Raw genomic sequence first — 72089 nt, forward strand, 5'->3', positions numbered from 1 at the left:
TTTGGGAATTGAATACACATTCTTTTCTAGAAAAAAATAAAAATCAGTGGAAACACACACACACACACACACACACACACACACAGATATATATATATATATACACACAGTGATTGCCTTCAGCCAAACACAAATCAACTAGAAGAAAGAAAAAAATCAAGACTGATTATATCCATTTAACACTTGACATTTTAATCAGAGTGGATGGCAGTGTAGCATTCTTGAATCCATGCGAACTTGCTGCAAAATCCTACATAACTCTGATTTCTTGAGCAGTTTTCTTTTTTAGAGCACTATATTTGTGTGTGTGTGTGTGTGTGTGTGTGTGTGTGTTACAGATGTCTTTATAAGTTGGTATATTTATTTATAAAATTATGCTGGTATTATTCATAACTTGGTGAGCTGTATGGGTCACCTAAGTTGTGTTTTGTGGCCTCAGTTGTATTTGTAATATTTGGGTTAAAATTATTATAGACGTGTTATTACTCATAAAATTAGTTTCGCGTATTTATGCCTATGACTATAAATGATGCCCTTTGCATAAAAGTAATTTAGATATTAGAAACCTCTTCCAGTTTGATTTCGTATGAAAATACAGTAGTTTTCCTGGTGGAAAGGCCATGTTTCATACTTATTTTATATCTTACATAATACAATAATGATTTTTTTATTGTTGCACTGTAATCATACATCTTGTTGAAGTTGAAGGTGATAGAGGCATACATGCACACAGCATTCCTTGAGTCCTCGTCCAATTTCCTCCTTATTCTCTCTCCCTCTGCTTCCCATGCTCATCACAGTGATTAGATTTGACAGGTTTGTGTATATATATCATGACCTTTGAGGTGTTTCTCACTCTCGCCTTCCCATCTCCCTCGTTAGGTCACCTATTTCACAGAACTAAGGTTTCTCCTCTTTGGTCTTCAGTTCCTCCTGTGTCCCAATTTCTCCCAACTTTTCACCTTTTGTGACTGACTGATTTCACTTTGCATGATGTTCTCCAGTTCTATCCATTTCTCTTTAAGAACATAATTTTGTTATTCTCTATGGCTGAGTAAAATTTCATTATGTATATATTCCATAATTTTATAAACAATTCATCTGTTGATGGACATCTTGGTTGGCTCCACACTTTGGAAATTGTGAATTGTGCAACTATAGGCATATATATGTTTTTTTTTTTTTCATTTTGAGGGTAGATACTCAGAAACGGTATAGTTGGGTCATGCAGTAGGTTTATTTCCATTATTCTGAGGATCTTCCATAGTGATTTCCAGAGTGGTTGCACTAATTTGCAATCCTACCAACAGTGTATCAGAGTTCCTACTTCCCCACATCTTTGCCAACATTTGTTGTCACCTGTATTTTTAATGATTGCCATTCTACTTGGTGTTAGGTGAAATCTCAGGGTAATTTTGATTTGCACCTCTTTGATTTCTAATGATGTTGAATATTTTTTCATACATTTATTGGTTATTTATATATCTTTTCTTGTGATTCACTTACCCATTTTTAATTGTTTTATTTATTTATTTATTTTTGGTGATGAGTTTCTTGAGTTCTCTGTATATCCTAGATATTAGTCCTCTATCAGAGGAGTAGGTACCAAAAATCTCCCCCCATTCTGTTGACTCTCTTTTGAAGTTCTTGATAGTTCTTATGCGGCTTGATGAGTCCTTTCTCTGACTTTATGTAAGGTGGTTCTATATATTTCCTGTACCAATGTGTGGACCTCACTTTCTATGTTTTTGAATTTTTTGATATTATTTCTCTGAATAGATTTTTTATTCATTTTGTTTGGGCTTCTAGCTCCTCTTTTATGCTTATTAGTCTTAGGTTTGCTCTTTTAATATTATCTTCTATCTCTTGGATGTCTAACTCATGCTGTCAAATTATTTTTCTAAATTATATACCATGTGTTCATTTTTGGATTGTCTTTAAGAAGTAAGATTCTGTTTTCCATTTGTTCTAGTTTACCAGTGATGGTTTGTATTGATGTTTTAATTTAATTTATTGCATCCTTAAGGTTTCTTTAGAGCTTCTTTCTAATTCCTGTTTGGGGTATCAAAATATTTGTTGATTTGATCTTAACTTCTTTCAGGATCTCTCTGAACTATTTTTGGGAATCCTGTTATCATTTCTACTATTAAACTTCTGGATTCTCCTTCTTGCATTCTCTGCAACTCAGAGTTGGTGTGATCTATTGCTATGGGATTGTAAACACTCCTTGTTTCCTTCCTATTCTTCTTTACCATAATTTCAGGTTTCTTAACTTTATATCTTTGCTATTATTTATGGCTCATTTTTAGTCTATGGATTTTTTATGTCTAATCTCTCTCCCTTTTTAGTAACTTACTATGGATGCAAATATTTACCCTAAGTTATGCCTTAAAAGAAACCTCTGCTGTATAGGTACTTGTAGCTTTCTTATGAGTATTTATCACACTATAATGCTGACTTTGAGGTATTTTTTCCCTTATCATTCCTCTATATTTTCTGCCTGAAAATATTCACTATTGGGTTGTAATCACTCAAAGAATTTTTCTGCTGAATGCAATGATGGTGTTCATAGGTTCTAGTGTTAAATTTTGAGGACCTGTCTTTTGCCACCTTAATATTGAGTAGTTTCTGAGTTGTGGGCAGAATAATTTGTGTCCTGTGCCTTTTTAAACTTCTATTTGTAAGGTTATGGTTGGCTCCATCTGTCAGCTTTGATTGGTTTGTGCTTAGTGTCAGACAGTCCTTCCTTTTGCTTTATTTATCTGGTCCAACCTCAGCAGAAGGGATTTTGAGGATTCAGCTGGTGTATATAAAAAGGAAAATTGTATTGTAACCAAAGGTGGAGAATGAGTGAAAAAGAAGGGTCTAGAGTGAATAGGCTAAAGTAGAAAAGAGTCAAGTAGATTTTCTGGGAAGAGTTTGTGTATATATAGTAAAGAAAAATGATAGTTACAATAAAGGAAAATTCTAGTTACCAGTTTAGAATATTGAAATGATAGAAATGGATATAATATGAGGAACTGGCAGACAGGTTTAATAGGAGTCAGACAAACAAAATAGAACATAGACAATTTCTTTCATGCACACTTTTCAAGAGGAGAGGGAAAAAGAGACAGGAAAAAAAGTAAAAAAAAAAGGAAAATTAAAAAATTGTTTAACTGAGAATGGATACAATTGTCTTGTTGGAAGAGCGGTGATTCCTCTTGTGGTTTTTTTTATTTCCTTGCGATTTTTTTTTCTTGGTTTGATGCTTTCTTAGAAGACATGTGAAAGCTTATCTAAAGCTCTACTTCAAACCTGCTCACCTGCCTGTTGTTTTCTATTTTGCTAAGAAGGCAGATTGAGGTAAAGGTGCAGGGAAAGGTAGGTCCTGACTGCTGGCTACTAGAAGGAGGTTCTTCTAGGGTTAGAATGTGGACCAGAGTGCTCACCAAGTATTTACTAGCATCCTAGGCTTGAACTTCCGCACCACAAAAAAAAAGAAAGAAGAAAGAAGAGAAGGAAGGAGAGAGAAAAGAGAAAACATGCAAAATGGTAAAAGAAAACATACAAATACACAAGTACTAAGTAGCAAAAGACAAAGAGACAGAACAAAAGGATGACGAGAAAAAAATAACAGTAAGAAACTCTCACATTTGCCCTCTGTAGTCCTCTTGGATCTGTTTAAGGTTTATTTATTACAGTATATTTTTTAGTATATTACAAGCATTTTTGCTTGCTTGTAAACTTGTAACAGAGGAATGAGTCTGCAGACCCAATTCTATGGTCTGCCCAGTGTCTCCCTCTGTATGCATGGACACCAAGCACAGGGCACCAGATGCAGGGTTTGTCTCAAAGCAAGTGTGAGACTTTGTAGTTGGGTTGGTCTGTGGCTTCCAAACCTGGTGTTTTCTCAGAGTTCCCAGTGTAGCATGTAGCCACATTCTGTGTGAATTTCTACTCATATTTTGTGGTCTCATTTTAGTCACCCCATGAGGAGACTGTAAACTTACCTCCTTGTGGATTGTGCACTCACCTCTGCCTCCAGGAGTGCAGTGGGATGGGGGGGAGAAAGGAACAGATTATGAATTTGGTCATTCTTCTCTGTCCTTTCCTTATGGAACAGTGTGATTCTATGGCTGGAGTCCTTATTACCCATGGAGTAAGTCTCAGGTTGCTGAATATATATTTCTAAATTTCCAAATCACATTATTATTTGTAGTTTTAATCTATTGCCACATATTTAGAACAGATTGTTTAAAGATATATTCTACCACTGAATGTCTTTGAAAATTCACTATTTATATTATATTTATATCAAATCAGCTTTTATTTAAAATACAGGACAAGTTAAATAATAAAATGTCAGGACTAAAAGAGATCTAGTTAAGCATCATCTAGTATCCTAATCATATTATCATATTTTCTTGAGGAAATGAGTTTATGGTGAAATAAAAAATGAAAGGTAAACAAATTGGTCAGGTTTCAATGAATCATAAACATTTTCAGAGCAGTTAGGCATGGTGGTGCATGTCTGCGACCCCAGTACTTGGGAGGCTGAGATAGAAAGATTGCAGCTTTGATACCAGACTCAGCAACCTAGGGACACTGTCACAACCTAGTGAGAACTTGTTGAAAAATAAATAAATAAATAAATAAATAAATAAATAAGGCTGAAGAAGAAGCTACTGCATAAATACTTTCGAAAACATCCTTCCTCCACATCCAGACTTTGTCATATATTAGCATCCTTCACTATAGTGGTATTATTTATTATAATTGGTGAACTGACATTGACACATTATTATAACCCAAAGTCCTTCATTCACACTACAGTTCTCTCTTAGAGTTATACATTCTATGCATTTGGACAAGTTTATAATGATATGAATCCATCATCATAATATCATATATAGTAGCTTCACTGCCCTAAAAATCATCTATGCTCCACGTATTCAATCCCTATTCAAACCCTTGGCAATCACTCTTGTTTCTATTATCTCAAAAATTTTTCTTCATAGAGCTTTTCATATACTTCGAATCATATAGTTTATAACCTTTACAGATCAATATCTTTTGCTTAATAATATGCATTTACTGTGTCTTTGCATGGATTGATGCAAATTAATTTCTTTTTAGCCAAAAGTAATATTTGATCTTCTGAATATACCATGTTATCCATTCATCTATTGAAGGGCATTTTAGTTGCTTCCAAGATTGGGCAATTCTAGGTAAATCTATAAATATTAGTTTGCAGGTTTTTGTACAGAAACATATTTTCAATTCTTTGAGGATATACCAAGGAGCACAAAAGCTAGATCAAAGGGTAAGAGTATGTTAAGGTTTGTAAGAAATTAACCATCTTCCCAATGACTGCATTATTTGGCATTCCCACCAGCAATGAATGAGAATTCCTATCACTTCATATCCAGGCCAGTATTTGGTATTGTTAGTGTTCTTGATTTTGGCTGCTCTAAGAGGTGCATAATGGATACCATTATATAATATCCAGGATATCTGAAATTTAAATGTTTTACCAATCTCAAATATTCATGAGGTTGCACACAACTGAAATTATCATTCTTTTGGGAGTAAAATACTGTATGAGGGTTTTTATGGTATATTCTATCAAATAATAGTTTATATTTTGATTATGTTATTTATTATACATTTCTACACCTTAGTCAAAACTGATTAAACTGTAGACTCTGGACAATACATTTAACTTCATAAACAATTATCATATGGACAAAATTAAAACATGTCTATAGTATAAAGATATAAACTTTAATTCTGATTTTTAACATATAAAACAAAGTAATTTGTTATTGGTTCATTAAAATATAAACTATTCCCTATAAAATTATATTATGTAATATGTGAAAGCTCTTTTATTATAGCCTTCTACCATCTTCCACTTCACATTGTGATATATTTTTCCAGTTTTGCTTATATTTGTTAATATGTACTAGTTTATGAGTATGTTTCTATATCTGTGTGTGAGTTCAATCTAAAAATAAAATTACACTCAAAACTATTCTCCCATCTCATTTTATAGCTACACACACACACATACACACTCATACACATACAGACACACTCACTCACACAAGAACCCTCATGTGTACATATACTCATACAGAATGTAGATATCTTCATTTTCTGACCACTGACTTCCACTTCATTTTTTTCTAAGAATTGTGCAGCATTGCTATTCTTTTTTTTCTATATTTTATTTCGTAATTTCCAAATTAGAAGATTTTAGAATGTTTCTATTGCTTTATTCTGGGTATTGAACCCAGAAGCATTCTACCTCTGAAATATACACTTAGCCCTTTTTTCAAGTTTTTGTTTTGAAACAGGATCTCTGCAGGTTGCTGAGTTTTGCTACATTGCTGAAGCTGGCCTTGATCAGTCAATATTGCTTTCTCAGCCTCACAACTACTGGGATTAAAGGCATGTGCCATCATGCTGGATTCCTTATGGAAAAAGAAAGCAGCAGTAAGTTATATACATTTCTTGTTATATACCAGTAGAAATAAGTTAAATTCATAGAGTGACTTTTTTTAGTAGAAGATAATATGTCTTAAAATATTTTTCATTGTCAAATTGCCCTTTAAAAGATTGTTTCATTTTACATTTCAACCAAAATATTAGTAGTTTCCATTCTTCAAGCCTTAGATAGTATATTTTTAATTTTATCACTGTGATAGGTGAAAATTTTTATCTTTATAAATTCACATTTCTATTATCAGTAGTGATACTGAGGACATATTTCTGTGTTTATTAAACATTTCGGCTCTTTTATGAATTGCCTGCTCCTTTTTTTCTTTTTCTTTCTCTTTCTCTCATTTGTCTTTTTCTGAATTGATTTGTACTTAACAATTATCAGCTTGTTGTCTTCTATTTATAAATAATTTCTTTTGCTAGGTATAATTTTGTAATTTTGTATAGCCAAATATGATATTTTCTTTTATAAAAGTTGAGTTACATTTCTTGAAAAGCTTTCTCATTTCAGCATTAAAACTATTTCACATATGTGTGTTATGAATTTTTTTAAAAACTACATATTTAAGACATTTGGAAATATATATATATATATATAATTTATTGTTCCAAATGGTATTTTATTTATTTATTTATTTATTTACGTACTTTGGTAATGGGATGGAAGCCAGGGGCCTTCTACCTCAGGGGTACAGTCTTACTTAGACTTATACTATTTTTTATTTGGAAACAGGGTCTCACTAACTTGCTTAGTACCTCACTAACTTGCTGAGTTAGGTCCAGACCTTTACCATCTTCCTGTCTCAGCATCCCAAGTACTGAGATTATAGACATGTGCCACCACTCCTATTTCCAAATGGATGTTAAGTTGTGTCAAAACTATATTAGTTAAAGCTTCCAATTTTAAATGCCTATACAAACATCAACCTATTTTTGAACTCTGTATTTACTGATTTATTGTACTGGGGATTGAGGCTATGGGTGCTCTAACACAGAGATGTATCTCCAGCCACATATTTTTTTTTTTAATTTTGAAACTGGGTATCCCTATGTTCTTGTGCACTGACCTTGAATCACTGTCCTCCTATCTCAGCCTTCTAAGTAATTTTACATTTCAAGATTACGCTGGGCATGGTGGCACACGCTTGTAATCCCCACGCTTGGGAGGCAGAGACAGGAGGATTGCGCAGGTTCGAAGCCAGCCACGCGCTGGCTTAGGAGACCCTGTTTCCAAAAAGATTACATTTATGTGGCAACATGCATAGCTTCTATTCTGTTTTTTACACTGATAATTGTCTCTGTGTTTAACCAATATATATGTAGGAGTTTATATCTTTTAGAGTACAGCCGTTTTATTATTGCCCTTCATCAAAAATATGTTTGCTTACCAGAATAAACCATAAGGGTTTTTAATAAGAAAATATCTTTTGGAATCTTGTAATTAATCCTTTATATTCAGTCTTGATTTAGAAAAGTTCATCTGGGGCATAAGGAGAGTCAAAACTGTTTTTTTACATACTCTAGCAACTTAAATCATTACTACATTGCCATTATAGTTAACAATGAAAAAAAATGTATCAGAGATATATAGTGGAGAATGAATTGTGTTTTCTAGGTCTTTCTGAGAAATAATTGGAAACTCTACCACAGAGCCCATCAGATCTCACCCCTACACACTGATACTAGACAAATATTATTTATGGAACATATCTATGCTACACATTAATTCTTCAGAGTGGGTTTTGTGAAGGTAACATAAACTTAGATTAATAAGAGAAATAAATTTAGTGGCCACTACAGTTACCAGCCTATCAAAGGTAGGATGAAATTAGAGTAAGTTGTAGACATTTGACGTATCAAGTATTTCACATTTCTCTCATCAAGCATCCTTCTTTACACTGGAGTTGAGATTAGGTCACTTAGATTGTTGCAATAAAGTCAAATGATTATAGTATTTTAAAAATTATCTCTCCCAGATGTTCAAAGATTCAAATGAGCAGAAGTAAGCACATAAAGGAAATTACAAGCAGAAGCAGCAATTATTCAAAATGAACTCCTCCGGGTGGAGATGTAAAGAACAGAGAATACAAAGAGTCTATCAAAGAAAGTTCCATAAAAGCACCCAAAGGAGACATTTTTGATGGCCCAACTAAGGAAACAAGTTGTCTGAATATTGGATCTAATTAGTCCATCACCTTGTAACCTTCTTCTTTGGCCACAGTCTTTTGCCCATTTAGATTTTAAGCTAAACTGAGTAATTCTTGCATTTGTTTCTCAAATATTTTTAGTATGCCTAATAATTAAGTCTCACAGATTTACTATTGTTTTGAATGTAGCCTTGGCATTTAACCTTTTTGAAAAAAAAAGTGCTATAAGAAGGTTAAGTGGAGAGAGATAAACTATCAGAGCTCAAGCAAAATAAAGTAGAAAATAATTCTGTCTGTATATTCTATTTAATTAGAGCTCTCCAGAATTACTCGAAATCTATGACTTTGCACCAAAACTCATAGTGAAAAACAAGACACATGATAAAAAACACATGATTAAATAAAGGAGATATACTATGTCCATACTTTATTAGTAATGAGCTAATTGTTCCTTGATACATTAAAGTTCTAAAAAAACATTAACTTATCTTCCAAAAAAGGAAAATATTGCATCTAATGCTATTATTACCCTCCTCAAAATATTCACTAGCACCCTAAATGCTTTAAGTAATCCTTTGCTAAAGAACTAGATAAATACACACAGTATTCCTCCTTTTCTAAGAAAGACATAATATTAGCCCACAGAACAAAGTCTTGGCGATCTTGTAGTAGAGTCTTGTATTATCTATATGCAAAGAAGCATTATTTTTATTTATGTATCTATCAAAGAGAAATAATTAAATCACTGATCTGAAAAAATTAAGCTCCTTAAGAATGGGCTAATTATTAGTATATACTAGAAAACTACTCTGCGGTTAATTAGAAAAGTCACTGGAGTCTCTTATTCATTGTAAGGCTAAGTGGGAGTCATAATGAAAAAGTGAAAGGTATCTATTTTAAAAGGAAGTATCAATCCAAGTGTGTAGAAAAACACATGCGATATGGGCCCTTACTATCTCCTCTCCTATAGCTAAAATGGCCATTTCTCATCATTCTGAAGGTGGCACATTTGTTTCATTGTCCATCATTCTGCCACTCACTTTATTCACAGTACAAAAAAAGCATCATTTTAAACAAATATTATTCTTTCTAAGACATGCTTTAAATCCTAGCATGTTTTATATTAAAACCTTAGGTACTGCAAAATAATAAGATACTTTATTATTGAAAACTTTTAAACACAGCATTTTCAACAATCGCGATGTTAGTCAGGACTTTGAAAATCCTTCAGGCAGCTATAAAAAAATCAATATTTTATAATTGTTTAAAAAATTGGTAATTACAAAACTATGTAATGTAAAATGTCCACTAAGTTCCAAATAAAACTCTTTTCAAGATATAAGATGCATTTCGAGAAAGAAATCAAGGTTCTGGATGAAAAATATCAATACTTGTGTCAGTGCTTTATGTTTAGAAAGGGAGAGGGTGGGGCTGCTGAAGAAGATGCCATTTTTTGCTGATATCCAATCAAACATGCAAAGTATGGGCTTAGATGTGATAGGTATTATTTAACTTCTTTTTTTTGCACACAGAGCAAAATAGTGGTTTTAGTTTTATAATTAATCTACCATGTTCGAAAACTCCTACAGTGGTAGCATCACAATGAGCTCCACAGGTGAATCATTCTTCTGCAACATTGTTCTTGCCCTTAAGAATTCTTGTCTAATACAACCTTATTTGCACAATATACATTTAAGTGGTAATCCTGATGAGAACTGCTATTTTAGTTCTTGAACAAAATAAAAGCCCATATCTCATGCGTTTTTCTACTAATTTGGATTGATATATCCTTTTAATATAGATGCCCTTTCACTTTTTCATTATAACTCTCACTTAGAGTTAGAATAAATAAGATACTTCAGTCTTTTGCAACATTTGCACACAACCAGCAAATTTTGATTTACAAGCACTAGACTGTAAGAACAAGTTAAGGTAAAAGTTTAAAAATTCAGTAGTTCTGAAAAATAAGAATTTTAGAAAGTGAAAGAAAAATCAGATTTGGTAAAATCATCACTTTTTAACATAGATTACTAATAAATTTTGATATTCAAAGTATGCAAGTGAATGAAGGGGAAATTAATTACAGCTGAGATTCACTATACCAATTTATACTGATGTATAACATTTGCACATTGTAACTGATACCTTCACTACTTAAACTATGGTCAATTGACCATGGAGATGGGCAAGGATCACATCATGCATACACTTAAGCAATACAAGGAAGTTTGCTGTATATTCATTACAGGGAAAGGCTCTCTCCTAATGAAGAAGAAATTGAGGACCTGGAATATGTACAGGAGAATGTGCCATGCCCAGGGTACTGACTGAACAATCTTAAAGAAGGTTGGTAAGTCTTGTATTAGCTTCTTTCCTTCAAATTCTCACCATATTAAGCATGAAATAAATGACAAGATGTGAGGAATGTTTTATATCATAGGACATTTGACAGGAAATTAGAAATGGTATGTGGTTCAGTAGACAAGAATTTAAAGACAATAGAAAAGGAAAAATGATGTGAATTTAATCATAGTTTGGCCTGCTCCTTAAAAGTATTTTGAGCATAAAGGTAAATAGCTACAGAATGACAGGGCTAAAGAAGTTGATATCTAATTAGATATTTGTTACAATTTAAAACCACAATAAAAGATGACAAAATGCTGTATTGGTGCCATAACAAATTGCCTACTAATTTAGTGGCAAAAAAAGGAAGCCTTGCCAGGCATGGTAGCTCACATTTTTACTTGAGAGGCTGAGCCAGAAAAGTTCAAGGCCAGACTATACAATTTAGAAAATCCCTCAGCACCTGAGTGAGAGTCTGTTTCAAATACAAAAAAAAAATAAATAAAAATAGAAAAGGCCTGGGGTATAGCTTGGGAGTATAATACCCCTGAGTTCAATCCCTAGTACCAAATAATAAAAATAAAGAAAACACTCACTGATTTGCTTACTATTCTGTAAGTCAGAAGTCTGACCAAGGCTAGCTGTATTCTATACTTAGGTCTCGCAGAGTTAAAATTAGTATGTGGACTAGGGCTGTGGTTCACATCTGGGGGGGGGGCGGGTTGGGATCTTCTAGGCTCATTGGTTGTCAACTTAATTTATTTCTTTTCCCTGCTTCCACATGAGCTCTTCATCTTCAAGCCAATAATGATGTGTCAAGTCCCTCACCTGCTTCAGATCTCTCTGACTTCTCCTTCTGCTGCAGCTCCTCTGCTTTTAATGGCTCATGTGATTGGGTTGGGCCCTTGTGGATAATCCAAAATAATTTCTTTATTTTAAGATCAACTGTTTAGCAATTTAAATGACATCCCAAAATTCTTTTGCTTATAGAATAACCATGGCCATAACACAAGTGAACAATGGACAAAGGAGTCAAAATCTTATCTACCATGCTGAACAAATCTGGGTGCTGACAAGTAGACCATGATGATACTAGAGAGGGGAGAGTATATTCTAATAATTGTCTGCTCGAGCCTTGGAGTTTTGATTCCCAGCTTGACATTTTTGCTGCTATGTTCACTAAACTGCATTTACCTGGCATTTCAAATGGATATATTAATAGTGATAAACTCATAATATTACTGGAAGCATTAAATCATAAATATATTTAAACAGCAGTCATACAGTATTCCCAATACAAGTCAGTTATCATTATTATCACTTTCATTTTATTTTAATATATTTTATCTCTCTTTTTGTTAAAGTAATAATTTCATGCTGCAAAATGATATAACACAACTCAGGTATTAATAGAAAGTCAATTCACACTTCTGTTGATATTCTCTGAAGGAAACAGTCTCTACTCAATTATCATTTTAATTCTTTTGATAGTTATTGCTCTAGTATAAATATATATTTATATATTATTTCTTGATACTATTGATTTTATTCTATAAAATAGAGACTTAGATCAATGTTACTCTACGCATTTCTTTTTTATTCCACTTTGTAAACCTGGAAGTCTTATTATTATTTTTATTTCTTCTTTTGATTACTTTTATAATTCTTAACAAACATATGCTTTTTGTTCTTTAAAATTTAGACAGTTTTTTTAACTCCCTTTCATGTAAGATTATTCTATCACTTCTTTCCACCTCAAATCTCTCATTTCTTTAGCTGTAATTTACTTTGTATTGCCAATATTTATATTCATATTGATTTCATTTACGTTCTGATATGTGGTCCTGATGACACTTTTATTGTCTTTCTGTACATATTCTAACCACCAATCAACAGCCTTTATGCTACCACAGTTATACAATTATTATTCAATATAGAGGTAAGTAATGTTATAGAATTAAATTGCCTCCCCTAATGACCCAATGTTATGATCTCTGTGCCATTCAGAGAAACATAGTATTCCTGCTTGAGATTAGAGAACTTTACCCTTAATAATGTGAAATATTATTCTTAAATAGTATATAATGTGCAATGTGGTTAAGACCATGAGCAAGCTTAATATGATAATTGTTGGACCATAAAAATGATTTTAAATAGTTATAAAACAAACTTAATGTAATATTCTAAAAAGATAGAACTTAACATCTTCTCAGTTGGCAATAAAGAAATTTGACCTTTGATAAATTCAGTTAAAATTATACTTATTCCTCAGCTACCATTTGAATTCAGAAATGATGGTTGCAATTTGTCATTTTGATGAAGTGAACAGCAAATGGAAACATTTGTAAAAAAACTTCTTTTTTAAAGAGGAATTTCCTCCTCTTCGATTTTTGTTCATTTTTTGGTTTGTTTAAATATTTTTTCTCCCACAACATTTTTTTTGGTCAAGCTGTGAGCATATTATAAAATAGAATGTCAACTTTTAATTTATGCAGTGAATTGAGCAATGAATTATTTAGTACAATGAGAATTTCTTTGTCATGTCAAAGTGATGTGCACAATGTTTCTTGTGAAAATGCATGTGGGCGAGGAAACAATAGTTGTGATCTGCTAACCAAATTCCAGGGCTTTTTGCTATAACTGCCATAAACTTCAGAAAATAAGAAGAGTGAAAATATATTTTCCCCCAAAGTACATCACTTTCTACTAAATTAAAATATTATTTGGCTGTGATCAACAAATAAAGCTGAGGTACACAGTGAGTCCAGAATCTTGTCTTAAGAACATAATAAAAAATGATGCACCCATTTGACTGATGTACCTTTTGTTTCCTCTGGACATGAGGGTTATCACTACCAATCTCACTAACACGTATGGAGATGGAGGAAGAGGAAAACTTGGGATATGGAGAAAATACACCAAGTTATATATGCACATATGCTTGTATCATTTTGAACCTCACTCTCAGGCATAATTACAATATAACAAGAAAAGTATATAATTTTAAAAATGATGCATCCAAAGCATTTTTCCCACCTAATCTCATTATTTATATAAACCCATGAAAAATAATGGGAATACATGGGCACTGGCTTATAAATATGTCCTTTTACAATGCTGAGCAAAAATTAAACTTCAAAATATTTGATTTATGTCCAATTATGTGATTGTTAAATGAACTATGACATGTCAGCTCTTTGTTAATAGGTAAGAAAATTGCACTCCCCAAAAGTAAATTTATTCATTATCTATTTTACCTGTATCAAATGAGTTTACATAAAGTTATTCAGAGTTAACATAATTTTTCTTCTATGAATATATCAGCTTCCCAAGTCAAATCAACCAACCAACCAACCAACAAACCAACTGGCCAAACCACAAAGGAATTATAGTTACATTCTAGTAACTGTTTTATTTCCTCATATTTTAAACAAAATCAGGTAATGACTTTTGAGAAAAAATTATAAATTCTAGTGTTAAATGAAATCTGTGATTTCAACCAGTAAGATCACAGCTTGAGAAAGGAATGATATGTGGAAAAGTAGAAAGCAGTTACATTATCCTACTTCTCTCTTCAACTTGTAATTATGTACACAAATTATGAAAAATTGAGATTTCCAATTAGTTATGAAAATGATACCATAGCTATTCCAAATCCCCTGAAACATCTCTACTATTATTGTATTTTCAGATTAAGGTTCAAAAAATAAACATCCAAAATCCCTTCTAAAATAATCCTACCATTGTTGTATAAGTGTTTCAAACTCTGTGAAGTTGGCTTTATTCACTAATATGTAGTTATCTAAAAGATATACTTGTTTTTTTTTATTTTTAGTGCTTGAAAGAGCTAGCATGTCACAGTTCTAAAATGAGATGCTCTCATATGTTCCAAATGGAGTGGTTTCAAGGAGAAGAACAAGTAGTATTGCCGCAGATGTTCGTAGAATGTTAAATGTTGCTAATTAATGAAGAGAACAAGACCAGTGCTGTGAACAAAAACACAAAGCAAAACAAAACTCCCACTGTGATTGTTTCACCATTCATTACCCGAGGACACCAACATCTCTTCCGCAAGTTGTACTCCAGCATGGTAGAGATGGTGATTACAGGGCCCATATGTTAGCAATATGGATACCCTGCTGAGTAGCAGAGGAGTGAATTCCACAGGTCAAGAGATAAGTTTATTTTGTGATGGTGAATAACTTCAAACTTTGGGGTTTTACAATCTGTTGAATAAGTGAAGTCATGTATAATAAAAAGAATCCAAAGTATTTATAACTTCAAGAATAAATGTGAATCTGGACGTGGTGGTGCACACCTATAATCCCAGTATTTGGGAGGCTGAGACAGGAAGATCACAGGTTCAAGGCCATCCTCAGCAACTTAGGGAGACCCTCAAGAACTTAGCAATGTCCTATTTTAAAATTAAAAGTAAAAAGAACTGGAGATATAGCTCAGAAGTAGAATGCTCCTGAGTTCAATCTTCAGTACTGGAAGAAAAAAATAAAAATAAATAAATAAGCTGGGTGTGGTGGAACGTACTTGTATCCCCAGTACTTGAAGGGCTGAGACAGGAGTATTGCAGGTTCGTGGCTAGCCTCAGCTACCTAGTGATGAGGCCCTCTGCAACTTAGTGAGACACTGTCTTAAAAAATTAAAAATAGGGTTGGGTGTGTAGCTCAGAGGTAGAATGCCCCCGGGTTCAATTCCCAGTACCAAAAAAGAGAGAAAGAAGAAAGAAAGAAAGAAAGAAAGAAAGAAAGAAAGAAAGAAAGAAAGAAAGAAAGAAGAAAAATGGTGCATTTGTACATTGAGGTCATTGCTAACTTTGAAGATTCAAAACTATGCTTTTTAAACAAAACCTCAAGTTAGCACCTGATTGGACAGATGCTTTTCTAATGGTCATAACCCCAAATAGTAGATATTCTCCATATTCTAGAAAGCTCACAGACTATTTTGAAACAGATAATGAAATTAAACCAGACAAAGCAATATTTCCACAAGAGTAAAGGAGCCACTGCACACTTAAGTACTAAAGGAATTTAGAGTAATAAAATGGAAGAGCATGACCTACTTTATCTTCTTAGCAGATCTCGCTCCTATCAGTCTTCAAATATCCATTTCTAGTCTCAATTTTCTACCTTTTTTCTGTTCCTTTATGTCCTGGTGTTCAGATAATCTCATTGCTTTTGGCTTTTTTATTTTAAACCAGGACAAAGTACCTGTAACACAAAATAAGAGATAACCGTATTCAGTTTCTTCATTCCATTTACTGGTACTGCACAATGTTTTCTTTCTCAGGTTCATAGTCTATGAGAATGACTTTTAATTCTTGTAGATTCTTTTCTCTTCCTCCTTAACTATAACAAATCTCACTTATTTCACACAAATGTTTCTTTCTTAAATTACTCCATAATCTATTTATTCATTCATTGTGGTAATCCTATCTTTTGTGGTTCCATTAACTCAAGCCTCTGTCTTCTTCATATACTATTACATAACTCCTTCATCCTGATTTAAGAACCTGTAGTGGAATTGTTCTTAACTCTTCTATTAGATAGAAATTCCATAGCCTGATATCCAAGGCTTTCCTATCCTGCTACATTCGCCTTTCTATTCTTTTTCAAATATGTCTGATACTTTGGCAAATCCTATTATACAGATAAGTGAATTTTTGGCTCTTAGAATGCTATTTATTAAGAACACTAAAATTTGCATCTATTCTCATGGTTCCCCTGGCTTAAGATACCCTGTCTGCTAATCTATGAGCTGTTGGCTAAACCAATTCATATTTATCAAAATTTACCTCCAATAAACAAAACTCCTTTTCAATGAAACATTCACCATTACCTATACATAACAGGGGTATTCTACCTCTGAGCTACACGCCCTGCCCTATTTTTTATTATTTATTTTGACACAGGGTCTCACTGAGTTGCAAAGGGCCTCACTAAGTAGCTGAGGCTGTCCACAATCCACGATCCTCCTGTCTCAGCCTCCCAAATGCTGGGATTAGAAGAGTGTGCCCCCACACCCGGAACCCTTCATGTTTCTTTACTGTTTAAATATGCCATTTAAAAAGTTGAATTCTACACCGGGAGTGGTGGTACTCGCTTGTAATCCCCTCTTGGGAGGCGGAAACAGGAGGATCGCACAGGTTCAAAGCCAGGCATACTGGCTTAAGAGACCCTGTTTCCAAATAAAAATATAAAATAGGTCTGGGAGTGTAGCCCGGAGGTAAAAGGGTTTCCAGGAACCCCAGTACCACAAAAAAAAATTGAATTCTTCATATTTGTGGAGATTATGTTACAATACCCAGAAAAAATGAAATTACATTCATAATGGATTGAGACATAGTGAATAAGGTAAAGAGAAAGGAGATATAAGATGCATATATGTGTCTATTCTTTCATTTTGTTTTGTTTTTTCTATCTTAGCCTGTTCTGTTTTCAAAGAAGATTGTGACATAGATATACAGGCAACACTATTATCTGTATTATGCTTTATCCTACTATTAAGAGACTAGATCGGTCAAAATGGAAAGTGTGGCTCCAGCAATCTTACTACCCCACAGAAAGTTGACATTTAAAGACTTCATATATTTCTTCATAATTCTCTTTTTTTGTGTGTGGTTCTGGGAATGAAACCCAGGGGCATTCTACCTCTGAGCTATACCCCCAGCCCTATTTCTTTAGTCTTTTTATTTTTTTTTTGAAACAACTCACTGAGTTGTGAAGGGCCTTGTTAAGTAGCTGAGGCTGTCTGTGAACCATGATTCTCCAGTTTCAGCCTCTGGAATGCTAGGATTACAAACATGCACCACCATACTCATCTCATAATTCTCAATTTAGTCTTTTTCAAACTATACCAGTTTCAATAGCATACAGATTATTGATATTGCAGAGTAGACAAAATTTGTCATTTTATCACCTCTTGTGCAGCTGTCCTGTCTTCTCAATTGGAAGATTCAATACCTGTGTGATTATTCTTAGCTATCCTCCAGCTTTTCCTCCATATAATAACTCACCCACTGACACTGCACAAAAATGACCGCATTATCTTTTCCAACCCTATCAGAGATTCTTTTCTGACCTTGATTTGTTAAGGAATGAATGAGGCACATCCTTTTCTTTACATTTTATAAAAGGAGCTTGTTATACAAATGAATCTTTACTAGAATGTGAGTTATTTTTGAACAAGTTTAATGGAGAGATTCTTTAGGTATCTCTCTACCTACACATTCTTTCCTCTTTTTAATATAGCTAGAGAATAACATTCATAGGATCTTTACAGGCACACATCCCTGTCCTCAACACCACTCAAATGTTCACAAGCAGTTTTATTCCCATTTAGACACAATAAAACAATTTTTATTTTGAACAAACTGAGAATTGATCCACAGTAATTCCTCTCACCATATATAGAAATCAACTGAAAATGGACAAAAGAGTCAAATGTAAGGCCTAAATTGAAAATAGTAGAAGTCAACATAATGGAAACACTTTCAAGACATTGGTGTAGGTAACGATTTTAGATAAGACCTAAGAGCAGAGATAAAGTAAAACTAACCAATATTTTATAAAGCTAATAAGCATCTTCACAGTAACAAAAGTAATTGATAGAAAAGGGAGTGGAAACATTCGCAAAGTATTTATATGGCAGGGGATACTATTAGGAAAAAATTTTAAAAAAATACTCAATGGGAAGGAAACAAATAGCCCAGGTTTTTAAAAAATGGTCTAAAGTTTATACAGACATTTCCCAAAAGATCACATACAAATGGCCAAAAGGTATTGAAAATTCATTCAGTATCATTAATCATCAGGAAAATTCAAATCAAAACCAAAATAACATTTCATTTCTTCTCAGTTGGAATGATTATTTTCAAAAAGGCATAACAAATCTTGATGTTTTGGAGAAAAGGGACTTTCTCATACACTGTGGGTGGAAATATTAATCAGTACAGCCATTATGGAAAACAATAGAAAGTTTTCTCAGAAAACAAAATTAGGGCTGCCATATGATTCAGGTATCCCACTTCTGGGATATATTCAAAGGAAATAAAATCAATATATTGAATAGGCATCCACACTCCCATCTTTATTGCAGAATGATTCCCAATAAATAGGACATGGAAACAACCTAAATGCGAATAATTCATTTATTATGAGACTGGGTAGAGGGACAGTAAGAAGTTAAAAAACAAGTTCTAAAATTATTAGATAAAAATAATTATTTCTAGTGTTCTATAGCTCATTAGGAAAATATTCTACAATATATGTATGTAACATTCTATAATATGGTACAATACATATTTTTCAAAATAGCTAGAAAGAAGATCTCAAAACTACAAAGCAGTGTTTGATTACCCTAATATAATCTTTAAGCATTTATACGAGTATCAAATATCATGTTCTATCTTATAAATATATACAAATATTGTATGAAGTTAAAATTCCTTAAAGATGAAAAATTAAATATAGGAAACAGAGGGAAGAATGGTAGTTACCAAGGCTAAAATCTGGAGGTGAGGATTAGAGAGATGTTTGCCAAAGGTAAGTAGTTTCAGTCTCACAGGAGGAGTAACATTTTAAGATTGTAAATTGCATAATGTGTTGTTATAGTTAAGATCTGACTCAGTGTTGCTCAGCCAGGCTACCCAATGAATATCACTGTGGCTGTGGAAGAACTCATCAGTGAGAGGTATTGCAAGGAAAAAAAACTCTTCCTACAGAATTCTGAGCGATACCTCGTGGCAATTGTGAGTTTATATTCAGTTTCAGTGGGAGTCTGCATGGCTTCAGGATTAGGAAAAATGTTTCTGTGGGAACTATTGACCTATAGGGTCTGGGAGTTTTCAGATGTTCCCTGATGATCCTTGGGCATTAAAGTCATAAACATTAGAAGCAAGAATTTTCTGACAGTCACTAGTGGTACCAGGGGCAAGAGCTGGAGGCAGTAGTGTATACTCCCTCTCTAGGTCCCCCCAAAACTGAGGGCAGTAGATACCATTTGTGGTATTTAAGGGTAATAAAACAGTGCAAATTTTGAAATAATGGTTCTGCTCAGCCTGGGCCAGAATGGCATAAGAGAGGTGGGTCTCTGGACATTAACATGATCCCAGCTTACAGGAAGAGACACCACCCTTCCCACAAAGGACTAAAGACACACAAGACACGGACTGAAGTGAAGGCCTCTAAAGTTGATAAATACATAATGTAAAGTTTTTATTACTGGTACCATGAAGCTGTACCCTACTGGCATATTGACGGGTAGGTTCTTGGACATTAATACCTGTGATCTACTAACACAGCCATTAGCAACTGACTATGGAGCCAGCTTCCCTCACTAAAACCTAGAGCAGCTAAAAACCAGATTGACTACTGGCAGATAAGCAGAGTAGGGTGGGGGTGATCTAGGACATATTCCAAAGACTTAGTGATAAAGCACAACAGAATATTGTGATCACATCTATCACTGAGTTTGGATTCTAGCAGGTGGCACACACATAGAATGCTAGGGAAAATTCAAACTGTGCCCCAGAAAACATGGAGGTAGAACATCAGAGGATTATATAACAACAAAACAGCTTAGCTATATGGAATCTAGGCCCCTGAAACATGTGGCCTGCAGGATCTAAAATGACCACCCATTAGTAGGAAAACAGTAAGGTTCATTGGGATAAAAATAAATTTGGTTTAACATGGAAATTTGTGGAACACAGGGTTTTCTTTAACCTCAGCAAAGGATAGGGTATAAGTCAACCCCAATAACTAGAACAATAGTAAAAGGGATCTCTCTGGAAAACACAAGCTATGCAGACACCTAAGCAAGCTCACAATGTTACAACCTCCAGCTAACACTGCTTTGTAAAGAATCCAGTGAAAAGTCGGTGAGTACCTCTACCAGTGCCTCTTAAAACATACCTTGAGGTAAATATTTACCTCCAGAACAGAATATATCATAAAAGGAAAGCAATTAGACATAGGAACTGAATGCAAAGAGCCAGAAAAAACACAAATACAAATTTATGAATCCTGAAACATAAGAAAGAAGACTAAGAAATGCACAATGAGTTACCATATCTCCACAAAAGAAATCAGCACTTCAGATGTAGAGAATGCCAGAAGAATTAAAAACCTCAATTGTAGGTATGATCCAAGATGTGGAAATGAAATAAAAAAAATCTAAAGAATACTATGGAACATTTCAATAGTGAAACTGATATTCTGGACAGAAGTAAAAAAAAAAAAAAGCTCTTAAAGAAATTAACGATGCAGTAAATAAGAGATTCAATAAATACCAAAAAATAGACAATATGAAAAAGTCTCAATTTAGAAGACAGCACACTGACTGAATGTGCAGTCAACAGTATAGAGAAGATGATTTGACAACATGACCAAAACATCAAAGTAATTTAGGATAATTATCATCCAATTAACCTGTGAATGATAGGCATAGAAAAGGGTCTAAAAGCAGATACTAAGGGAATTAAAAAATCTCTTCAGAGAAATCATACCAGAGAACTTCCAAGACATAAAACAAGGTGAAAACAAGATGAGAGAAGAAGTTCTCTTTCTCACTTAATCAAAATGACTGGCATAGACATTAAGGAGATACTCTTAAATCAGTCAGGAGCAAAAGGCCTGGTGACATATAGAAGTAAAAGAATATTTATCATTCCGTACTTGTCAAGCCAAGTCATGAAAGCCAGCATGGCCTGGAATAATGTACCCCAAACCCAGAAAGGAAACAACTTCCAGATAAGATGCCCCTATTTAACAAACACTTTTTTCCTTTTTTTAAATCTTAAAATGAGATCTCACTAAGTTGGCAAGGGCCCCACTAAGTTGCTAGGGCATCCTCAAACCTGTGGTCCTTCTGTTATCAGCCTTCCAAATATTGATATTGCGAACATGCACCACCAGTCCTGATTACAAAAACATCATTAAAAATTGACAGAAAAATAAAAATCTTTAAGACAAACATATGATCAAAGAATTCAGTGTCTACAAAATGGCACTGAAGGAAATACTCAAGTAAGAAATAAAAAAAGAAATGAAAAATAAACATGAGAACCAAAGAAGGAATGAATTGCATCAAATAAATATATAAACAAAAAATTTAACACTACCTTAAACAGTCTTAAAAATAACACTTTCTCAAACAGAAAATACAACTCAAAATGACATAAATTAAAAGTAATCTTTCAATAACTCATCAAATGGCCATGCCCTCCATTTCCCAATTAAAAGACATAGACTAGAGAAGTGGATTAAAGATGTTTATAGGATAAATGCCAAGACATCCTGCTGCCTCGGCATCTATGTGTTGAGACCCCACTCCACATAGTTAATTCGGCAAAAAGCCCCGAGAAGAAGGTGTCGTCTCTGGCTAAAGTACCCCCCACTTTTACTATTATTCTTTTAACTTTCTACACGAATTGCTCCAATGATGTGAAATCAGGACTATGATGAAATTGAGTCCGTGGAAATAAAATCTCTAATAATTTGCCTAAACGTCCTTGGCTCTGCTCAATAATAATAAAAACTGGCCAGAACTCAGATGCTGTGATAAGCACTCCAGCTGCAGCAATCACAAATGGCCTCCGACCCTCATTCCAATCACTAATTTAGGTTAAGCTATTAACTCCAGTAAGGTAGCTCAGTTTAAGGTAACTCTATTTACCCTTGAGATCCTGCCTAGAGACAGAGAAGATAAAAACCTTGTGTGTGACCTTAAAGCAATTTAGTTGATAAACAACTTAGTTGCCCAAATACAATAGACTCAAGGAGAAAGATTGTTGACTTTTACCTCAGTATGAGTATTCATGGAGACAGAGACTGACCCATGGTTAGAAATGAATATGACAAAATAAAGGACAGACGTTCTAAATATATATGTATGAAGGAAAGGAAATACCGTGTAAGAGTAAGAAAAGCATTTTTGCATGAAGAAGAGCTTATCATAAGAAAGTCCCAACTGGGAAAGAAAGGAATTAGAAAGTTAGAAGCAGGTTGCAGAGGGTTTGTGACAGAGAAATGGATTATTAAAGATGGTTAGACTTTTAATAGGCTTATTGTCTAAAGAAGAGTGTTCAGCAGTTAAGGAAATACATCTGACAATTAAAACCAAGAACTTTGTGGTGTTGTTTGTGGTATTTTGTCTGCAAAACTGTGTTGTGAGTTTGCTTAAGCTTTCAGATTTAGAAGATAAGATGCCAACACCTGAAGAAACGCCATCACATCCACCTGAATCACCACATCTCCCCACACTTGCTATATGAACTGAGCCCAAAAAGATGGAAAGTTCCAAGAAAGTTAAAGAAGATTCCCCAAGAAGCCCCCAAGCCTTGGGCATGCCTGTTTGGAACTGCTTATCTGCAAAACCTGAGAAAGAATCCGGAGGGAGTTAATCTCTCGAAGATCAACAGCCAGCTGAAGGACTAGTTTTATTACCTTTGTTTACATGTCATTCATTATTATTTCACAATGATTACACCCACCTCCCTTTTCTCTTATTATTAACTTTACTGGTGAAGGGTATAAATTTCTTGGAGTTTTTGTAATAAAGTGTCATTGGCTCAAGAAGCCTTTGTCCGCCTCAGATTCTTTCCCAAACGTCGTACCTAAAAACTTAGGGAATTCATAGAGGGGAAAGAATCGCTGCAGATAAGTTTCTGCAGGACATCACCTGCCTTTTGCCCCATCTTTCTGAGGATTTGACCGGGAGCTGACAATAACGACCCAACTGAGATTAGTCGGCAACAGATAAAGGTGAAAGGGAGAAGTTCCATGTAAGGAACATGGCAGAAGTTCTATGAAGAACAGAATTCCATGTAAGTGGAGCCAAACATGAAGGAAAAATAGCAATTCTTATATCAGGCAAAATAAACTTTAACGCAAAACTTATCAGAAGTGACAAAGCTTGTATTTTCTTACTGTTAAAAGGTATAATTTGCTGGTTGTGATGGGGTATGCCTATAGTCCCAGTATGTGGGAAGCAAAAAGAAAAGAATTACAGGTTTGAAGACAGCTTCAGCAAATGAGGCTGTCAGCAACTTAGTGGGACACTGTTTCAAAATAAAAATATAACATATGATGGGGAAGTAAATCCTGAGAACCATGTAATAATAATAATAATAATAATAATAATAATAATAACAATAATAATAGAAGATATATGATAGTAAACATTTATGCCCAAATCTGTGTTCAATCAATTTTATAAAGCAAAATCTTTATAAAATTAAGTCTCAGATAGACCCCTGATACACTATCATTGGATTACTTCAACATACCTCTTACACCAGTACATGGATCTTCCAGAAAAAGTTCAGTAAACACACTTCAGACCTAAATAAGAACCTTGTAAATCAAATGGATCTATTATACACATACAGAATAATCACCGAAGAACATCTGAATACCTATTCTTTTCAGTTGTTTATGAAAGCTTTTTTAAAATAGACCATATTCCAGCACACAAAGCATGCACTAATAAATTAAAAATGTATCATAACTCCTTACATTTCTTCAGACATAACAGAATGAAAATAGAAATAATAACAAGAAAATTCAGAGGAATGACATATAAACATGGAGACTGAATACCAGCCTTTGAATGAGGACTGTATTACAGAAAAATTAAGAGAAATAAATTTCTTTATTTAAACAAAATAAATGCACAACATATTCAAGCCTTTGGGACACTTTGAAGGTAGTATTAAGAGGAAAATTTATAGCACTTATGTTATAGAGCAACCACCAGAGAAGTCCACTCAGAAATAGTTTAAGCCAAATAGGAAGTTTTTATTAGCTAGCTACTGACTACACTGCAGGGTGTTTAGTACTGAGTATAGTCCTGAGAATTCAGGGTTCATTTTATAATGAAAAACCACAAGTGCAGGGCTGAAGAGTTTAGATTCTCACAGATGGAAAAAATCCCCAAAAGTTTCTTTCAGGAGGTGTGCAAGTCAAGTGAAAATTATAAAAGCCAGGAACAGCATTGTGTAAGAGCTCAAGAACATTCTATGTTGGTTCCTTCTATTATCCAACCCTGATTGTTTTAAGGATAGAAAGTCCCTAATATTCTTTGTGCAAGCTAAGCAGGAGTTATAGAAGCCAAACAGGCAATTATGTGTGATTAGCAAGGTACATGGTAAGCCTTTTCTCAGGCCAACAAACATTATTGCCTTAGGGTTATCTGGGGTTACTGAAGGTAAGGTCTGAACTCACGTTATCACATTGAGTTACCACATAAGAACAACAGAAAAATACCAAATAAACAACCAAATACATGCTTTAAAGTCTTTAAAAAAACTGAAGAGTCTAATCTAAAAGGCAGTAGAAAGCAGGAAATTATTAAAATCAGCAGAAATAAATAAGAAAAAAACCCAGAAAATACTGTTTCTTGAAATATAAAAAATATCAAAAAAAACCTTAGCCAAACTAACAAAGAGAAAAAAATTGACCCAAAATTAAATTAGAAATTAAAAAAGAGTTATCACTACAGAGAGTGGAAATCCAGAGATTCATTACAAACTATTTTTTTTTTTTTTGCGGGTCTGGTGTTGGAACCCAGGGGCATTTGACCTCTGAGCTACAACCCCTGCCCTATTTTTTTATTCTTTATTTTGAAACCGGGTCTCACTGAGTTGCAGAGGGCCTCACTAAGTAGCTGAGGCTGTCCATGAACCGCAATCCTCTGGTCTCAGCCTCCCGAATGCTGGGATTACAAGCGTGCGCCACCACGCCCGGCTACAAATTATTTTTACAAGTTATATTTCAATACACTAGAATACCTAGAAGAAATTTAAAATTTTTGAGACACATACAAACTACTTATATTCAATCAAGAGCACACAGAAAACAAACTGACCAATAGCAAGCAAAGGGATTAATACAACAATAAACAACCTTCCATCAAAGAAAAGCACAAGTACAGATGAAAGTCCTAGCCAAATTTTAGAAAAACTTTATAAAAGATATAATCTCAACGATTCTCAAACTATTCCATGAAATAGAAAGATATAGAATTCTTCCAAACTTATTCTATGAAAGCAGTATCACCTTAATACAAAAAGTGAATAAAGAAAGATCTAGAACAGAAAATTGCTGATCAATATTGCTAATGAAATTGGATTCAAAACTTCTAAACAAAATACTAGCAACACACATTCAAAACTGCATTAAGTATTTATACACAATGATCAAATATCTTCATTCCGGAGATGCAAGGATGATTCAACACATGTAAAACTATAAATGTAATCCTCCAAAAAATAAAGCAAATAATAAAATTCTCATGATCATATCAACAGATGCTTAAGAAGTATATGACAAAACCTAATACCCATTCCTTGTTTTAAAAATAGATGTAAAAGAAAAGGAGTGCAAAAAAAAATAGAAGGAACACACTATATGAAATCATAATATCAATTGAAGATGAACCCCAAATCAATATTATACTGAATGGAGAAAAACTACAAAAATTCCCTTTAAATTAAGGAAGAAGACAATGATGCCCACTATTACCATTCCTTTTAAATATAGTACTAGAAACTCTAGCCAGAGAAATAGGGCAAGAGAAAGAAGTCAAAGATATCTAAATAGGAAAAGAAATGAAATTATCTCTCTCTGTATATTACATAATTTCATACTTGGAAGAGATTAAAAACTCAACTAAATCACTTCTAGAACTGATAGAGAAACTTGGCAAAGCAGTATACAAAATAAATATATAAAAATCAATAGCTTTTCTACCACAAACCATTAATCCACTGAGAAATACAAAAAAACAATCTCATTCACAGTAGCCTAAAAAACAATAAAATACCTAAGACTAGACCTAACCAAGGAAGTAATAGACCTCTACAAAAAATAAACAAGTATAAAACAGTACAGAAATTTAAGAAGACATAGAAGATGGAAAGATCTCCCAGGCTCTTGAGTAGGCAGAAAATATATTATAAAGATGGCCATTCTACCAAAAGTGATCTATATATTCAATGTAATCCCTTTAAAACATCATAGTTAGTCTTCAAAGATCCTGAAAAATTAGATCTTAAATTCATGTGGAACAACAAAATACTCAGAGGCATCACAATATTTGACTTCAAACTATACTACAGAGCTATAGCAATGAAAGCTATAGCAATGAAATCATGGTATTGTTAAAAGAGAAGACACATAGACCAATGCAATAGAAGACTCAGAAACAAATCCACACACACAGAGCCAACTGATTTTTGAAACAGGGTCTAAAACCATACACAAGAGAAATAATAGTCTTTTCAACAAATGGTATTAACAAAACTGGTTGTCCATTTGTAGAAAAATTGAATCAATACCATATTTTCACCCTGCACAAGAGTCAATTAAGATCTGAAAATAAGACCAGATACTTTGCATTTACTAGAAGAAAGAATAGAACCAACATTCCAAAATATACACACTTGCAGAAATTTCCTCAATAAGACCCCCAGGGTACAAGAAATTAAAGCAAGCATTAATAGATGGGGTTGTATTATAATTAGATATATAATTTCCCCTGAAGAGATCATAAAGCAGTGTTTGGAATTTATGTGACTGAGTCAAGAGTGTTTAAATCTCAATGTATTTGTCTGATAATCTATGCTGGTGGGGTGTGGCTGGGAAAGGTATGTCCCTGAGGGTGTGACCTTAGGGATTGTGCTTGTGCCTTTGAATCTCCTGCTTCTGGTTTCCAGGATGTTAGTAGCAGAGCCCTTGTGCTCTCCCTTTCTCCATGTCCCATCACCATGCCCTAGAATCCATAGACCACAACCACACATAGACTGAACCTGGGATCTCCAAGAAACTGTGAGCAAATAAGTCTTTCTTCCTTTAATTTGTTGGTCAGCTCTTTGGAATTAGAGCAGTGAGAATGTTCACAGAGACATGTTGCATTAAGTTCAAGAGCTGTACAGAAATAAAAACCATCGAGAACCTTTACAGAGAGCCCATAGAATGAGAGATGATCTTTTCCAGAGACTACTCCAATAGCAAACTAATATCAAGAATATATAAAGAACTTAAGAGACATACCACTAAAACTCAAATAAACAAGTAAAAGAATGGGCAAGTGTACTACATAGATACTTCACAGAAGAAGAAATACAAATGGTCATTAAATATATAAAAAAATGTTCAAGATCATTAGCAAAAAGGAAGATGCAAATCAAAACTACACTGATATTTCACCTAACCCCAATTGGAATGACAATCATCATAAATAAAAGCAATATTAATATTAAATGATGGTGAGGATGTCAGGAAATAGGAACTCATCATTTTTGGTGAGATTGCAAATAAGTGAATCCACTTTGAAAATCAGTGTGGATGTTACTCAGAAGAATAAGGACTAAACTAATACATGACCAAACTATACATCCCTGGATATCTACTCAAAGGGAATGAAACCAGGCTACTATAGTAACGCCTGCAAGTCTGTTTATAGCAGCACAGTTCATAGTATTCAACTTATAAAATCATCCTAGGTATCTATCAACAGATGAATGAACTACAAAATTAGGGGATATACTCACAATGGAATTTTACTCATCAAAAAAGAAAGAAAATTATGTTATCTGCAGAAAAATGATTGGAACTAGAGAATATTATGCTAAATGAGATTAGTCAGTCAACAAAAAATGGTCAGATGTCTCCCCTTCTATGTGGAAGTTAGGGAGAAATTGATAAAGAAAGTGATGCTAAACCGAGGAGAAGAAATTAGTAGAATGTTAGAGAGTGTTAAGAAAAGGAGATGGGTAGTGGAGGGAGGTCTAAGGAAGGAAGTGTGTCAATGTATATGATATACAAACTCAAAATTATCAGTGATAATATGGGAAGTCAAAGTGAGCTGAGGACTCCGTGCAGGTATGTCTCTGTCACTCTGAACTTCATCATGATGTATGATTACAATGCACCAATAAAAAAAAAAAGAATCTTTTAGAAGCTGGGAAATAGAGGAAGTAGGTAACTGGGGGTATATCCATGAAGTTTGTAACTTGTCGCAATCCTTTCTCTCTCTCTCCCTTCCTTTCTCTCTCTTCTCTCTTCTCTCTTCTCTCTTCTCTCTTCTCTCTTCTTCTCTCTTCTTCTCTCTTCTTCTCTCTTCTCTCTTCTTCTCTCTTCTTCTCTCTTCTCTCTTCTCTCTTCTCTCTTCTCTCTTCTCTCTTCTCTCTTCTCTCTTCTCTCTTCTCTCTTCTCTCTTCTCTCTTCTCTCTTCTCTCTCTCTCTCTCTCTCTCTCTCTCTCTCTCTCTCTCTCTCTCTCTTTCTCTCTCTCTCAGCTTCTTGGCCACCATGAGGAAAGTAACTATTCTACATCCTACCATGATTTTCTGTCTCACGCTAAGCCCAAAAACAGTGGGTCTAAGTGACCATAGGCTGAAACCTCTGAAATCATGTGGCAAAATAAATCTTTTTTCCTTAAGTTGATTTTCTCAGGTATTTCATTGCAGCAATGAAAAGCTAACACACATATTGACCCAATTTTTATATATTTCAGATTTTCATACAACAAATTTCAAATGTTCTTTTCACAAAAATTAGATATGTATATGGTACCTTCATTTAATTATTTCACAATGCCTACATATGTTACCTTCATTTAATTATTTCATGATGTTATGATGTTTATATATAACAATGCATCAGGTTCTACCTGTATAAATATATCCAATTGTTATTTATCAATTAAAAATAAAAGAATAAATACAAAAAATATTATCCTGAATTTAGGTTCTTCCTTTTATACAGTAATTCACTGGAATTGTCTACCACTTCTTAAGCGATTAACAATTTATTTTCAATTAGACTTTAGTAGGAACTTAACTATCTGTGAGTAAAGAATGCAGAATCAGACCACTAGGTACTCAGCAATGTATGCGGCTTATTTTGCTGACCAAATAATTATACAGTTACCTAGGGGAAAGCTCGCAATAAAGTACATATGAAAATAATTTTATTATGCTTCATGAGCTAAATTGAATCACTCTGAGATACACAAAAATGTCCTAGCTATCAGTAAAATGCAAAATAAGAGAAGTCTATCATGCAACACAATTAACATTAGAAGCAAGTTTTTCCTATCCTATGTCACTATATTTAATTAGAAAAATTTCTTAAATGTTAAGAAAAGGTACAGAAAAGTTTTAGTAAATTCCTTTCAACCATTACCTATAAAGGAACTAGTTACAACAAAAAAAAGTTACTGTGAGTTTAAAAAGTATAACTTATTGTACAGTTAAAAAAGGGCACAAAGAACAGTCTGAATGTATGCCATTCTTAATATGTTCCACATAAATTTAAAAAAGAATTATTCATTTCCAGTGAAGCCTCTATTCTAGTTCTGAAAAGATTTAAAGGAGTCCAGTAAATATATGGATACATTTCATCCTGTATCCCACACTTTTCTCCTAATGGAATGAAGATAGAAGTAAGCTGAAGATTAAATATTCACACACACACACACACACACACACACACTCACACAATTTGGTATTCATACTAACACAAAAAGATACACAGAGTTATAAATATGAACTAAACTTAAACCAACACTTTCCTGTACTCTACAATTTCTTCAGTGAGGCATTTCTAAATAGATTATTAAAGATTATTTTTCTGAATACAAAAACAAGTCCATTGTAAAATATGATACATGGAAAATAATATAAACCTGTATGTAGTAACAACTGTATCAGTAACAACTGCATTCCCACTCTAATCCGGATTTTTAATTATCTGTTTTATAATTTTTAACTGATGCATAATTGTTCATATTTATATGTTAAAAATGGTATTATGATATATATATGCATATATATATATACATATGTGGGTGCAATTCTGAAAATAGGGAGAACATATCTAACTCTTCAAACAATTGCATTTTATGGTGAATACATTCAAAATCCATTACCATTGATTTAAAAATAAGTACAGAACAAAGTTGAAACAAGAATTGCAAGTTTGAGAGCAGACTAGGCAACTTAGCAAGACCATGTTTCAAAATTTAAAAAAAAATTTGAATAGGGCTGGGATATAAAGCTCAGAGGTAGAATGTTCCTAGGCTGAATTCCCAGAATCATAAAACGTACACAATACATTACTATTTTCTTTCTGTGCCACAGAATGCTAGAATTTATTTCTCCTATTTAAATTTAAATTACTATATGATATGTTAATCATATTGTCTCCATCCCACCCAGTCTCCTGTTATCTTCTTTTTCTGATCTCTGGAAATCACGATTCTTCTACTCTCCACTTCTATGACATCAACATTTTTATATTCCACATGACTAAGATTTTAATTCTTTTTTTAAGTTAGTATTGCATTGTGCGCATGTACTACATTTTCTTTATCCATTCATTAATTGATGGATACTTGAGTTGTTTTATTAGCTTTTTTGAGTAGTGCTGCAGTGAATTTGGGAGTGAAAATGTCTCTATAGCATACTGATTTTATTTTATTTGGATATATACTAAATAGTGAGATTGCTGGATCTCACTATTTAGTGTATATTTAATGAGCATTAATACTATTTTCCAAATTTGCTGTACTAATTGATATTCCCAACAGTGTGAAATTATCCTTTTAGCTACATCCTCATCAGCACTTACCTTTTATCTTTTTTTAATGTATGTTTTTGGTCCTGGGAATTGAACGGAGACATTCTAAGCAACACCATTAATCTTATATTACTTTTTATTTTAAATCATTGTCTCTCTAGGTTGATGAGGGAGGGTCTTGCTAAATTGCTGAGGCTGGCCTGAAACTCATGATTCTCCTATCTCAGCTTCACAACTTTTGCCTTTCTGTAATAGCGATTTTAAACTCAAACAAAGTGATTTTTGTTATAAATATTTTGTAATTTCCCCAAGGAATCTCTAATACTTTGGAGACAAACAAACAAAAAACTTTTTACAGCATCTATTGTACCATATCTTATACATTTTCTCCTCTAAATTAGCCAGATTCTCATTTGTCCTCATTTCTCAAAAGATCTCAGTAAGATTTTTTTTGTAATAGAGCTAGCATGAAATTTTGCATCTTCTGTAAGTTTTGCAACTTTACTATTTAATCAATTTTCATTGTATTTGTAATATATTATTTGGTGATTTTAATGTCTCACAATTGATAGATTTATTAACAAAACAGTTAAGAATTATACCAAAACTTCATTAATGAATAATTTGTTATAGACTGGGTACCTTTTATAAGGTAGGACCCACTTAGATACTATCCATGCTTGTTTATTCAGTTAAACTATGAAAAATATCATATAAAATAACTTTTACTTGTCAAAGAATGCAATCTAAAACTTCAGTATATTGAATTATATTTAGAAATTAAATCAATACTTATTTAGAGATTAAATTGATACCTAACTTTATTCACCCCTTAAAACATAGAGTTATGTTTGTAAAATATTATTTTGTACAATAGAAATTTAAAGTCTTAAATCTGAAGTAGGAATAGAAAACTTGCCCTTGAGAAAACAATTTGTTTTTTAAAACTGGTGAGAGTACTATTTCCAAGAACAAAATTGTAAATGTTTTTTTCAATTTGTCCCTCTTTATAAAGTATATCATAAATTCCTGCTCATAAACTGTATTTATTACCATCACCTGGGAATGACTATACACATCTGTAATCCCAGTACTTGTGAGGAGGAAACAAGAGGATCAAAAGTTCCAAGAGAACCCTAGCAATTTAACAAGACAATGTTTACAAATAAAAATTAAAATAGGTCTTCATGTATAGCTTGGAGGTAGAATGCTCCTAGGTTAAATCCTCAGAATCACATACAAAAGAACAAAGAGAAATTGTGTACATCTTTGCAGTCGCTAATTAATAGCCCTATGAGGTTGTACACAATTACTTAAATTATACAAAGGACTAGAGAAAGCAATAAAATAACTTCAATGATGAATGACATTCTACACAAGCTCAGCTCAAATGATTTAATACTACAGTCGAGAAAAATCCAGACAGCCAAAGGGAAAATATAGCAGAGAATAAAAGAAATGCGTCATAGCTAAATGAAACATCTCAAGCAAATCATAACAATATTAGCGAAATCAGATTATCAATTACTGCTCAATATGGAAAGGAGCTAAAAAAGCAAAATTTAGAGCTCTGTGTTTACTATATTAAGTACTTGTGCCTCCTAACGCTTATTCCACCTCTAAATTTGTATAGATAAGATTAATATTTTTCAAGCTTAATTTTTTTCCTTCCTTTAACTTCATCTTCAAATATCAAAGGGACTTTGACAATGTTTATAGGAGTTTCAATAAGAATTCTACTTTGGTCGCTCATTTTAGAATATAATAAATAGATGTTAGTATCAATCACAGTTCTTAGATATAGGCAGGCATTATTTTGAAACAGTTACATCCTTATATCTCTACTGTGATGATCAACTTGGCTTGGTGCTAGGTTGCCCAATATTTAGATGTACATTTTTCTGGGTGTTTCTGTGAGGGTGTTTAGGATGAAATTAACCCTTCCATTAGAAAAGTTTGCATAAAATAGAGATTGCCCTCAGTAATGTAGGTGGGTCATAGACCTAAAGAGAGAGAAAAGGACCAGAATACCTAGAGTAAGAGTAAATTCTCCAGCAGACTGCCTTCAGGCTTTATATGTAACATTAGTTATCCTGTATCCAGAGCAGAGAATATTCATATTGGAACTTTGGCATCAGGTCTCCTAGATTTCCATACTGCTGTACCACCCTGCAGATCTTGGAAATGCCCACTTCCCTAAATATCTCAGCCAAATACATTAAATCTCTTTCTATATATGCAAATTCTATTGGTTTGCTTCTATGGAAAACCCTGATTAATACAATTTCCTTCTCTGATGTAAAACCAGCATGCACATGGGGCTCTATTGAATGATTGGTTCCTGTATGAGTATTACCATAGTTACTAGGTGACTCTATGAACTCAGTGATGTCAGGTCTGGTTTTTTTGTTTGTTTGTTTGTTTGTTTTTTGTTTTTTGTTGTGACAACTCTACTTTTTTTATTTAACTAGGGATTGAACGCAGGGACATTTTATCTCTGTACACTCCCAATCTTTTTAACTTTTTATTTGAAACAAGGTCTGGTTAGGTTTCTGAGCATTTTATTGAGTTGCTTAAGGTATGCTTGGACCGGAAATCCTCCTGTCTCAGCCTCTCAGGTACTGGGATTATAGATGTGCACAACCATGCCCATCTACATCTCTATTGTAAAATTTTATAGTTGTCTAGGATCACTAAGCTTGCTTATTATTGTCCCTAGCAGGGTTTCTGCTGCAAATTTACCAAACTGCTTCATTTACCTCCTTAAGTATCAAAAAGTATAACTATTTGTATTATTACTTGAGTTTGAAGCACGTTATTAATATTGATTATATCATTGCCTTCTTCCCACTCTCCTATTTTTTATGCTTTTTGTCACATGCCTCGATTAAAATGGTTCTATGATTTATTAATTATGAATAAACGTTAGCCAGGCATAGTGACACATGTCTGCTATCCCAGAGAGGCTGAGACAGAAAGATTGCAGATTTGAGTCTAGCCTCAGGAACTTAGCAAGACTCAGCAATCTAACAAGACTCTGTTTCAAAACAAATGCATAAGTAAGACTGTGATGTAGCTAGGAGGTAAAATGTCTCTGGGTTCAATCCTCAGTACTGCACACAAACACAAAAATGAATCAACAATAAGTGAATAAATAAATAAATAAATAAATAAATAAATTTTATGAGTTGGGCATGGTACTACATGCCTGTAATTTCAATACTTAGGAGTCTAAGATAGGAAGATTTCAGGTAAAAGCCCAGCCTGTGGTAATGTGGAGAAACCCTCTTTCAAAATTAAAAATTAAAGCCGGGTGTGGTGGCGCACGCTTGTAATCCTCGTGCTTGGGAGGCAGACACAGGAGGATCGCGCAGGTTCAAAACCAGCCGCGCTGGTTTAGGAGACCCTGTTTCCAAATAAAAAAGTATAGAAATAGGTCTGGGAGTGTAGCCCGGAAGTAGAAGGGTTTCCAGGAACCCCAGTACCACCAAGAAAAAAAATTAAAAATTAAAAGGGTTGGGGGTGTAGCCTAGTAGTAGAATGGTTCTGGGTGAGCATACATACACAGAAAAAAAAAAAAAGAAAAGAAAAGAAGTGTTAAGTTGTTATCTACTGAGTTTTTTTTTTTTTTTTGCTACATCCTTTTGCCATGAAATTGAAAAATCTTTTTTTTTCAATGTTGGCCATCAAATCCAGGGCCTCATGTATACTAGGTGAGTGCTGTACCACTGAACTACGTGCACAGCCCAAGCTTAACATATGTATTCTCATTCTGTCCTTATCTCTCAACTCCCAAAGAAAATTCAGATGGTAGAACAGCCAAGACTCAATAAGTAAAACAAAGGAAAAATATCAGAGAAAACAAAATAAAAATCCCCCTTTCTGTGTTTTCGATATCTTCACTTGAAACTGTTCACTCTTTAATCAATCAGTATTAGTACTATATTGGTACTTTTTCCTTTGATTTTTTAATACTTGATTTGTGTGGGTTACTTCTGCAAAGGTTTGCAAATAGGACATAGCATTACTTTTTATACCAGCAAAGTCCTTTCCTTCACTAGGCCTTGGATTCTCACCTGTAAAATGAGATAATCTGCCTAAATGTTCTTTTTATGTTGTTACTGAAGGACTGACTCCAGGGTATTCTACCTCTGCAGATCACTCCCAACCCTATTTTACTTTTTACTTCAAATAAGGTGTTGCTAAGTTGTTGCACACTGACCTTGCATCTGTGATTTTCCGTTCTTAGTACTGGGACTTCAGGCAGGTTCCATGCACAACTTCCTAAATGTACCTTAAGGAAAATTTCATGTTTGATGTGCTATCATTCCATGATTTTACACATGAAATAGATACATATATGTATGTACATATATTTTAATATATATAATAGCAGAAAATGAATTTTTATTAACTTTTACAGGTGTTCATCTAGATGACTAGCATTGATTAGAATTAGCTTGATTTTGTGAAGTTATAAGTTTAATTGTACATTGAATGCAAATTCCACAAAAAGATAACCAGAACCGAAACACAGTGACATAAGTTGAACTATTCATTTGAAAGTGTTTACAAATCCCTCAGTTGAGAAATTCAAGAAATCTGTAAATATTAAATATGAGCCATTGCCCTATCTAACAGAAGCAAAATGGACTATTTTCTTCATAGGGTTTTAAGGAGGACAGTTTCTGAGCATAGACTGAAAGACCAGCTCTGGTTCGAGTCTGCTACAGGTCGTGTGAATATAACTGAATGTATAGTCTGATTTTGCACATTCCATAGTTACAATGATTTATATACTCATAATACATTTATTTCCTAAAGACATTTTACCCATGCTTGCACAACTTCATGATAAACATATATTACTCAAAGAAAGATGCATGATTGATTCCGTGTCTAAAGCACACATATAGCATATAAATTAGGAACATGATAAAACCTACTTAAAATAATTTTAAATTTTGCAGGCCTTTCTGGATGAAGATATATGAAAATAGCATACATAATGTTCCTAATTTAGTCCATACATACACATAAATTGCAGCAACATTCCCATATATATTTTTAATCCTCGGATACGAAGCATAACATGTGACAACAAATCTTCTGTCAATTTACTGCGACAATAAAGATTGATGATAAACTATGAAAATGCATTTTATGGTAGCGAATAGCTGAAGCTTTCAAAGGACCAGAAAAATTTTCTCTCTCAAATTGCTCCTTTGCAATATGACCTTGAAATCCTAATCATCAAGGACTCTTGCACACAGAAGCACTAAATTTTGTAGGCAAACAGTTTAACTGTAGGTTTAACATTTCTATCTAGTTGATGGAAATATTTATTATAGAAAGCAAGGGATGGTGGGATGAGAACTAAAAATGTATCCATTAGGTTTTTAGACAGGCATGTAAAACAGAAGAACCCCATTGTATTTATTAGATTTCATAATAAAAGAGTGTAGGTATCACGCTAGCAATGTGCATTGATAGAAGAGACTGCTTTTTCACCACATGTCTGATAATTAAAATTATAAAATATGCATATTCTGGCTTGTTAATGATCAAATCATAAAATTTATTTTAATACCTAGAGTTATATGTTACTCTATCCATACACACTCTGACTTAGAAGTCCTTGGGTAAATTTTTAGGGATAAGTTCCAGGGTTCTCTAATGTTTCAGGATTTTTGAGATTTTCATATTATCTTTACATCTCATCATAGCACTTAGGTGATTTCTCTGATATACGGAAGAATTAATAAATTGTGAGCATCCTTCTTTGTCACCATGTATCACACATTTTTAAGTGATCTTCTTTAAACTAGGATTTCTAATCTTAACCACCTGGCTGTTTAAATGTCAAAGTACGGTGGAGGTACTTCTTGTGGCACCTGATCCATTTTGTAAATCTGGTGAAGGTTATTGAACTTCTCCTCTCAAAATGAACATATTTTGTGTATATAAAATGGTGATTCCTTTTTCAGAAGATTTTATCACACACTCCCATCCATCCATGTATTTCTGGGCAAAAACAGATCTAGGGGTAGAGAAAGATGAGTGAACACATAATTTCAAAGAGCCTGGTAAGTGCTATAAATGCCAACATTAAGCCTAAAAGGGAGGAGAGACTGAAATAGTATTTCCTGGGAGAATTAGGTAACTTTCCTAAATGCAAGAATTGTGGAAAAAAGAGAGAACACAAGTAACTTCTATGACCTAAGAAAATGAAAGCCATTTGTATAGTATTTTCTTTGGTAAGGAACTATTCCAAATAAAAGCCATACACAGTTTTAAATAGGTATATACCAAGAGTTCAAATGTAGGGAATAACCCTATAAGAGTGAACTCTCTCCTGTAGCATTGTACTTTACTTCTTTGTGATTTATTATATTATTAATAATTATTATCATCATTATTGTTATTATTTTGGTACCAGGATTGAACAAGGGGTTTCTACCTTTGAGCTATATTCCAGCCCTATTTTATTATTTATTTTGAAACAGATCCTATGTTGCTAAGGTTGGCCTTGAATCTGTGATTTTCTTATCTCACCATCCAAGTATCAGTATTACAGGCCTGTGCCACTGTGCCCAGCTAAAGTGTACATTATTTATACTTGGGAACTTTCCAACCCATTCTTATTTTTTATGTTGCATTACATTTTAGAACAGTATATTGCACAAAGTACTCACTATTTGTGTTGAAATGTTTGAGGGCTAAATATCTCTTAGAAAAAAATTAAATCCAAGTTTTTATACACTCTCTTAAGTAACAAAATAGAATATATGATGGGGGAAAAGACAAAAGATTAAACAACAGAAGAAAAAGAACAAGAGACAATATACACAATAGTAGAGTACAGAAAGTAAAGGAGTGGAAGTGTGAGAGCCAAGTTGAGGGTCAAAAACATGAAAAGAAAAGAGAGGAGATGAGCTATTTGAATCTCAGTGCTAGGAAGCTTGGGAAACTTAATTAGCATCTCCACTTTTAGTTTTGTTATTTTCAGAAGGAGATGATCATGTTAGTACAGCATAGGACTGTTAAGGGTTTTAAATATTCTAATACTTAAAAAGTACTTAGAAAAGTGCCTGACCCACAGCAAATTTTTGTCATTATTATCATACTTATCATACAGTACTCATTAAAATGCTATGGGTACAATAAAAGTTAAGACCCGACTTCTACCAACAAGGACCTTATAATCTAGCTAGCCAGAGACCTGATAAAAATGAACCCTTGGCTCAATGATCCTTCTAATTGTTTCTACTCAGAAATATGTTTTTAGTTATAATGAACATGTGTCCCAGTTTTCATGTGCCAGTTTTAGCTTTTATATGTTGCTCTGTCATTAAGTTCTACTGAATTTCTTTTCATTCTCAAAATACTACCTTTTGGATACTGCATTTAGTGATCATTTTACTTATGCATATGGTGAATACTCTTTAAGTCCAAACACTTCATATAATATAAATATACTCCAAAAACTCAGGGAAATGAAACCAGGACATATATTGCAATAAAGCTGTGCTACCTGCCTGAATATTTTAAAAAGCTTGCTTTACCTTTGGCTTTAAAAGTAATTGTGCTAAGATATTTCTCTCATGTAAACTTCACACAATAGGATAGTTTTCAGACTTAAGAAGAACAAAGTCCTGTTATGTGTGACAATGTGGCAAAAACTGGAGATGATGTTAAGAGAAGTAAGCTGGACACGGAAAGACAAGTACTCTACCGTATAACTCTTTTATGAAATCTAACAATTGATCGCATACAAATTGACAGTAGAATTATAGCTGAAGAGGCTACGGAGAGTAAGGGGGAGGGATGGGGAAATGTTGATAAATGTGTGCTAAGTTATGGTTAGTTAGGAAAAAAGTCTTAGCATGCTCTTGCACAGCAGGTTAATGTAGATAACAATATTATACTGAATATTTCAAAAAGCTAGAAGTAAGGAGTAAAGATATTGAATGCTTTCACCATAAAAATAAGAAACATTTGAGAAGATAGAAATACTTAATCTGATTTAAGCATTATACAATATATACATGTATAGACATCACATAGAAACACATTATAATATGTATAATTTTATATTGCATAAATCAGTTAACTATAAATTCAAGGAAGAGCCAGATATAGTAGTGCATGCCTGTAATCCCAGTACTTGGGAGGCTGGGACAGGATTATCTCTGTTTCAAAGCAAGTCTCAGCATCTTAGGGAGACCTGTTTCAAAACAAAACATAAAACATAAAATGGACTGAAGGAGTGGCTCAGAGATAAAAATATATTCTTGGGTTCAAATCCCTGTACTCCAAAAAATAAATTTAAGAAAAAAATTAGACCAAATTAGAATTTATTTTGTCATACCATTATTGTCAATAAAAAATAAAACTTTATATTGTAACAATCATAGGCCTTTCCTCTATTTTTAAGAAGAGCTGCTTCTATAAAACAATGCAAAGAACCATTGAAACATATACAGCATCTATGAAACATTTGTCATTTTTCCTGATATAATACATTATATACTCAAACACACAAACACAAACACATACCTACACAAACATACACATTCTAAATTTATGAAATATAAAACCACTTACTGTTCCTATTATAAGATAAAATTCACTTAACACATACTGGGATATTTGTCATAAATTTACTTCTTTGTGGTAGTATTCTCTTACCTAAAATAAGTAATTGTAATCCTTGAAATTTTTCTTACAGAATTTATTTCCCGTGCCTTTAATCATTTTTGTTGTTTCCTTTGAGCATCTTCCTACATCTTGCTTAAGTTGCACATCCCCAAATAGACTCCACATTCCAATAAAGGTCTGAGCAAAGCTGAAGACAGAGTCAGGATTAACTTGTGATTCATAGGAAGAAGAAAAGTGTTGCCAGCATTTCACAAAGCTCTCATACACTACTTACCCATGGTGGGGAAGTAGAATGAAGGATACATATAAGTTTGTATTTATTAATTTCAGAGAATATAAAAGTAGAAGATATTTCAATTAATTCTTCCAAACTAATCATTAAGCTTACTTAGGAAGAAGTCTCCATTTTTAGGCAAGCAGAGACTAAGATGTCTCCATAATCCCTTCCTGTTTGTGTTCATAGATTTGTGCAATCTTCTTCCCTTGACTTTGGGCATGCTGAGGTTTGAATGTGTCCATAATAGTTCACTTATTAATTTCCAATGCAACAGTATTGAGAAGTGGGACCCTTAATAGATGGATCCAAAAATGTTGGTATTGCAGGAGTGGGTTAATAATCAGAATGGGTTTGTTGTACAAGTAAATTCAGCCCTGTCTTTCTCTGACACATACCTTCTTGCTCCTATGCCTTCTGCCATGGGGCAATGCAGCAAGAAGGCCTTCACCAGGTGTGAGCCCCTTGACCTTGGACTTCCCGGCCTCCAGAAATAAAACAGTAAGTCTATGTTGTTTATAAATTACCTAGGCTCAGGTGTTCTGAGCTAAGGTCAGAATCTGTGACTTGCGTAAAACCTATAGAATATTAGCCAGGCATGGTGGCACAGGCCTTTAATCCCAGTACTTGGGAGGCTGAGACAGGTGGATCATAGGTACAAGACCAGTTTCCGCCACTTAGCGAGGAGGCTCTCAGCAACTTAGCAAGATACTGTTTCAAAAAAATAGGGCTACGGGTGTATCTCAAAGGTAGAATGTTTCTGGGTTTAATCTTCAATACCCTCCTCCCCCCAAAATATCTAGCTAATATGGCAAAACTGATATGATGACACTTTGATGATTATATAAGTTTCCATTTGACTAGCAAGACTCATCCTACAGTTTTTATCCCTTGGCTGTTTTGACAAAATAACAGTTTTAGAAGGCTTACATTAAGTAGATTCTAAGATCTGAGAATTGCCTCAACTTGACAGAAAGGAAGAAGCCAAGAGCTTCTACAGCTTTAGGAATGTGAAATATGCCTGAGTGAACTTGGAAGCAGCTTCTTCTTCAGTTGAGGCTCTAGATTGGAGCGCAGCTCTGTATCCCTTGAACCTTGTGAGATCCTAAGCAGATGGCCTGTGTGAGCCCTGTTCCAGAATCCATTCCACTGAAAACTGTGAGAAAATATATGCATTTGTTTACTTGTGGTGCTGCAGATGGAATGCAGGGCCTCTTACATATGAGCCAAGTGCTCTATTACTGTGCTACACCCCACCCAGATAAAGTATGTGCTGGTTTTGGTATTTAAAAAATTTTAATTGTAATCTTTTTTGTTCTGTGGTAAATAACTAATATAGAATGTATTGAGTGAATGATGCTGCCTATGTCATCAGTATTAACCAAGTTTTGATTCTCATCAATTAGTAAAATTGTAGATTATCATTCTGTTGGAACTTTCGTTGTGATTACCCCTCCTATTATTAGGCATCTTAGCATACATCACCTCCATATTGTTTTCCATCATGCAGTACTAATTTGCATGCCCACCAGTAGTGTGCATGGCTTCCCTGGTCTCTATCTTTTAACCAGTAGCCATTCCTACTGGAGTGAAGTGGTGGTTCAATTGTGATTTTGATTCACATTTCTCTGATAATTACTGATGTTGAGCATTTACTCAAATCCAGAGAAAATAAAATCAATATGTGGGAGAGAACTACACTCCCATGTCCATTTCAGCACCATTTATAAGAGCCAAGAATTAAAAACAACGTAAATGGTCATCATTGATGGATGCATAAATAAAACATGGTAGGTATACACAATGAAATACTATCCAGCAACCAAAGGAATTAAATCCTGGCATTTGCCCTATGGAAGGAACTAGAGCTCATTACGTTGAGTAAAATAAGCCAGACACAGAAAGACTAACACCACATTTTCTCACTCATTTATTGAATCTAAATTTTTGCTGTCATAGAAGTTAGGGATGCACTGGTGGTTACTAGAGGCTAGAAGGGGGAAAGGGAAAAGGGAAGGTTGACAAATGGATATAAAGTCAAAGCTAGCTCTGGTGTAACTGCAGTAGTGTGACTAGATATTAAGTATGTAAAAAAATATATATATATGATCAAAAAGCTAGAAGAAAGAATATTGAATGTTTTCATAATAAAATATAAATAATTAAAAAGATAATGTTTAACTTTACTTAAACATACAAGATATGCATGTATAAAAATATCACCTGGTTTCCCATTACTGTATGCATTTGTTATAACTTATGTATCAGTTAAAAATAAAATAAAATGAGACAATTAAAATGATAAAGATGTTTAAAATACTGTTAAGGATGTGAGAGGAATACGAACACTTCTACACTGTTGATGAGAATGAAAATTACTGCATCCACTATGGAGATTCTCAGAAAACTGGGAATGGATCTACCATATGAACCAACCATACCATTCCTGGATATCTTTCCAAAGGGATTGAAAATAATTTGCAATAGCCAGATTATGTAAACAACTCAGGTGTCCATCAGCAGATGAATGGATTAAAAATTATGAGATAGATATCCGATGGAATTTTATTCAGCAACGAAGAGAAACCCATTAAAGTCATTTGCAAGAAAATGAATGGACCTGGAGAACATTATGTGAAGTGAGATAAGCCAGTCACAGAAAGTGAAGGGTCATATATTTTCTCTTATGTGGATGCTAGGGAGTAATAGAGATACCAGAAGGATTTCAGATAATGGAGCAAAAACTCCAGTGGATCCAGGCAAGTGGTTTGCTGAGAAGGGGGAGATAAAAAGAATTAATGAAGGGAACATTTTCAGTGGCCATAGATACATATGTGAGAATACCAATTCCAATGTCAGTATCTTTGTGGAGTAGGGAGGGAACCTGAGGAAAATTCACCAAGTGCTATGTGCATGCATGTCAGTGTTACTGTGAAGGTCTATTATAACATGAAACTATAATGTACCAATAAAAGTTTAAAAAGTGTTCTCCTTCAAGAAAACACAACACGGGCTATAATCATGTTAACTGTATCTTCAGCCAAGATTGGGTTTCAGATGACAATAATTAAGTTCATCCAATTCATGATCTAAGACTGAGCATTAAAAAACTAGAGTAAAATTTCTGAAAGTTTTTCTCGTACACAACATTGTCAAGTCAACTGGAAAGCAAAATTCACATATTTATGATGATACCAAGTAAGCTCACTATTTTTAACATTCTGATTCTGTCACCATCTTTGTTCAAAGTTCTTCTTTGCTGACTTTTTAGCCGTTAAAATTGGCAAGATACTTAGGCTGCCTAGCCTATTATTTGAAAGCAGCCCTTCTTATTTCATCGACAGTCTTTAATTTTATTATTAGTGAGGACTGCCATCCAGTGTTCAGTTTTATTAATAACAACTAGCTCTTCTGGATCTAAACAACTTCCAAATATGGCCCATTTTTAAAACATACTTTAACACCATATGACATGTAGTTAACCATCCTACCTCATTAATAGAGGCTATATAAATGGCAATGAGAAATACCAAAGAGTAAAATTCCTCAAATTCTCAAGTAATCTTTTTCTGTCCCTTGAAGTTATAATCCAGACCAGGCTAAAAAGAATACTAATGAAAAGCAATGCAAATGCAGTGATATATGTAACCTATACTTCTATACTTAGAAACCCTCAAGAAAATTAGATTTAATAACACCCACATAGTTCCAAATAAACTGACAACCAATGTTTGCAAGATGTTTGATGAAAATCAGGAAATGTCTCTTCTTGGCAATTGAAAGCCAAGAGTTAGCTCTTTCTTTGCTCTCATCATTATAATCTTGAGTATTTTTGATGCAGAGAAGGAACACATTCAAAATTTATCATCACAATGAAACCTCTCTTATTAGTAATTGCTGGGTTGGACCACTTTAGATTTTTAAAGAAATGTGGTTTTTACAATGCACCTTCAAAATTAGACTTATATAAGGTCGAATATAAGCTAATTGCACAAAAATGTACAGCACTCAAGAAACATCTTCTCTGAATTTATCGAAAGAGTATATCTTTGTGTGCACTGTTTTAGCAAGATCTCCTCAGGCCTTCTTCCATGTAAATAGATCTTGCATTTAAATGAGATGTTAAAGAGGATTTGAATTATTCAGTTTACAAAGCTCAGTAGTTCAGTAAACCAGAGTTTCAGCTAAATACTTATCATATACATAAATTTACACTGTACTAGTAAGTTCATATAACAATTTCAGTTAGTTCCTTATGGTGTTTATAAATAGGGTACTTGCTATAATGAATACATAAAACAAGCATCTGCTTTCAAGCTATTTTTTGCTGATATGGTAAGGAGCTTAACTCATTTGTTCTTTTGGCTTGGCTAAACATGCTCTGTAGTATTTTATAATATATGAAAGGGTTTGGGAAACCCTTTCTTTAATGAGATGCAATGGATAATGGTAATTAAGAGAGTTGACTCTGGAGTCAGACTACCAGAGTTCAAATTCTTGCTCTATTTCTCACTGTGTAGTATTAGATATATTACTTAACCTCTGTATGCTTCTGTTTGCTCATCTTATGTATGAACTTTAACTCATAAGGTTGTTGTGACATTGAGTTAATTTATGTAGTTAATAAAACAGTTGTTAGTATATGGGACATGGTGGTGCATAACTGGAATCCCAGTACTTGGAAAGCTGAGATAAGAGGATCAGGTTGGAGGCCAGCCTCAACAATTAAGTGAGATCCTGTGTTAAAGAAAAAAATAATAGTGGACTGGGAGTCCAGCTCAGAGTTAGAACACCCCTGTGTTCAATCCACAGTACAAAAGAAAGAGAAAGAAAGAAAGAAAGAAAGAAAGAAAGAAAGAAAGAAAGAAAGAAAGAAAGAAAAAAGGAAGGAAGGAAGGAAGGAAGGAAGGAAGGAAGGAAGGAAGGGTGGGTTTTTGGAATAAATGTTACTGTTTATTCATTTATGTAGAGCAAAGAACAATTTAACCCAGGTCAAAGCATATGGTTTCTCAAGAAGTTTAACATGAAGATCAGGTTGATTAGGTCTTTCTATATCTTATGCAACTGGGAAGAATGGTTTCATTTAATTGATTCATTCTCAGAACACTAGAACCTTTACTCCCAGCCAAAGCCAAATGTTTGTTATTTTGTAATTATTATTCTATTTACTTTTACAATATCCCTTATGAAGTAGTTGCTTCATATTATTATTTTCATTGTACAGACAAAGAAACTGAGGTTCAAAAAGGTTAATTAAAAATTGTCCAAGTTTACACATTATAAAGGGAAGTACCAGAATTTAAACCCTGCAGTTTGACTCCAGAGGCTGCCCTCTTAACCATTCTGCTTTAATGGTAGCTACCATTATTATTATCACTATGTCCTCATACTATGAACTAAAACATTAAGTAACCATCCTCCTGGTTGCTATTTCTCTGTCTTCTAACTCTTAGTGACTTGCCAATATGAATCACAGTTCTATTCAGATAATGAAGGCTTAAGCAATTTCATTACATACTGTTAAATATAAATCTATCTAGGCATTCCATTAAAATCGACTCTGTCAAAGCTTAAAGTGCACTTCCTGGAAGTCAGCATTGAGCTTTAGTTGAGAACTTTCACTCTAATCTAATTCAATTTCTTGGCAGAATTGACAGAAAAAGCTACAACATTTTCAATAAGTGATTCAACCACAGAAATATTTAACTGTGGCTTTTTCTTCCCATTGTTAAGGGTCTTGTCCTTGGGGACGGCTAGTTGTTATTGGCAATAGTTTTGCTAGTAGAACTACATTTTGCATTTAAGCATACTTGTTGAAAAGAAAAATCACTCTCAATATTTGTCACTAAAGATTCCTCCTGTAAATCTTTGTTGCTCTTGTTCACAGCTCCATTTTCCTAGTACCTATAACCAAAACCTCAGAATAATGTTACTTCTCCCTTTTCATCATCTCTGACAGCCAATCATTTTTGCTAAGTCCTATAGTTTCTACTACCGTAGAACTTTCCAGTGCCAATGTACTCGCTGCATTTCATGTGTTCTTTTCTCTTGATTGCATCATTGTCTTAGCTACTTGTAGCTTTTGTCAATTGACTTTTAGCTTTTGTCAATTGACTTTGACCAATTGCTTGTTTGTTAATCATCCCCCAAATGCACTTTGAAAATATTTAGACATCACTATAAACAAAATAAAAATTCTCAATGGCTTCCCAAATTCCTCCCTATAATTATATATCTCTAACCTGGTATTCAAATCTTTCACAAAGTGGTCCCAATGTATTTTCAATGATCTGTTGCTTACAAAATTGTATTACATGATATTGTGAATCATTCATCATGCATTCGCTCCTTCAAAACTTTTTCTGTGTATGAAGTGTTCCTCTCTCTATTTTCATATGTTAATTAGCAATGCAGCCTTAAAAAGCATCTTAAATACAACATTCACTGAAAGTTTTTCATTGCCCTAAGAATATAATTTCTCTATCTTCTGAATCTTAATATCACACAGTATGCAGAGATTATGGCACTCCACTGTACTTTGTGATATAGACATTTGTATTATTACCTTTATATTACTTTCACAAATTGTTCAGGGAAGATTTGTTAAATTAAGAAATTCTCAAATAGTAGGCAAAGATAGCTAACTTCTTGCAATTACCACTTTACAAAATTAATAACTGAGGTTTACTTATCTGGCTATACAAACATAAGCATTCATTTAAAAATTAAATTATGAAGTATTATGATATACTGATGATGTACTTCAAAATGCTATAATACATATACATATATAGGTGGGTGATATAATTATTATACATCTAGCAAAACCACTCAGTACCATCTGATTTAAACTTTTAGTTATGTTTTCAGAGACTTCACTATGAAATTTTCTCCAATGAAAATTGTGTATTTGTAGTAAAATGTGAAAGAATAATAAATGCAATACTGTTTGCTTTAGAGTAGGATGCTCTGAAAGACATAAAAAGGAAAAAAGACAAAAACAGAATTAATAAAAAAGGAGAACACAAAGAAGTTTAAAAATTAAGCACTTGGAAACAATGTAGAAATATAACTGACACACTGTATTGATCATATAAAAATTCTAAACACCTAACTTTTATTGCTAAGCTACCCTCCCTCGGCTTTTAGTTGAGAATGTGTTTCCTGTTCAACAAATTTTGTAAATTAAATCCATGAACTCTACCTACTAATTATTTTGCTATCTGATTATAATGAGCTCTAGGAATCTCTGCAGAACCACATCTGAGATTCCTTTACTGCAATGGCAATCACCAGGCTCTCCCTAGGAGCAATAGTAGACTGAGTTTGATTGGCTTTTCAAGCTGTGCCTAATTACTGGTCTCCTGTCTGAAAATGTTTCAGTGGTTCTATATTCCTGACCAAGGCCAGAGAGGTCCAGAGAAGTATATTTCATGCTATTTAAAGAAAGCATGAATTTTAATCAGAAGCAGAAATACCAGCAACCCTGTAAGAAAGATATCACAGCTACTCTGTAGATGTGCAGCTCTAGGTTTCAAAGGATATTTTAAGAAAAAACACAATGAAATCTCAAAAATAAATAAATAAAAGCTGACAATTCACTAAAAATCTGTTTCAGATTGCTATTTTAACTAGAGACCTCATTGAGTATGTAAATACAACCAATATTGTGCTTCTTCTTAATGAAAGGAGGAACTCTTAGGCTTCTCATAAAGGTCATGTGGGCCAAGATCTTTTTAATTTTAAATTTGGCTGCAACTCAAAAACTCATTCATGAGGAAATATAATTGGCAACTAAAGTGGTGTGGTTCTATTTGTGAACTTCATTGCTCTCTGGTTCTATTGAAAGATTCTTTGGCTTCAATATACTCTCTTAAGAAGGTAACTGTGAAATTGAATTAAGTCGAGACATCTGGGACTTGTGATATAAACTGAAGAGAATACCATTTTAGGACTCAGGTGAACATCACACAATCTCATAGTGCAATGCTCACAGAGGTTGTTGCAGAGTAAGCAGTGTCCTCTGGATGTGCACAGAAGTCATGTGGAATATAGCACAGCAAGCTACAGAGTCATTTATTAAAGATACAGTTTAGGGGAGAACAGCAATAAAGAGTTTTACATTGCTTAAATTATTGACTTTTCTACCAGTCATGCTTTGTGGCTTTAGACACAGTAGTGAAGTTTAGGGTATAGAAAAGCAAAATAAACTATCTCAACTTAATGTATTTGGAAGAGGTAGTAAAAGCCAAAAAGAACAATGCATATAAATGATCATGTTTTCTCAACCATACATATCCTTTCTGTATATTCTTTTATAGCCTTATTTTACTTAACAAAAACTATATATTAAATGTATATTTTATCTGAACATACAATAAAACAAGAAATAATTCTGATCCCATGTCATTGTCACAAAATTTCCAGATATACCATATTATATTTAGTTCAAATTCAAATAAATGGTATCTCAATAAAATTTGGATAAATAATACATTTAAACATATTTTATATTCATTTATCTATACTAAAATTCTATTAACCAACCCAAGTTTAGTTAATATAAGATTATCTTCAGAGTGGACTGAGATAGTTTTTATAAGTCCTGTTTAAGGAAAATATTTAAGCAGGGCATCCCATCACGGCACATGCCAATAATCCCAGTTTTTGGGAAGCTGAGACAGTAGGATTACAGGTTTGAAGCAAGTGTCAGAAATTTAACATCATGTCTCAAAATAAAAAGTAAAATCAAGCTGGGGGTGTAGCTTGGAAGTTAAGATGCTCCTGGGTTCAGCTTCCAGTACAAAAAAAAAAGAAAATATTTAATTGAGATAACAAAATTAATCAACCACTGGATACAAGGATAAAAGTATCATACTTTTTCACCTTTGCTTTTACAGAGTGATGAGACTGTATCGCTGAACCCATTCAAGTCAAAACCCCCTGCACAAAATTAAAGACAAATTTATCAACATCTGTTTAAAACAAATTTAATATTGCATAGGATATAACTTTATACTCTGACAATTCTACCTGAATCATGATAGCTTTTTTCTTCAACTAAAATTTTATCTGTTCTTACCATATTTCAAATATCTGCTTTAGCTTATACTCCTATCACAAAATTCTCTATTTTACTAAACGGTAAAAAAAAATTTGTCATCTCTTTCAAATGTAAAAATCATCCTACTGGAGAAAACTGAGCTTGTTTTGTAACAGGTTAAAGGTTTCAACAAATAGAGAAAACAAATTATAAGTAAAATAAAACAACAAGCAAAGCTACAATCACAGATATTTATGACACACACTCTCATTCATCTGAGTCTTTAGAATGCTTTTCCTATATACTTCATTCCCATTTCTTTACCTGGTAAACTCTTAGTCATCCTTAGTTTTTAATTAAGACAATATCAATGAGAAAGGTCTGGTCCTGTAAGTCTATCTTGTGAACATTTTTACCTGTTATAGTTAAATATAGAATGTCCCCTAAAGAACTCATTTATTAGCATTCAAGACAGATTCAGTTAAATCCTGGGAGTTGAAATCTTAGCACTGCTGGTGGCCTGAGCTGGTAGGGTGTGTTTGGAGAAGGTGAGTCATTGGAGCCTTCTACCTTCATGGTTTGAGGAGCAAAGCCTTATCTTCCTCTTTCTTGCGACATGCAATCCATGGTCCCCAGCCTCACATGGATTCCAATATCACCAAGAAAAACTGTGAGCAAAAGAAAATTTTCCTTCCTCTGAGTTGTATGCTCAAATATTTTAGATTATAGCTGTGAAAATTCTATTAATACATCACCTGTTCATAAAGACTGAGACTAGCCTCACACCTGCGATCTTCCTGCCTCAGTCTCCAAAGTACTGAAATTACAAGTGTGCACCACTGTGCTCAGCTAGGATTTACTCTTTAACTCAAATTATTTAGAAGTGTGCATGTGTATGTATGTGTGTCTGTGTGCATTTTATGCATGTATAGCTTATTTTTATTTCTTTTACTACTTATTTCTAATTTTATTTCCTTAGGAAAAGCAATTTTATCATGTTCAATAGCGAATGCCTTTTAAAGTGAGCATAGATATGAAACTTTAAATATATTGTATTACTTTTTAACTCAGTATTTTCTCCCTTTAGTTCAGGAAAGTTCTTCACCACTATTTCTTCAAATGACACAGCATTTCCATTCTTGTAATTCTTTCTATTAAATGTACTTGTATATAAAAATTAGAATTTCTTGAGCTGAAATTGTTTCTTTATTTTCATTATATAGTTCCAATGTTTTCATTCTTTTTTCCACATTCAGGAGAAATCTTCACTATGATATTATAGCTAATTTTGTTTACTTCTCTTTCACTGTTCAGATATCTTTCTGCCTTATTTAGACCACTCATTATGCTATTTTATTTCTACTTATTCTTGTTTTCACACCTTGTTTTATTTTAAAGAGTCCCTTTAATTTGCCTGGGTAATTTACTCCTCTTATTGTGAGGTACTTCTTCAAATTTTCTCAAGTTCATTTGCCATTTGTTGGCTGTAGTGACTATTTAATGGGGTTAGTTTTTCTCATAAGTTTATTGTTAGGTTTGGGATTTTTTTTCTGTAACATATCATAGATTAGTGTCCCCAAATCAGTGATCATTCACTCAGTGGTGACCAATATGTCACATCTAATCCCTTGACTGACTTGTTTGGCTTATAACACCTGTTTTAAAATTGAGAAAGTTGCCAGGTATGGTGGCACATGCTTGTCGTCCCTGCGCTTGGGAGGCTGAGACAGAAGGATTGCAGAGGTTCGAAGCCAGCCTCAGCTACTTAGTGAGGCTCTCAGTAACTTAGTGAGACCCTGTTCCCAAATAAAGAATAAAATAAGTCTTGGAGTATATCCCAGAGGTAGAAAACCTCTGGGTTCCACCCCAAGTACCAACAAAATAAAACAATGAGAAAGCTGACATAATCACACTTTAGATTGGTTTAATAAAATTGCAAGACCAGAAAACAATGAATTTGAATTTTTGTCTGACAACAGTTGACTGAAGCTGAATACCTACCTCTTTTGTTTTTTGGAGACTATGCTTTATATTTAATATAGTCCAACCACAATAGCATCATAGGAAACTCACCCCACAGATTTATATTGCCCACAAGTTCCTTTATGTATTTTGTTTTGAGACCAATGATTCAGATTTATAGTGTGGCTATTCAGTATTCCTTTTATATATTAATTATATGAAACCTTGCAGCTTTGTTGATTCTTCAAATTTTAAATTTAACTGAGGATTCTTGACTACATAACTTCTGCTCTTGTTCTCCAAAAATCTACATGAATTTTTAATTACTGATATATCACGCTGATCTGAAATCCGCTGCAGAAGAACAGGGAACAAAGGTCTATCAAGAGGAACCATGTTGCATCATTATGTCTAACATGTATTTCATCTTCTAATCCCAGAGATTATTTTTTATTTCTGGTATGGAGATAAAAAGAACAGTAGATCTGCAAATTTAATCTTTTGCGACTTGAGTTCTATTATAATCTAAGGGTCTAAAATTTTAAAACACAAAGATTAGATTATTGCCTCTTTTTTTCTTTCTTTTTGCTTTTTTATTGCCTTCCCTGAGGAAATTAAGACAAAATGTCCACTTGAGAAATTGCAGAATTAGAGAGGTAAACAATTATATAACATTAGTCCTTCAAGAATTCTAACCTGTTACAGTTACACGAAATGGAATGAGCAGGCCTTTAACAAAATGATCATTTATTATTGCAAAAACTTTCCCTGCAACATCTGAGTAAGAATGCAAAAGTGCCACACAGATGTAATCAAAGCTAAATTGAATTCAACCACTAACACTGCACTATAGCACAGCAATAAATCAAATTCCAATGGACTGAAAGTACACAAATGCAACTTGATATTGAAGTCTTTTGATTATATGAAATAAGTACTACTACTTGGATCTTAAGAGGCAGAAAGAAAGAAAGAAAGAAAGAACTTCGTGTTAGAAAATTGGCCTAAATAGACACTGAACTTGGATTTCAGTTCATATTTTATACTTAGAAAAACTCTTGAGCAATTGATTAAAAAAATCAGTGTACAAACACTAAAGGATTTCGAGTTGGTTAAGTGGTGGATGAAATGGATATTTTCAAAGTCAAACCATGTTAAAAAGAAACTGCTATTTTTGACCTTTTATATAGGAAAATGATGTTGCGAGTTTATTTCTGAAGTGTTTTCAACATACAGATATGTAATTATGGCGGCAAAAAAAGTAATAGCTATGTTGAACATCAAAAGATTATTCCTAACTTTGCTACTTTAAAAGGATGCAGATACAAATTTTTGACCAAAGTGGGGTAAAAGAAGCTTCATGTCAGACAAATCATTGACGGCTAATCCTTAACAATACTTTTTATCTACTGTCATAGAAAAGCAGTAAGGGCAGACATTATAAAGGATTTTTCCAACAGTAAAGATTGTTAGGTTTTCACAAGTCCAAAAAGAGGATTGCAGTGTCACTAATATTTCCATTTTAAAAGTAGGGAATAGGATATAGAAGAAACAATTTTGTCTTCTTTTCATTTGCATTTCATCACAACACAAAACTTGACAAGGCATGGAACATAGCAGTGGTGCATAGCGATGAAAGTAGATAAATGCAGACGCTGTGACCTAAAGAGTTACAGAGGCTGAGACTTAAATGGAGATTGAGAAAACACCATGCTCCCTCTCACCCATCTACTGATAAAGACATGCCCTGTTGTGAGGGGCCAGCCTCTCATGAGATAAGGAAATAGGACTTACTTAAAACCCCCAAGGTCTGGGGGGGGCAACAGTGTCTCTAGAGCACGCTACACCTTCTTCTTAAATGTGGTGCTGTTTCTTTTGCTGTGCAATAAAATAGACTTCTTAGATTTACTACTGAGATTTTTTATTTTGGGCTCTTTATTTCTATACTGAGTTTAGGAAAAAAACCCATGAATGGGTTTTGCACTGAAACACAGGTACCCAGCACTTGGCGAGCTTTCCCCTAGGCTCCCTCCTTAATCGCCCCCTTCCCTATTCAAGAAATTGAGATAGGCATTGGTATTTTCACATATGCACATAATGTCAGTGGAAGTGCTTCCTTCATTAATTCTCCCTCTTCCCCTCTCTACCTCTCTCCTAGACCACCTCCCTCAGTTTCAGTTCACTGAGATTTCTCCTCCATTACTAAAGCTGCATCAAATGGTTCTTATGTTAATTAATTAAGTTTTCCTAGGCATTTTAATATTTTACAAAATTCTTTAACGAATACTATTGAAGCCATATGTGGTGGTGTACATATGCAATCCCAGTACTTGGAAAACTGACACAGGAGAATCACAGGTTCAAGGCCAGCCTCAGCAGTTTAGTGAGATCCTGTTTTAAAATTAAATATAAAATAAGGCTGAGATCATGGCTCAGAGGTAGAACACCACTGTATTCAATACCTAGTAGCGTGCACACACACACACACACACACACACACACACACATCTAATAATATTCTTATATTTGTCTCCTGATTATCCCCTTAGACTGAATATCTATCATATAAATTGCCAGGAAAATTAGTATATTTATAAAGTTTGTGATATATATTTTGTGTAGTTGTGCTCCAATAGAATTGTAATCACTATATTCATTTGGCCAGTCTAAAAAATGACTACTTTATAAAACCCTAACCAAGATTAACCATTATTCATACTTTATTTTTTTTAACATTTTTATTTATTTATTTATTTTTAATTTTATTTTATTGGTGCACTGTATTCATACATCATAGTGGGATACAAACTTTTGTAGACATACATGCACACATCGCCCAGTCAGCCCCCACCCGATCCCCACCCCATTCTCTCCCCATCCCTCCTTCCCATGCTTGGCTTAGTGGTTGACATCTAGTATAATAGCAATTTATCCAAAATTAAAAATGATAATCTCACAAAGCAGTTTCATTTGTCTGATACCAAGCTTTTGATGACTTAAAGATAACATTTCAATATTTCTTTTTACTTTCTTTCTTACCAGAGAATATTTTTTTCTATTTTTTTTTTAGGTGAAACTATCATATATTTATATATTTATTTTTCAGAAAAAAATCTATCCTAATATGGAATATGAATTCTAGATACCCAAAACGATCTTGAAAAAGAACAAAGCTAGCAGATATATATTTTCTGATTTCAAACCATATAAAGCTATAATAATTGAAACAGTGTAGTACTGTTCTAAAGGCAGATATATAGACCATTGGAGTTAAATACAAGCCTAGAGCTAAATTCTTCCCTATATTGTCAAGTTATTTTTGACAAGGTTTCCACGAACATTTGGTGGTGGAAATAATAATCTTTTAACTAAATATTGTTGAAAAATAATAATTACATGGAAAAGAATAAAATTGGACCCTTACCTAATCCCACATACAAGTATTAACTCAAAATAGATAAAAGACCTAAATATAAATCTTAAGACTATAAACTTTTAGGAGAAAATCCGGGTCATAAAACCTCACAACATTGAAATTGGCAGTGATTTCTTGGATATGATTTCAATGGCACAGGCAACAGAAGAATATACAAACTCCCTAAAAAATAAAAAAAATATTGTATATCCAAAGACAATGTAAACAGAGTTAAAAGTTACTAATAGAATTGGATAAAATATTTCCAAATGCTATATCTGATGGTATATTAATATTCCAACTAGAAATCCTAAAAATTAACAACAATAAAGGCAAACAATACAACTTAGAGATAGGTAAAAGATTAACATAAATAATGAATCTCCACAGATAACCAATCTTAGTTGTCTGTTGGATGGAAACTCTTGTTTCTCTGGTTCTGGTGAGTGTTACCTATTTCTTCTTTGTAGTTAATCTCTTTGAGTATTTTCTCTAGCGCTGGTTTTGAAGACATAAATTCCTTCAGTTTCTGTTTGTCATGGAAGCTTCTTATTTCTCCATCTAATTTGATAGAAAGTTTTGCTGGATAGGAAATTTTTGGCTGGAAGGTGTTTTCTTTCAGAGTTTGGAATATGTTACTCCAAGCCCTTCTGGCTCTCATGACTTGGCTTGGGAAGTCTGGAGTGATTCTAATTGGTTTGCCTCTGAATGTCACTTGGCCCTTTGTTTTTGTTGCCTTTAAGATTCTCTGCTTGGCTTCCACATTGGTCATTTTGACAATTATATGGCGTGGGGATCCTCTTCTCCGATCCCGTCTAAAGGGAGTTCTATAAGTTTCCTGGATCTTTGTATCAACCTCTTGCTCTATATTTGGAAAATTTTCTGCTATTACTTCCTTGAAGAGATTGTTGATCCCTTTGGTATCACTTTCTTTTCCCTCCTCTATTCCAATTATTCTTAGGTTAGCTCTCTTAAGATGGGCCCATATTTCTTCAATGTCAGATTCCTGCTGTTGGATATTTTTTTCTAGATTAGAAACTATGCATTCATTTTTGGATTGCTCATTTTCTAAGAGCGAGATTCTGTTCTCCATGTGGTCTAATCGGTTGTTTGTGCTTTGAATTGAGGCCTTTACTTCATTAATTGCATCCTTTATCTCTTTTTGGCTCTCTCTGAGTTCTTTTCGAAGCACCTCTATTATTTCTACAGTTATTTTCCTGATTTGATCTTCTAGAAATCTCTGATTTTCTGTTTTATCGGGTTCTGATGTTGTGGGGTTGTGCACATTCATTACTCCAGTGTTATTCCTCTTTCCCATGATTTCGGAGGTTTGTGCCTTCTCTGGGTTCTTCCCTTGGGTCACTATGGCTTCACTTAAGGTGCTCTGGATCTCGAGTCTGTATTATCTCAGACCCCACTACTCCTTTACTGGGTTGTATCACAGAGTCTCCGACCCAGGGAGTCGATAGAGGCTGCTTTAAACTATGGGGGGTGCCAGGTTGCACGTTCTCCTATGGTGTGATATCTCTGCCACCACCACTCCCTCACTGGGTCAAGTCCCAGGAGGCCCAATACTGCGATTTCTCCTCTGTGGCCCGCAATTTGACTCACTGTTCTTGAGTATGCAGATGTAGCTGTACTGGACTCGGTGAATTCACTGCTGCTGCCGCTGCCGGTGGCAATATGGCGCCTCTGCCACGCCCTCGGCCATGAGGCTGGCGTATTTTTTCTTCTCTGGTTTTGATTTCCACTCTGAATCCCTGCAGCGTGTGCTGAGCTCAGCCACTGGGAGCTTTAAATGCTGTCTGCGCCGAAAGATCCCGCCTGGCTGTTCCGCAGCGGCTCACCTGGCTTGCTGTAGCCGTCCGTTGAGTTCGCTGCCGCCGGCAGTATGGCGCTGCTGCCGCGTCCTCGGGCGCGTGTGTCTCCTCTGTGGCCCTGAGCTCTGTTCTCAGTCTGCTTTCTCTCTGGAGCCTGGTGGTTTTTTTTTTGTTTATCTGGTGATGGTGTTTTCTGGCTATGAAAGGCGCTCTTTTTGTGGTAATGGAGATTGGTTGTTAGCGGGACTCTTAAGCCCCGCTTTTCTCGGTCGCCATCTTCCCGGAAGTCCATTATTCATACTTTAATCATGTAAATCTAACTAGAAACTTTGCATTTATTTGAAAATTCTATGATATTTGCTTTTCTTCTTTTGTAAATTTTCTATTTATTTACTAAGAAAATTTTTCCATAGCCTTCCTCTCTCCATCCTATTCTTCATATATGAGAAATGAATAATAGTACCTACTTCATATTTTTGTAAGGATTACATAAACAATTACTTGTTGAGCTCTTGAAACAGAGGGTATCACACAGTTCATTGAATGTTACTTATTGTATTATCATGAATATTATTATTGTGCCATTTATCTTTTTCTTTACTTGTATGGAGTTATTATGCATTAGGAATACTCAGAATTTTTCTTCTTTTTTTATTTTGTTCATTGCCCCTCTTCATTTTATTAAATGTGTCAAAATTTAAAATGTTTATGTTTTTATCCTTCAAGTTCCAAAAAGTTTTAAAAGAGATTTTTCTTTTCCCTTGGCTCCTGAGAGGTGATCTCCAAGCACCTGTGATATCCTGCCTAATAAATCATGAACTTCGGCTTACTCAGAGCCAAAGGTCACAGGAGGCAATCTTTTCTCCTGGGATTATGGTACAGGACCTCAAGCAATGTGGCATCACTCAGCCTCTGAAAGAGACAGAACCTACAGTCATCCATGCAAGGAGTCAACCATGTCTATGGTACTAGAGCTCCAGTGTCTGAATACCAAGGCTTGGGGAAGCTCCTCTAATCAGCCATGTGCAACATATATTGTCACACATTATTAAAATGTTAGCACTATTCACTGGACTCCACTGGGAGAAGACAATGAGAAGTTAATACCTGCAATTCTCCTAGACCTTTTCCTATGTGTCTTTTCCTGTCACTGATTTAAAACCTCTCACTACAATAAACCATAACTATAACCATAACTATAACAAATTTTTAGGAGTTTTGCAAGTCCTTCTAGAAAATTATTGAAGGTATTTTTGAGGAATCCTAAACTTATCATTGATGTCCGAGTGAAGGATGTTCTTGAGGACTCCAGGACTTTTTAGTAAAGAAATATCTGCCCCATGTGGAGCCAATTAATTATTGCATTCACATATATCTGAATATAGGTTTTTCCCCCTTATCCATTACACCTATCTTTTTAATGCAGCTGCTATTTATTTTGGTACAATTTGTGAAGTAGGGACGTAAGTTTCTTTTTGTTTGCATATAATTAATTGGTTTTGCCAAGTCTTTCAGTTGAATAAATCATTCCTTATTCATCTATATGAAAGGCTTCATTTATCAAATACCGAAATATCAGGGCTTTCTGTGCTATCCCATTAATCTCATATTATTTTCTTATTGCCATTTTATAATATATATTATGTTTGAGTTACAGACCACCTTTCATTTTTGTTTTTGTAATGTTCTGATAATGCTAGTGATTATTATAATCATGAAAATTCTAACTTCTAATATATATTGACTACTTACTAAGGTCCATATCATTCATCAAGTGCTGTACATATATTAACATATAATAGGTCTTCAACAAGCTACAATGAAATAGGTATAATAGTTTCCTGTTTCATAGATTAAGAAATTAAGGAACAGATAACTAAATTTAGCAAAGCCCCACATATATTTTTTATGGAAAAATAAATAAAACACAGAACCTTATTTCTGAACTTGTGCTTTCTGTTGTGCTTGGATTTCCTTGTCCATAAATTCTAACAGATAAATTTCTTTCCAAGGCCATAAGGGGCTTCACTTCAAATAAACTTCTTGACTTGAATGACCTTTACCAAAAGCTGCCCATATCTGGCCTGTCTCTGATATCCACAAGATTTAAATACTACTTACTTTTACTTGGATACTTAATATTTCCAGTCACACACCCTTTCATTTGTTTGACTATAAGAATTTGAGCTAATCAGCCACTAAATATTTACCAATTGGAAACTGGGCTCTCCCTGACCCCATTGCATATGGAAAATAATGCATCCATTGTCCTCCTGTGTTTAAAGAACTAAACTGAAGCTCAAAGGATGTGGCCACATGTGCCCTTGCAGTGTAATTATATATCAGAAAAGTTCCAAGCTATGTCATTTGTCTTAAGGTTGTTAAATGTTAAGATCCACAGCTTCTATGCTTGTAAAATGGTGTTAAATAGAAAGTGTCCTTGTAGTGTGCACATCTTTGTGGGGCTCCATATGGGTAGGTGGGGTGGGCAGTGGTGCATATCACTTTGAATTCCTAGCAGGATAAGACTCTTCTGAAAAGGAGAAGGCTTAAAACTCTTTTGTCTTCACAGCATGAAGAAAGAATGTGGCTGCCAGGGTAGAGAAAAGCTGATCCCTGCAGAGAGCAGAGAGGGAATGTAGGTTAGAAGGAACTGCAGTACTACACAGTCCATCCCAGAGTTCATAAATAAAGGCTAAATCTTTGTGTTTGCCCTTCAAGGACATGCATTCTCTGAAACTAAGGATTAATTATAAGGGCTACCTCTGTAATGAGATAAGGAAAAGCAAGGTTACAGGAGGACAAAAACACTCAGGGCACATGAAAGAGGATTTTGAGCAGACTGGAGCCAAAGATTTGTACACTATTAAGAGCTATAACCAGGGAGGTTTATGTCAGAACCTGTTCTATATCCTTTCTCATGGAAGCTTGTTGTATATATGTATTCATAGCAATTGAATGTACCACTATTGGGAATGGCCTAGGAAGATTTGAGAAAGCTCTGATTATTATATTTCAAAAATTGGTGAAAGGACTTGGTTTCTGCCCAAAAGGGCAGGCAATTATTCCGATGTAAATTAACCTAGCTAAAGGTAATTAGCAAGTCTATAGGAGAGGGGAACTAGGACTTTCTCCTCCTCATTCTAAAGACAGGGTTTGTGTGTGTGTGTGTGTGTGTGTGTGTGTGTGTGTGTGTGTGTATTTTTTTTTCGAGTATTGGGGTTCCTAGAAACCCTTCTACCTCGGGGATAAACTCCCAGACACCTATTTTTTATATTTTTATTTGGAAACAGGGTCTCTTAAGCCAGCACGGCTGGCTTCGAACATGCAAGATCCTCCTGTCTCCACCTCCCAAGCGCGGGAATTACAAGCATGTGCCACCACGCCCGGCCTAAAGACAGGTTTACATAATTGGATAATCTAGCTAGGATGGGAGGAGGGGGTGGACCTTCGACCTTCATGAAAGGAGACACCTTGGTGGGTGAGGAACCTTACAGAATTGCTACTTCAGAATTGCGTGAACAAGATGGAGGGCATCGTGTATAAAAAGTCCGTTCTATGGTTTTGTATCTCAGTGAATTCGTTCGAACCACCCCCTCATGTTACCCCTGGGTAACATGAGGCTATAACTGTCTTCTGTATTTCTATCTTTTTAATAAACTCCTTTAAATCTTCAGCAAGTGTCTGGGCTATTGCATATCTATCCTTAGCTCAGGACAAGAACTGGTGCTTTCTTATCTTTTTGTGATGTGAGGAAAATTATGTCCTGGACCTAAAAGGGGTCCCCGGGGACAGTTTCCCCAAACCATAACATCTTTCCTCCTAAACCGTAACATTCACATTTATATTTTTTTCTTTTTACAGAGTGTGTGGGCTTTTGGACATTGAAGAACAATTCTGGGTATTGATATATGTTAAGAACCCTGAGCTGGCCATGGTAGAATATATCTGTAATCCTAGTCATTAGGAGAATGAGACAGGAGGATATCAGGCTCAAGGCCAGCCTCAGCAACTTGTGTAGCCCTTCTTACAAAAATAATAAATAAATAAATAAATAAATAAATAAATAAATAAGGGTCTAAAGGAGTAGCTCAGAAGTAGTACACTATTGGTTTCAATGCCTATGTTGTATGCAAAGTTATCAAAAAATGAAAGACTTTAAAGTCCAAGGGAAACGTGTCAATTGAAGCCTTTATTAGCTGGCCAGCTGCGAAGCCTTCAGTCTAAAATCAGACCAGAGGGCCGCCCCAACTCTCTGGGCTGGAGGGCTTATAAGGAATAAGCAAGCAAGTTTACAGAAGCAGAAACTCACAAGTTAGTGTGGTCAGCTGCTGGGTTAGACCTAGGTACCACCCAAGGTCAGAGGGTGGAGGAATTGTTAGGGGAGGAATACAGGAATTATAGGTAGCATGATAAACCATATGTATAGCACAGGGGAATGGTCCTCCAGCTGTAATTAGCTGGGTCATTCTTAGAGGTACAAGGTTAAACTTTTAGATTAGCAGCTTATAATGGGAGGGGGAGACAAAATGGGGTCTCTTCTATTTCTACACCTAGTACCAAAAATATAAAAAGAGCCTGGAGATGCAGAAGGAAAAAAAAAATCCTGATTCAGATTCAATTTCTCATACTATATAAACACAACACAGATAATATCCATGATCTCAAAGGTATGGGAATTTCTCCGTATTAGCAAACAAGCAATTAATTCTGCAACAAACACCAGTTGACATCTTATAATTCAATGCAATTCTGACACCAATAGCATCAGATACTACAAATTGAAGGCTTAATTTTCAAGGCTACCCACATTCTACTGTGGCCTTCAGATGCTAAAAGCAAGCTTCGGGTTGTTTTACCTACTGGCCTACTGGCTAGAGATTAGATTTACCACAACCCTCTTCTTAGGTACTATTAATTTGTTCAGACTGCTCACAGAACTCAGGAAAATCACGGTCTAATATATAGTATGTTAGAAAAATATAGACGAAGCTATGAATAGGGTGATATCTGAGAGAAGGGAAAAGAATTTCCATGATGTCTTACCTGGAATCATCACTCTCCAGAATTTCCATATATTCAGACATATGGATCTGTTAAGACCCTGTATTATTTTTTTGTGGTACTGATTATTAAAACCTGAGACAGTCTAACACTGAGCTACACCCTCAGCTTTTTTTCAAGATAAATTCAAAAGGTTTATTGTACCAAATGCCATAGAATAAAGGATCAAAATAACACATGAACAAATTTAAAAAAAAAATCAACAAACTCAGCTTTTTAATTTATTTTTTATTTTGAAACACCATACTAGTTTGCCCTCTTCTTTTTCCCCCAGTTGAGAAATCATTGCATAGGCATGAATGAAGCATGGACAACCAGGATGAAACATGGAAAAATAATCATATGATATGATGCTAACACATTAAGTGGAAAAACCTTGAAAGGTAATATTATATTATTTAGCATTCCTTCCGTGTAGATATGGGAGAGGACCCTTTCTGAAAAAGGGAAGTCATATCACCTGCTATCATAGCAGGTAGATTGATGAATTTTTATGGCCTGCCTCAATATAGAAAGGCAGGGTAAATTAGCATTTCAATGACATGACATTAAGCACATGATGTACTTAAACATATCAAAGCCATTCACTAAACCAAGCATGGGAAGGAGAGAGGGGAAGGGAATGGGGCCAGGAACCATGAACAAAATCCTATCTATCTCATATATTCTCCTACCTATCATTTGTCCATCATCTACCTATTTACCTACTATCTATCTATCTATCTATCTATCTACCTGTCTATCCATCTGTATATCATCTATCACATCACATATCATTTTAGGCATCTAAAGATACTCATATGAAGAAGTAGAATCAAATTTTTCTTCTCAGAATAGGTAAAACCATGCATAGTCCTCTCTTCTTCCTGTCTTTCTGTCTCTCCACTCTGCCTTTTTTGGTTTTAGGAATTGGGACCCAGAGTCATTCTACCTCAGGATAAAAACATGCCCAGTGTACCACAGATGCTATGATCAGAAGTTTGTGCACATGAATGACTATGAATGAGTCAGACTCAAAATTAATAGAGATATAGAATGGATAGGGAAAATACAAAAACATGTTCTCCCTTTTCTTCAACTAGTGTCCTTTTTTATTGATTGAGGATTTAAACAAAACATTTCTAAAAGTGATTAAACAGCAAGGAGTTAAGGTCCACAGGTTAAGTTTAGGGAGAAGTAGTCATGGGTTAATTCTAGGGAAGGGCTACAAAGCCAGTCATGGCATGATCCCAGATGAGAAAAAGGTACACACTTCTGTCACAACTGTTTATCACTTCCATTTGGTCTTTGGAAGCTTGTCTGCTTGCAAAGGATATCTACTTAGCTGGGTACTAAGTACCTAGTTAACCTGGTACAAGATGGATACCTCAGCATGTTGTCTAAGAAGGCTCCCAATACCCAGTCCTTTTTTAAAATTTTGAAACAGTCACTCAGTTCTGGAGAATCTCACTAAATTGCTAAGGCTGGCCTTGAAACTGATCATCCTCTCTCTGCCTCCCAAACACTTGAGATTATAGATGTGCACAACAGAGCCTACCTTTCCATGACCTTTTTTAAAAATTGTTGACATTTCACACACACACACACACACACACACACACACACACACGTCTAGTGGATTCCAAAAGAATAGACATTCCATCTTGAGGCAAAATATCTCTGGTTTCTCTTCTCTGATTATTGAAACTATTCTCCTATTTTGGAGTTACAAGTTAATCCTCACATATACAATTGGCTATATATATATATATATATATATATATATATATATACTCATGCTTAATCTTACTTCTCTTATACCTACAGCCATTTGTACCTCCCACTATCCAGATTATATTCAAGTAAGTTCCTGCTGATCATTTTCCAAAAATAATAAGATTTATTATACAAAAATATAGCCATAATAGCATTTTCCTCTCTGTTTTAGTACTAATTTACTAGTATCATCTAGTATATAATCATTCCAAAGTTTCTGTTTGTCTTAGTTGTATTTTTTTCTTTTTAAATTGTTTGAATCAGCATCAAGTAAAATCCATAATTTTAAATGAGTGAAATAGTTAATTTTCTTTAAATATGTAGTTCCTTCTTCTATCCATATTTTCCTTTCTCTTCTCTTGTCTTAATTTTGTAGGTACATATATTTTCCTTTTTTATTTTTTATTTTTTGCAGTACTGGGGATGGAACCCAGGGACATTGCATCTCTGACCTATACCCCCAACCTTATTTTTTCTTTAGTCCTTTTATTTTTGAAACAGGGTCACACTGAGTTGTGAAGTGCCTCCCTAAGTAGTTGAGGCTGTCTCAGAACTTCTTCCAGTCTCTGCCTCCCGAATGCTGGGATTACAAACATGCGCCACCACGCCTGGCACAAAAATGCTGGCAAGGTTGTGGAGAAGTGGGAACTCTAAGACATTGTTGGTGGGATTGCAAATTAGTGCAACCACTTTGGAAAACAGTATGGAGAATCCTCAGAAGAATGGGAACAAATCTACCATTTGATCCAGCAATACCACTTCTGGGTATCTACCCAAAAGATAGGAAACCAAACTACCAAACTAATGCATGTGTATCTATGTTCACAGCTGCACAATTCACCATTGCCAAACTATGGAACCACCCAAGATGTCCATCAACAGATGAATGGATTACAAAACTGTGGGATATATACGCAATGGAATTTTACTCAGCCATCAAAAAAAACACAATTACATCATTTACAGGGAAATGGATGGAACCGGAGGACATTAAATGAGACTAGTCACTCACAAAAAGTAAGAAATTGGATGCTTTCCATAATATGCCAAAGGTAGGGAGAAATGGGTAACAAGAGGAACTCTAAATGAAGAAGGAGATCCTATAGAGGAGCAAATAAGGCGACCTAACTGAGGGGATGGGGGAGATGAAAACTCTCCAGAGCACATGATGTGCTTAAACATATCAAAGCCATTCACAAAGCCAAGCGTGGGAAGGAGAGAGGGGAAGGGAATGGGGCGGGAATTGGGTAAGGGCTAATTTGGTGATGTGTGCATATATGTCTCTACCATTTTTTATCCAATTAAGATGTATGACTACAATGCACCAATAATTTTTAAAAAAAAAACTTGTAGGTACAGTGTATATTTCCTTAATTAGCATGCTTGGCATTCATTGCACTAACTGTATCTATAGATAATTTTTATGTTTTAGGAAAATGTCAATTATTATTCCCTTAAATATGGTCTTTGGCTCATTATTCTTTCATGTTTCTTTTGTCTTTTTTTTTTTTTTGCCTTGTACCTGAAATGCCCCCACAAAAACTCATGCAAATAAAAGCATGGTCCACTAATGCAGCAAAGTTCAGAGGTACAGTTTTTAGACAATTATTGGATTATAAGGCTCTGGTGTCACTAGTGGTAGCTGAGTAGACTATTAGAGGGTAGAACCTAGTTGGAGGAAAGAGATCACTGGGGCTTTCCTGAAAAGGTTACACAACATATTAAGTGACCAGCACATGCTTCAGGAATGGAGGAAAACATTAAAAACATCTAAAAGCCCATGCACTCACCAGAACCCTACACCTACGGCAGCACACTGTGCCCTCCAGGAACTCAGGCCCACAGGAAAATAAGTTAACCACGTTTCATAGCAGACAACTGCCCAGAGGAGCCTGAGGGACCCTGGCAGGCTGCGATCTGTCAGTCCACCTCTGAAGTAGATGGCTTAGAAACTACAGGGACACAAAAGGCCCATAGTGCCCAGGGAGCAGTACTGGCACAGGGTCACAGGCAGTGACTCCTAGATTACAGTGCAAACCCTCTGCCAGTGTGGTTAGTGAGGCACAAGGCCAAAGTCTGGAAAGTGCTGAGCTCTGCACTTACATGGAACCCATTTATAGTGACACACACCACCCTGAGACCTGAGCACAAAGCAGTGAGAGGTGAGAGTGGGATGCAAACACTCAAAAACTGGGTTCAAGAACTGACAATAGGTTACTGAGCAAATGAGAGATAATGGAACATGTTCCAGAACCTACTACAGTGAAAAAACAGTGAACTTCTGAAAATATCTCTGCAGATGACAGGAGGGCCCTGTATGTATAAATTTGAAGAATTTTTTTCTTTTACTATTCTTAGTGTTTTTTGTTATTTATTTTGTTTTTGTAGGTTTTGTCATTGATTTCTATAATTAATATTAGTAGTTGATTAGTTGTTTTGTTTTGTTATTTTCTGGGTGTTTTTTTTACCTCCCTTTTCCATTTGTTTTACTAGCTTTCTCCCTCTATCCTATCTGTTTTTTTCTCTCAAAACATTTTTTTCTCTTTGTATCTCTTTATTCCATATTCAGGCTGTTTCATATTGCTATACCTAAATAATCTACACTGACTACAAGAATTCTACTATATATTTACTATTTCTCATCTCAAAGAGATACTACCTTATTATACTTAAAATCTTACTCAACTTGATTATTTCCTCTACTTTACCCTATTCCTGTACTTATCACCCTATCTCCTCCCCCTCACCTAACCCTCACCATTGCAAACAACAATACTTATCAGTGCATGAACCTGCTGTCACCTCTAAATCCCATGGCTAAGACTGGCTCAGAGAGGTCATCCACAGGAAAGAACAACCAGACAAAAAAGGTAAACTAACATCAGCCAACAGAAAGAAATGCTCAATAGACCACATATCAAAGTTTAAAAAATGCAGAGGTCGCAAACTATTCTGCCAATGCCACTGAGCACTTTCTAAATATTGTTTCAAACAGAATATGTGATATTAACACCTAAAACTAATCAACACCCCCATAGCAACAAGCAGAAGGAACCCCAAGAGCAACTCAGTATTGATGATCTACAGGTAGATAAACAGTGGGGTAATAGTAGACAGAGTCTTCAGGGTTAATATCAAAGGGAATGTGGCAGCTGGAACCATTTCTCCCAATAGCAATCTGGAATAGCACTTATCAACAACAACTCACAAAGAGAAAGAAGATGTGAGAAAAAAAGAACACAAACTTGAGAATTCTGCAAATATGAGAATGAAGAACAGTGAGGATAAGGGAAATCACAAATACTTACATACAAGAAATTCAAGGAGTACTCCAAATCCTAGTCTTCAGTATGATGAAAGGACTCATATTAAGTGCAGAGAAAATGAAAGAGGAAATGGAGACATAAAGAAAGAATCATAAAGAGGCCTGGAATGAAATGAAAGAGTCAATAAATGAAATGAAGAGAGCAATAGAAATTCTGGAAGATTAGATGAAATGGAAAACAGAATATCACTGTTAGAAGACAATTCATTGAAAACCAAAAGCACAGACAACTAAATACAGAAGACATTACAACAACAGAATCTAAATATCCAATAACTATGGGAGATTACAAAACGTCCTAACTTACAAATAAAAGGTATTGAAGAAGGGACAGAGGCATGGACCAAATGTATCTGTAATCTCTTCAGAGAAATAATTTCAGAAAATTATTCAAACATTGAAAGAGACTTATACATCCACTTACAGGAGACGTACAGAACACTGTTAAGACAGGATCAAAGAAGGACCTCCCCATGCCATATAATAATCAAAATGACCAACATAGAAGCGAAAGAAAGAATCTTAAAAGCAGTGAGGACAAAAAAATGGGTGAGATTTGTGGGCAAAGCAATAAATCACTCTAGACTCTACAACCCAAGTCATGAGTGCCAGGAGAGACTGGTATGATGCAATCCAAACCCAAGAAGAAAACAACTTTCAACCAAAACTGCTATATACAGCAAAGTTATTATTTAAAATTGATGGAAAAATAAAATGTTTCAAAATAAGCAGAATCTTAAAAAAATCATGAATACTAAGCCATGAGTAGTAAAAGTTGTGGTGTTTTCTGGCTTTTATCAGAATGATGTTTTTAAGACAATTAAGATTGGGTTTCAGCAGAAATGGTATATGTTCCTTCACTCAGTCACCATCTTCCTGGATGTCTCCTACTCTTATTTTTAAAGTTATATGTCCTTCATTAATTAAATTAAATTCAAGATATTTGTTAAGCATTTACTATGTATAATATAACATTACAGGTGTTAAGAATGCTGCAAAGATGAACAAGAGGCAACTTTTATCCTTTGGGGCTTCTAAACTAGTATGGGAGTCAGATATATATATATATATATATATATATATATATATATATATATATATATATAAAGAATAAAATGACCATGATAGTGATGTATAAAAAATTCATGGGACTATGGTAGAAGGATAAATGTGTTCTCTCTAAAGTTAATTGGTAATGATCCTGAAATCAGCAATGATTAATATAACCTTAACTCTGTGTGATGTTTAAATATTATGTGTAAAATAAATGGAGACCTAATAGTCAAAACTAGAAACACAACATTTTGTAATTTATCCATTTATATATGCTGTAAATGAATTATTAATATGTTATATCTGAGATAATATGCAATGCTTATACATGTCAACATGTGAAAAAATATGGAATAAAGCTAGATTCCAGTTGTTGAAAATAATAATTTATTTTTTTTGAAATGTAGTCATGAAAGAAAACTTGAAAATCATCTATTCAACTGCCTCATTCTGTATATGAAAAATTGAGAGCCAGAAAAATAAATTGATTTTAGAAATTCAAACAGCAGGTCAGTGACAGTTGATTTTTTTCTTTTTTTTCTTTTTGGTACTGAGGATTGAACCCAGAGGAATTCTACTTTTGAGCTACACTCTCAGCCCTTTTTATTTTCTTAAATAGGATATCACTACCTTGATGAAGTGCACTTTTTTTTTAGTAGAGTTGAATTCTGTATCTTGTTTGGTGATGTCCACCAAGCTGTTTCACAAAAGCAAAGTATGTAGGTCACTGAAATAATTTAATCACATTTGCAATTAAAGATGAACATTAAAACAAATACTATATATAAATGAACTGGCAACATTTATATCTTTATATTTTAACATCTGTGGAACTAAAAACCAAAATTCTGAGGCAATGTTTAAATTTTGTATGAGATATCTGGGTACGGTAGTGCCTGCATGTAATCCTAGCATTCAGGATGCTGAGGCAGAAATATCATAGGTGCACATGGCCAGCCTGAGCAACATAGTGAGAGACCCTGTTCCAAACTTAAAAAATAAAAAAGGCTGAGGTTGTAGGTTAGGGTAGAATATCCCTAGGTCCAATCCCCAATACCACACACATACACAAAAAAAAGGAGAAAAAAAAGTTCTATGAGAAGTTGTCATGCAAACTTTTTTAGAAAGTATTTTTGAAAAATCCTTCAGAGTTTTGCAATATGTACTGGCAGGTTTCTGATTAAACTGTCAGAAGGAGGTCAGTTGACGAAAGTATAGAACTTGAGTTTCTAAAAACCTGCAAGGAAATCTAAACTTTTAAATTCAGCAAGCATCACCTTACCGCTACATTAATACACACACACACACACACACACACACACACACACACACACACACACATATATATATATATATATGATTTTTAAATCTTGGGAAATTATAATTTCTTAATTAGAACGACTAACATCTAAGTACAGTATAATAAAATTGCTATGTTTAAGGTTAAATATGCAAAAGAAAATGATTTTCTGACTCCGTTATTCAGAAGTAGTAATCAAGACAGACAGGAACTCAGTTGCCATGCAACTTACATAATAACAAAGATAAACATTTAATAACCAAAGAAAGTATATATTATAATGCTAGGTATCACAAAATAATTAAAATATGTTGATAAAGAGTATTTGTGCTTTATTTTGGTTAGAAATAACTTTTCTTAACAGAAATAGTATAGACAGGAGGATCACAGGTTCAAGACCAGCGTCAGCAACTTGGAAAGGCCCTCAGCAATTCAGGGAGATTCTGTTTCAAAATAAAAAGAACTGGGAATGTAGCTCAGATGTACATTGCACCTTTGTTAAATCCCCAGTAACACACACACACACACACACACACACACACACACACACAGAAAATACAAGTAAGATTTGCTTTGGGATCTGAACAACAAAAATAATATAGTTTCACAAACATCAGAAGAAGGTAACATGGAGAGAAGAGATTCTATTGGGAACTCATATCTTCTTGAAAAACTTCAGATAAATGAAAATAAATATAAGCAATGCAGTATAATTACAAACATAAATTTTAATTATATATCATCTAAGAATATGTTTTCTCTTATTGGGATGTGTTAGAATGAGTCAATCAGCCATTCAATATAAATAGCCATTATTGGTTAATATGTATTTTGAACTATAAATTATAAGAACTAACATTATGTGGCAACAAAACAGACTATTTGAAACTAGGGCTTCAATTTCCCAAAACACAAAAATGAGGTTATTATACATATTCATGTTGAGTCCTCATCAATTTTTAATGAACAGTGAAGAATAATTATATTAAAAAAACTACAATTCTGTATTCCACAATTTCTCAATAATGTATCTATATGACTTACATTTGTACTAATGATATTGAAACACTCATTGATTAAAATAGTGCTTTTTTTCTGTATGTATGTGGTACTGGGAACTAAGCCCAGGGGACTTCTACATCTGAGTTACTCCCCAAAATCTTGATGTTTTTTTTTATTTTAAAACAGGGTCTTGCTAAATTACTGTGCATTGGCCTCGAACCTGAGATTGTCCTGTTTCAGCCTCCCAAGTACTTGTATCAAAGGCATGCTTAAATAAATCCCAGCAAAATAATTTTTTAAGTGTGAGTATACATAGAGTCTGTGAAATATAGTTGACTACTTCAACCCCTCATATTTTCAAGTCTGAGTCATTAAAGTAACATATTTCAGTGCAGCATCCCATGAAACCCTGGTTTAGCTAATAGTAATACAGATCAGCTATTTTGTTTAGCTGAAGTGGAAAAGAAGATCCACCAAAATTAGCTCATGTCACCTCTTTTCAGTTATGCTAGCTTTCTATTGCTGCTATAACAAATTAGAAACTTAAAAGAGCACTCATTCATTAACTCACATTTTCTATATGTTTGAAATTCAGATAGATCAACTGAATAATACGCTTAGGATATTCTACTGTTGAATCAATATATAAATCAGATATTTTATTACCTGAAACCTTAGGGGGAAAATCCACTTCCAAATTAATTTAGGTTATTGGCCAAATTCATTTCCCATGGCTGCAAAACTGAATTTTTTGCACCACTGTTGGCTACCAGCAGTGGGTGGATTTCTGTTCCTGAAGGCTGCACATATTCCTTATAACAAGGCTTCTGTCTTTGACCACCACCACGACCAAAGTTTATTCCATGCTTTGAGTCTTTTAAATCTCCTGTTACATGAGTGAAATCTGTTTTTAAAGACTCATGATTACATTTGGAGAACCTGGGCAATTAAGAATACTCTTTCTACCTCAAGGTCTACTGTGCCATTTAATATAGCCTAACTACAGGAATTATATTTTATCAAATACAGGTATTTCAGAGATTAGGGCAAAGCATCTCTGGGAGGACATTTTTGAAATTCTACCTACCGTAACAGCAGAACTGAAACTGGAATTAATATATATTTTACTGTGAATACAGAATATTTTCTATCCTCTTTGATATTACTAATTGAACTTTCATGATTAATTAAGTCATAGAATTTATGTTTAAAACATAATTTATGTTATTTTCAATATATTTTTGTAGTACTGGAGATTAAACCCAGGGGTGTTCTACCTCTGAGCTTTTTCCTGAGCTTTATTTTACTTTTGATTTGGAAAGAGGGTCTTTCTAATTTGCAAAGGGCCTAACTAAGTTTTTGAGGCTGTCTGAATCTGCTATCCTTCTGCCTCAGTCTACCAAGTATTGGGATTACAGGCAGGTGTCACCACACCGGGCTCAATGTATTCTTAATAGTTACACATTTATTCTGAAGAATTGGTAGGAACATGTTTTCTCACAAATAGCCTTGCTTTTTTATTTTAAGGATTTCTAAATAGATAATCAGTTTGTCATTTTTAATAATCATATTTTGTTTTCTTTTTATTTTAAGGGAAATTAAGTGGTATATAATTCAAATTACTCTAAAGGAAAGTAATTCCAGTAATAATAATACATTTTATTCCTTTGTAGGCATGAAATTTCAAAGTAATTAGTTTCTTTATCTGCACCAATAGAATTGCTAATGAATTAATTATTGTAGAATAAAAAGTAACATAATATAAGTATTAATTAAGCACTCAAATGCTATTCAATTATCATTTTCCAGACCACAATAATTTTTATAATTCTCTTAATTAAATG

This window comes from Muscardinus avellanarius (genome assembly GCF_963383645.1).
Source record: "Muscardinus avellanarius genome assembly, chromosome: X".
NCBI lineage: Eukaryota > Metazoa > Chordata > Mammalia > Rodentia > Gliridae > Muscardinus > Muscardinus avellanarius.